The sequence below is a fragment of the Muscardinus avellanarius genome (genome assembly GCF_963383645.1).
Source record: "Muscardinus avellanarius genome assembly, chromosome: X".
NCBI lineage: Eukaryota > Metazoa > Chordata > Mammalia > Rodentia > Gliridae > Muscardinus > Muscardinus avellanarius.
In genome coordinates, this window is record NC_137792.1 from 9204810 (window position 1) to 9276898 (window position 72089).

At 39.2% G+C, this 72089-nt stretch overlaps 2 protein-coding genes across 3 annotated transcripts in view; one reads left to right on the top strand and one right to left on the bottom strand.

Annotated features, from left to right (window-relative positions):
* Positions 1-8643: 8643 nt before the first annotated feature.
* BMX (BMX non-receptor tyrosine kinase) lies at positions 8644-49702 on the top strand (the record flags this gene model as incomplete). Its single annotated transcript, XM_080719366.1, has 18 exons — positions 8644-8784; positions 9708-9812; positions 11745-11826; positions 16933-17052; positions 18813-18877; positions 23848-24023; positions 26914-26985; positions 28284-28334; positions 31003-31057; positions 32848-32927; positions 34403-34530; positions 37998-38072; positions 38856-39027; positions 42473-42689; positions 43779-43843; positions 45653-45771; positions 47380-47537; positions 49628-49702. Exons 1-18 carry the CDS (start codon positions 8647-8649, stop codon positions 49700-49702), a joined length of 1953 nt encoding a protein of 650 aa, XP_080575492.1. The 5' UTR covers positions 8644-8646.
* A 6813-nt stretch (positions 49703-56515) lies between these two features.
* Positions 56516-72089, bottom strand: part of ACE2 (angiotensin converting enzyme 2) — a gene marked incomplete at both ends in the record, with an annotated part of 54747 nt that continues 39173 nt past the window's right edge. The window contains 8 exons of one of the 2 annotated variants that reach the window (XM_080718276.1): positions 56516-56624; positions 58345-58539; positions 61250-61366; positions 62811-62911; positions 66080-66138; positions 68264-68436; positions 69059-69181; positions 69904-70002. In XM_080718276.1, the coding sequence (XP_080574402.1) occupies positions 56516-56624; positions 58345-58539; positions 61250-61366; positions 62811-62911; positions 66080-66138; positions 68264-68436; positions 69059-69181; positions 69904-70002 (976 nt within the window). The remainder of the gene's footprint in view (positions 56625-58344; positions 58540-61249; positions 61367-62810; positions 62912-66079; positions 66139-68263; positions 68437-69058; positions 69182-69903; positions 70003-72089) is intronic. The other variant, XM_080718277.1, reaches the window with a different exon arrangement.

The window sequence follows — 72089 nt, forward strand, 5'->3', positions numbered from 1 at the left end:
TTTTCAACATTGCTAGGGAGTCCTGAGGAAAAGGGACATATATTTCCAGATTCTGTATTGGAGCACTGGACATTGTACTGCCATTTCCTCTTGACTCCTCATAACCCTTCAAGGTGGTTTTTGTTTTTATTCCCTTTACAGATGGGAAAGCTAAGGTTTAGCAGGGTGAAGTAACATGCCAGTTGGCATAGAGACAGAGCAGGGATTTGAATGCACAGTAACCAACCCACATCACCTAAGCAGTATTACAAGTTAAACTAATTCAGTATATATATATAAAATCACTTTTTTATTTTCCCCTAAGGAAATTCTTCAGAAAGAGTGTCTCTGGCAGAAGGGAGGGAGTAGATGGAAAGAGGTTGCTGAAAAGAAGAACGGGCTTAGAGAAAGTCTAGAAAGTACTGAACATGAATCTCACACTCAAAGTAAATTTTAGCTTCAAAATTAGAATTTTGTTTCCTGTGTAAAAAAACCCATTCCATTTAAAATGTTGAGTTTTCATAAATTCATTTTGTATTAAGGTTTAGGTATCCAAGTTGGATGTGGTGGGGCTTGTCTGTAACCCCATTAGTTGGGAGGATGAGACAGGAGGATTTCAGGTTCAAGGCCAGTCTGGGCACTTGGCAAGACCTTCAGTAACTTAGAGACATCCTGTTTCAAAATTAACAACAACAACAACAACAACAACAACAAAATAGGCCAGGGTTTAGCTTGGAGGTAGAATGCCTGGTTCAATCTCCAGTACCCCCCCCCAAAAAAAAAGTATAGTGAACCAAAATACAGAGGTACTAAGTGGCAATGTTAGAGAGTTCCTGTCCATAGCATGCCAAGATCAGCTCCAGCTTTCTTTGTTGTGTATAGCATCACACGAAATAGGGATTTGTCAGATTCCATGAAGCTGGTCTTTGTCTTTGACCAGCATGGTAAGATTTTTTAAACCACCACACCTAATTCTGAGTTTTTTTTTCCCCTGTTGAAACTTGCTATTGTACTTCACACAGTTATTAGCAGGAAGATAAGGTGGCCTGGCCTTGAGCCAATATTTAAAGATGAAGGTGGTCCCAGGGTCCGCTGGTTTCCCCTTCAGGTTCTGTCCAGTCCCAAGTGGGAGCATCTTCTTCCTCCTTCCCATCTTCTCTCTTGACTGCCTTCGAAGCACATGTATTTACTACTAGCCATTAATGAAAAAAATTCCAGCTAATAACATGTAAAATAAGAGTATTACTGAACCAAGTAAAGGAGTTAGGAATTGCTGCTCTCATCTCTCAATTCTAACAGATAAAGCTTTAAAGGTGCCTGTCATGAGCCAGTCAGGGTATAGATTTTTGGGATGAGAGGATTATCCAATTGCCTTGTTTAACTGTATATATACATCTCCTCCTTCCTTTCCTGCCTCCAGCTCCTTTTCTGTACCACTTATAATTTACTTCAATTTTTAAAGTTATATGATTGTATTGATTTTCAAATTTTTGGATAGTTTTGCTGTTATTTGTGTGGGGGTGATGATGCGGATAGAACCCAGGGCCTTTCGTAAGCTAGGCAAATACTCTACCACTGAGCTGTACCCTCAACCCAGAGTTTTGCTATTTAACACTGCCTTGGGGGGTGGGGTCTTGTTGAAAGATGATTTACAGGTCACATATTTCTGATAGTTTCTTTGAAAGAAACTATTTACTTATTTACAGGTCACATATTTCTGATATTTCCATTGAAAGGATAGTTCCAGACCTGTCCTTCAAACAGATATGGAAAGACTGAAAATTTTTCCTGGTTTCACCAACAGTGTCTGTAGTAAGGAGGTTCTGTGTTTAGACAAACACACATCTCTGTTATTCTGTTTACTGCCATGAAGTGGACAGTGCATCCAGCAGGATGGCAGAATTTGGCTCCCTGGTCTATGTCTCTCATAGTTTCACTCTATTACAGTTTTGTCCCACTCACTTGGGCTGCTAAGACTCAATGTTGCATCTATAAACTAATACGCAGGGTTCCTTTTTTGTGGTACTGGAGTTGAACCTGGGGATAGTTTACCTCTGAGTAATACACCTGGGCCTTTTTAAAAATTTTTTTTTAATTCTTTTGAAAGAGTCTCACTGTTTCTGAGGATGGCTTCAAACTCAAGATCTTCCTATCGCAGCTTCCTAAATACTGGGATTACAGTTATGCACTACTATGCCTGGCTGATTTCTAGGGACCCTACTAGTTTTGACATGCTATGGCTAACTTAATGTGTTTATTAGAGCCTTTTCAGGTGCAGGAGGGTCACACAGTAGGTATGTCCTTCTCTAACACTGGTATCATTATGAGCGTATGGGGTGTGGAGTTAGATTGCCGGGATTCAAATCTAGCTTTGCCACAAATTAGTAGTATGGCCTGGGCAATTTATTTCTCTACTGAAGCTTCATCAGCTATAAGTAGGAAATGATATTATCACCTATTCCATAGCATGACTGTATCACAACCTGCCCCATGGTGTAGTATTGTCACAGACTATCTGATGAGACCAGTGTTAGAGAAAGACATGTCTACTTTGGGACCTTCCTAAACCAAAGAGGATGCTAACCTAAATATAAGAAAGCAGCCCTAGGATATCAAAGCTGGTAGGGGCCCTAGAAATCAGCCAGGGGTGATAGTGCATGCCTGTAATCTCAGTACTTGGAAGGCTGAGACAGGAGTATCACAGGGTTGAGGCCAACCAATAGGATATATGCATTAGGATGTATCTTATAGCATTTGTTTACAAATTACCTGAAAGAGGTCATGTATAAGGTTATTCCTCCTTAACTCTTAGCGAGAATTATTAGTAGTAAAATCATTTGCATTCTTCAAGGTCCAATTCCAGTATTCTTCCTTATATATTAGCTTCCTTGATTATTTAAAAAAAAAAACTCCCACGGGGCTTCTTATCTCATAGTGAATGAAACTCATTAGCATTTGAATTGCTTCTTCCTACCTTTTTCTCTTGGAATCACAATTTGGTGCCCACAGTGGGACAACTACTTTCCCATTAATGATTTTCATTTAAGTTTTGTACAATGAAATAACTGTAACCTATCTCATTTTACAGATCAGAAAATTTAATTACTATGATTCCATCTCACTCCAACCAGAGTGGCATGTATAAAGAAGTCAAATAACAACAAATGCTGGCGAGGATGTGGGGAAAGAGGAACTCTTTTACCCTGTTGGTGGGAGTGAAAACTAGTGCAGTCACTATAAAGATCAGTGTGGAGATTCCCTAGAAAACTGGGAATGGATCCACCATATGATCCAGCTATACCACTCCTGGGTATCTTTCCAAAGGGTTTCAAGTCAGAAAACTACAGTAACATATGCATACTCATGTTCATCGCAGCACAATTCACAATAGCCAAAATATGGAACCAACCTAGGTCTCCATCAACACATGAATAGATTGTAAAATTATGGGAAATACACACAATAGAATTCTACTCAGCAATAAACGAGAACAAAATTATGTCATTCATAAGAAGATGGAAAGACCTGGAGAACATTATGTTAAGTGAGATTAGCCAAGCACAGTAAGAGAAAGGACATACTTTTCCTCTAATATGCTCAAACTAGGGAGTATTACGGATACTGGAGGGACTCCAGATAATGGAGGGGAAACCATAGCAAAGCCAGAAAGGAAGGGTAGGGGAGGACGAAGGCTGAGGTTGATTAATGGAAAAGCTACATTGGAGTATGTGAATACATGTCAACATAACATTGTTAACCTGGACACTCAGTATTGGAAGGGAGGGAAAAGGGGAAGCTGGGTGGGGGAGGGCACCAAGTACTGTGTGAATATACGCCATTGTCAACACGATCCACATCATGATGTGAGACTATAGTGCGCCAGTAAAAAAAGGAAAAGGACTTTCTCACGATGATACAATTTCCTTCAAGGCTTCTGACTCTCATAGAGTCCACAGCAAACTTATGTATTAATTCGTTTTGAAACCTAACTCTCAAACTAGTTTGTTGTCATCCAGGGCTGCGGAAAGCTGATACTTACTTCTAGAACTAGTTGCTCAATGTCTGCAACATCACAGCTGAAGTTGAATGTGTCAAATAGAACTGCTAAACTGAACTTCTTACTCTCATGATACTGTTTCCTTATAAATGCTAAATAATCATAGTGATAAGTCATGTTAATTCAACATGCACCTTTTATGTATGTAATAGGCTACATGACAGTTGCTGGCTTCCTTACAGAAACTACAGTATTAATTTCTGCCAGCTTTTTTTTTTGCTTCCTTATGCATTAATTTCTCTCTAGTTTCATGTGCTTATGGAAATAGGCAGCTTGGGCTATTTGGTAAGCAAATCAACGTATCTATTTTATGTGATGGTAATATGAGAGTCCAGATAAATCCCACCCACTCCTCTATGGAAATAGGTTTCTGCTTAATGCTGACTACATTTAGGACCTCATCTTATTTTGAAAGATTCTATTTTACCTTCCCAACTGAATTTCCCTTAAATAAGAGTTGACAGTGCAGAGGTTGCTAGTTATTGGATAGGCCCCTGAATCAAGAGTAGTCCCTGAGCCTTGTTTATTTATTGACCTAATAAAAGGAAGGAGACATAATTTTGTTCTTCTTTATGGCTGAGTAGAATTCCAATGTGTGTATATAAGGAAGAAAGATATTATGTCATTTGCAGGAAAATGGATGGAACTAGAGAATATTATGACAAGTGAGATCAACCAATTTCAGAAAATCAAGGATCATATGTTTTCTGTGATATGTAGATACTAGAGAGAAAACAGAAAACATGTGGGAATTTGGATAAATGTGGAGAGATTTCAGTAGAATGGTGGAAAGGGATTAGGGGAGAATTGTGGAAATGAGAAAAGGAAGGCTTGAAGAAAGAAAAAGTTCAAATAATGTTGTGCCCATATATGAAGGTATCACTATCAACCTCACTAACATGTACAGTGGGGGAGAAGGAGGTAGCGGGGTGGTATACAGAGAGGAATACAGCACAAACTGTGCATGTATGCATGGATCACATTGAACCTCACTAGGATGTATAATGGCAATTCACTAATCAAAGTATAAAAATTAGAAGGAAATAAAGAACATAGACATCTAAAGGAAGGAGACATTGCATTTCTAAAAGTTAGTCACCATCAGTTATCATCTCCCCAAACAAAAGAGCTTATAGAAGTACCTTCAATCATGAATCTAGACCATTTTGGGGAGAAAGAAGTATAAGGAAGAAGGGGCAGAAACATAGAAAGATAAACATAGGCCCAAACCTGAGTTGGAGCCAGAGACCTTGTCGTGGAAGAAACTGATCTGAATATGACCAAGCAAGAGTCATCAAAACGGGGCACTTTGAGATTGTTAAAGCCTGGGAGTCCACTTTAGGGCATGAAGCTTTGAAGGACTGGCTCCCCTGGATAGAGCTTTAAAAGATATGTGGCTACAAGTGCTGCTATATGAGAACAACGGACTACAGACCCATGTGCACAATATCTAAACCCATCTTTTTGAAAATGAGCATATACACATATATTTGAAAAGAAGAGAATGTAGGGGCGCATTCATTTTATTCTTTTGCCTGCTTGTTCTTGGTTTTGTAAAATGAGCACAAAGCACATACAATTTTTTCTTTGCAATTTTTTTGTGGGTCTTGGGATGGAGCCCAGGGAGCATTTGACCTCCGAGCTACAGCCCCAGCCCTATTTTTTATACTTTATTTTGAAACCGGGTCTCACTGATTTGCAGAGGGTCTCACTAAGTAGCTGAGGCTGTCCATGAACCACGATCCTCTGGTGTCAGCCTCCTGAATGCTGGGATTACAAGGGTGCACCACCATGCCTGGCTTTTCTTTGCAATATTAAACTACCACTTTTCTTTTTTTTTGTGTGTGTGCTGTGCTGGGACTTGAATCCAGGGGCATTCTACTTCCGAGCTACACCCCAGCTCAATTTTTTATTCGTTTTTTTGAAACAAGGTCTCAGTGAGTTGCAAAGGGCCTCATGAAGTAGTAGTCGAGGCTGTACCTGAATAGCAGTCTCCTGTCTCAGCCTCCTGAAGGTTGGGATTACAAGCATGCACCACCATGCCTGGCTTCACTTCTTTTTAATATACTTTCTTTGCTACATTGTAATCGCAAAACTGGCCATTCAAACCAGGTCTACTTAATTAACATTAGGAATAATGTTTTCACTGTAGACATAAAAATTGGCAAGCAATTTCACAGTTTTCTCTTTCTGCCTTATTAGTAAATTTTTAAATGTAGAAACATAAAAAGCTGAGCTGGATGTGGTGGCATATGCCTGTAATCCTAGTACTTGGGAGGGTGACACAGAAGGATCACAGGTTTGCGGCCAGCCTCAACAGTTTAGTAAGGACCTCAGCAAATTAGTGAGAAATCATTTCCAAATAAAAATAAAACAAGGTTTGAAGGTGTAGTTCAGAAGTATAACACCCTTAGTACCAGAAAATAAATAATAAGAGGCAAATTGCCCTGCAACTATGTTTGACTCCCCCCAAAAGTCTATATGTTATAAAAATACATCTTTATGGTTTTCATAAATTTTCAAGCACATTCTCTTCTAGCTGTAGATTCTGGATATAGAAAATCAGCTTATCCAAGCAGGCATGGGGGTGCAGTTTCCAGTGGAGGGAGAAGTGAAAGGTAGATGCGGCATCCATTTCTTCAGGTCCTTCTGGCTCCAATACAGCCTGATCACTGCCTTGTCTTCCAGCCCTTAGCACAGTGCCCAGTGACCACGGTGAATAGTACCCATTGTGCTCAGGATAAATCCATTCCACTTTTCTAGTTTTGCAAAAGATTAATCCTTGTTTTTGAAAATCAGTAAGATAATCTCCAAACCAAAAAGTAATTGAAAAGCTAGTTATAGTTAATAAATATGATTTCCACTTCTTTTGTCACTAAGTCAAACAATGCTCTTGGGGAACATTTGAAGAATTAATAAAAAGCCTCCCATTTATTAATAACAAATAGATTTCCCATGGAGCTGTCTGGAGTGCAATTTTTAAATAAATTATATATGTAAATATAAAATACAAGCTAGTTTTATTAATTCCCACATCGAAAGTTGTATGGTCTAGGTCGGGAGGAAAGCTGGCTTGAACTGACAGTAGTTTATTCAGCACCGGGCTGTTTTTCTTAGTCTCCCTTTCTTTTCATGTTCCTCCTCTAGTGGGCTTATCATACGCCTGCGCCAGTAGGAGGAAGCGCTCTCTAGTGATTGGATGAATTTCCTGGGTGCCCGCCTCCACCCAGATAGAGCAAGGCCTGGGTGGGTGCTTCCTGATCAAAAGTGATAAATAGGATGCAAATAGGTTCTTCCTAATGCCTCATCCTGACAGCCAGAAGATGAGTGGTAGTGTCTCAGAACAGTGACTTTCGGCTTAGAGCTTGAAAGTCAAAGTTAAGGATCTACACATGCACTTCGGCTCCCGGGAGTTAAAGGTGAGTGAGTAAGGTTAATTATTTTCAGATCATCAAACAAAGGTCTTAACTATTGGGCACCTAGATGCAAATAATGATGTCGTTTCACAAGGCAAAGAAGAACATAAGAAAGCTGATCTCTGTGGCCTCCTGCCTACCATTGTTCTTGTTCATTACCAGACCTGATTGCAGACTGAGGATTACAGTAATAGTCTTAGCAGGGCCAGAACATTAATGCATTTATTTTTCAGGAATACCTTAAGTTTTACCATTTCCCACGCTTTTGGAATGAAAAGCAAGAGTGCTTTGACTTTGTAAATGTGCTGAGTTTTAGTTCTTTTGAATCTCTTTTGATAAAGTTTCTGTTTTGTTGCATTCTCATATATGTTTGCTTCCTTTTATTCTATCTTGGGCATTCACCATTTCAATTCTCTGAAATATTTAAAATTGTACCCTATTCTTTCTGTGGAAGATCTTTTTATGATCTGGGGTGGCAGATGTCATTTACAGTGATATCAGTGTCTCACAGTCAAACCACTGCTCATGTTAATGGAGGGAAGTTTCAGTTGATCAGTTACTTTGATACATGGTGAGCTGTCTGGAGTGTGATTTCTCTTAAAGTTTACTATATCCTATCCAATTCCACAAACACCAAAAGAATATTTAGAAGTCCAGAGCACTGTAATAAGATGGTCTAGAAGGTGGTATAAAGATGGCGAATTTATGGTCCAGAGTAGGAGATGCGTCATTCAATGCATAAAATGCTTTTTTAAAAAAAATCAACATATTGCCAGGTGTGGTGGCGCACGCTTGTAATCCCAGCACTCGGGAGGCTGAGACAGGAGGATTGTGGTTCGTGGACAGCTTCAGCTACTACTTCATGAGGCCCTTTGCAACTCAGTGAGACCTTGTTTCAAAATAAAGAATAAAAAGATCGAGCTGGGGGTGTAGCTCGGAGGTAGAATGCCCCTGGGTTCAATCCCCAGCACCACAAAAAATTAATATATATATTTCAGAGCCAAGACAGTAAAGAAAAACCTCTATGTATGTGTGTCATTTATTTTATAATCTGAAATCAGTCTAATTTGTTAAAATCAACATTTACTATATCCTCAAATGATAAATATGTGAGTAAAATATAGGAAGGCTAGAAGAGAACCTAGAAAGATGCTGCAGTCATTCTAATTGTTTTATTTTCTTCAGGATGATAATATGGATACAAAACCCATTCTAGAAGAACTTCTTCTCAAGAGGTCACAGCAAAAGAAGAAAATGTCACCAAGTAACTACAAAGAGCGGCTTTTTGTTTTGACCAAAACAAACCTTTCCTACTACGAATATGACAAAATGGTGAGGCTCTATTTATTCCATTGTTTTTATAGTGTTCATTATTTTCCCGGAGTCTCCACAAAATGCCTGATTATAATGAAAGAATCTCAGGGGTCTTCCCTTATACTGTAAAGATCAGCTTGCAAGTACTAACTAAACTACATTGTCTTCTCTTAACCAAAGTTTAATGAAATCAAAATAAAGGATCTTAAAGTATAAGCCATTGTCAGCACAATCTACATTATGATGTGAGACTATAATGCACCAATAAAAATTTGCTAACTTCATTAAAGCAGATTAAAATTGTAATACCGTGGTTAGCTACTGAAATTATTTTTGCTTCCTAGGGAACATTGGACAATGGCTAGGGAAATTTCTGATTTTTACAACTCTTTAGTGGGAGGGCAAGTGCTACTTGGCGTCCAGTGAGTAGAGACCAGGGACGGTATTTAATACCCTACAATGCATAGGACAGATCCCACAGCAAAATTAATATTCAGCCCCAAATATTAATAGTGCTTATGATCATAAATGCTGACTTAAAACAACACTGGAAAAAGACTGTGTACAGTTGGGAATTCTAACATAGAACTACTGAAATATTGTCATAAAATGGAAACGAAGTGAAAATGCTTTGTGAAATTAGATCTTGATATTTTTCAGTATATTAACCACATGGCAGGTCATTTGAAGCACATTTCATGATTCTCTAACAAGACTATTAACTACTGTTTGAACATTTGGTTTGGGAGAAGTATGTGTGTTTGTGTCCACACTGGAGAAATATATTTTGTTCTCATGGGATTTTGACAATCACGGAGTGATGAGAAGTGGCTCTCTACTGCTCACCCCATAATCTCCTTCCCAAGCATAACTTTAGCTTTATGCTTTGCCCTGTATACCATGAAGCATCATGTGAGACATATTTTGTGTTTTAATTGCAGAAAAGAGGCAGCAAAAAAGGATCGATCGAAATTAAGAAAATCAGATGTGTGGAGAAAGTCAACCTGGAGGAGCAGACACCCGTGGAGAGACAGTACCCATTTCAGGTAAAAACAGGAACAATATGACATTCAGTGGATACTTATTACTTTAATATTTTCTATTATGAACTCAGCACATTCAGGGAAAATAATGTTATTGGGAAACGGCCCATTAAGTCAACGATAAGGCTTGGAATATTTCTGAATGGGAATTGAGCACCCTGGTAAAGTCATGTCCACCAATCTGCCTCCCCTGGAGGGAACAGAGAAAAGAGGAGAGTAGAAGCGGTAATGGCCTCATCTAATTCCAGAACCTGAGAGGCTAAGACAGGAGGATTTCAGGTTCAAGGCCAGCCTCAGCAATTTAGTGAGATCTTATTTAAAATAAAATAAAATAAAATAAAAAGGCTCGAGGTGTTACTTCCTGGGTTCAATTCCTATTACAAAAGGGGAAGAGGCACTGACGGATGAGATGAAGCAGAGTCTGGAGAGGTGGGGAGGGCAGGCTCATGAAGGGCTTTACATATGATGCTAAGGTATTTCAACTTTACCTTGAAGTACGGCACACTATAGAAACTATTCCTTCAGTACCTTCTGGAAGTGGCTTGACAAAAATCATGCCCCTACTTTTACTGTATCATGAATACCCTTTTTTTTTTCCTTTTTAGAATTCTATTGGTACAATGTAATTATACATCATAGTGTGATCCAAAGTGATACATTTCATATATGCACATGACACATCTTGGATGAACACCTCTTTCTGATCCAAAGGGAGATGGGTTGTATTTCAGATGGTCAGACTACCCAATTCTAGTACTGGGGGGTCTGTGACCAGAAATTAAATACAAGAATCCAGCTGATCAATAATCCTTACTCCTCATTCGAAAAGTATTACTCACTTGGGAGAAATCAGGCAAGAGAATGCTCATGAAAGAGACTGCGGATTCACATCACAAAGACATACGTAGTCAGGGACACAGAGACTTTGGAACCCTACAGAGCTCCTAGCCTCTTCACTGATATTTGTATAGCCACAGAAACATATTCAGCTTTCTCAGAGTATGTTTTCTCATTTGTAAATAAATAAATAAATAGACATACTTTTATATTTCATATGATTAAAATATTTAAGTAGCTAAAAACAGCGTGTTTAATAAATGGCATATAGTACTTGACATTTATTAAGAGTAGCATACACTAGAGAGGGATATTGAGGAAATATTGTCATCTTCAAACATTTAAAGTGTCTCAAAGACCACAGAAAGACTTGTTCTTGGGATTCCTGGGTTACCATGTAATGCAACAGACTGAAGTAACAAGAAAACATATTTTTCTCATGTAACCATGAACTGTAAACATTATTAGAATATATGACAATTGAAGCCAGACATGGTGTGGTGTTCCACACTTGTAAAATCAAAAAAGATGGCAGAGCAAAGTAAAGGACTTTCCATCTCTGGACATATTTTTAAGGCTAGAGCAGCTAAAGATTTTCCCGTGGGGTGTAAAGGGAATTGTCTGGCAGGTAGGTGGATGGATCAGAACACTCATAAGACACGGGTAATGTGTGAATATTATAATTACAACAATTGAATATTATAATGATTTGAACATCATTCATTATTAATATTATTGGTTATGTATTATACAATAACATTTATTATATATTATCTTAGCAATTATTAATATTATTCCAATATAATATTCAAATATTATAATTCTCCATGGTCCAGGGCATCTCTACTGAGACCTCAGCATTCCCCCCTGTCAGATGCATCCTTACTATGATTTTCCAAAGTTTTGAAGTATTTAGGATAAAACACATTGAGGAGTAAAGGATACAAACAACTGTTGATTTTATCCTTCACTCCTCACTTCCAAATGTTATATGAGCAAACTCAAGGTTTCTTTTGGATAATAGAAAAAATTTGCAGGTGCAGCAGAGTGAACTACAAGGGAGTCCTATAAAGACCCGTTATGTTCTTTGCTTTCCAGATTGCCTATAAAGATGGACTTCTCTATGTCTATGCATCTAATGAAGAGAGCAGAAGTCAGTGGTTGAAAGCGTTACAAAAAGGTAATAAAATGATTGTAAAATATTAATAAATATTTCTGAGGCTTGGTGGAGGAAAGATAAAAGAGGACCCAATTCCAATAAATAACCTGCTGATTTTCCTAGGAAGCTCAGGGAATGTGCCTGACCCATCCTCATTTTGCAGCCTTATTGTTACAGACTAGAAGCCTGTGGATGTAATTCCCTGCTCAGCACAGAGATAGCTTTGGGGAAGCTAGAACGCCTGCTCTCCACCTGCTGCGCTTGCGTTTACCAGGGCAAAGTCTAGGTCTCCACAGGGCTGCTTCAAGTCCTGTAGCTACTGTATTTTCATTGTTTATAGAAAGTTATATCCAACACTTACTAAGCTCTTACCATGTGCCAGCTACTTTATCAGGTACTTACAAAACATGTTATTAGATTATCCTCTTAAGTCTATGGAAACCTGTAATATTCTCCCCTTACACATGAGTGAAGCTAAAGAGATCATAAGTCTCATAATAGGAATTGCAGAACTCAGTTACCCAAATCCAATGTTTTGGTACTATCAATGAGCCACAGCCCAGCTCTGCCGGGGTCCAGCCCTAGCAAGAGTCGAGGTTCGTGTGCTGGTGAGAAGAGAGTCGAGGTCGTGAGAGAGAAGACACTGACACACGAGACCAGATGGCAGCTTCTCGAACTTTATTCTGATGGAAGCTTCTCTCTTCTTTCTTACTTCTCTTTTTTACTTCTTTCAGGATTTGTTACAATCTTTATAGTCATGCAAACAGGAACTTCAAGGACAGAAAAAGTCTTTTACAGAGTTCAGGGCAGGGTGCCAGACATTTAAATAATCATAGAAAGTATGCTTTGTCTCATCATCACAAGGCCAGCTTGAACTTAATCTTATATACTGGCCCAAACTAAGGTCAGTTTGAACTTAATCATTGGCCCAAACTTTATCCTTGGGGAAAAAAAATCTTTGCTGACTGGGTCTCTCACAAGCCGCTGCCCATCAATTTTAGTTATAATGCTTATACATAAAATTCCAATTATACATATTCATCCAAATAATCCTAAAATAATTTTTGAAGAAGGGAATTCTAGGCATACTTCATGGGGGATCTATGCCCTTGCCGGTCCCCTGACCAAGCTTTCTCAAGGTCTGCATGAGATGCTGTAGCACAGCTCTGTTTCACTTTTTATTTTGAAACAGGGTCTCACTAAGTTGTTGAAGGCCTTGCTAAGTTGCTGAGGCTGATCATAAACCTGAGCTCCTCATGTCTCAGTCTTCCGAGTGCTAAGGATACAGGCATGTCCCATTATACCCAGATCCAACCCCAATTTTTAACCTGTACACTGCAACAATTAGGCTTTTTAAGACCCCCTTGCAACAACCTTTGGTAGAAGCAGGAGAATGGCGATTGGGTGCTGTAGTGTTTCTTTCCATGGTATTTTTATTTTAAAGATGGGTAGTGATGTTTAGCCAATATTTAACTCAAATGAATGGGTCTACTTTGGAATTTCAGATATCAAGTTCCTAGATAGGGGAACATTTAATTTTATTTACATTTTAGATCATGCCTCTTTCTCATTACATCTCAAATTACAAACACTCCACTTTGATGCTAATACAGCCTTTGTCACATGTAGGACTTAGTCTCCCTTTGCATGAGAAAGGCTTCAGGAATCTATTTTGTAGGATAGTCAAGTACACCCCAGGGGAAGCCCTGCCTGTCACCACCCCTCCATCCACCATCATCTCAGTGAAGGGAAAAGGGCATCTCTGTAGGAATGAGACAAACCTGCAGCCAGGTCCCACTTTGATGTGTTATCTAACAACTATTTAATATTTCTGGATCTCAGTTTCTTGACCTGTCAAATAGAGAGCATATTTCTTTTCTCCTATAGCTGTCATGAGCCACTAATGAATGACTCACAAATATATTAAAGTATCCTCCTCATGGAAAACAAGTATCACTGTGGTTGATTACAGTGGGGCTTCTAGGAGGAGCTCTAAGGCTTTGTTTTCTATTCAGTCACCTTTGGAGGGATTTCCTGGGGGTCAACTGCTATGTAGACACAGCCTGGAGGTGTGGCTCTTGTTCATGCCATAGGTCTCCATTAGTGCATCCCTCTGGGACTGTATATGTTGTACATGCTCGAGTGGTCCTTGGACTGCACACATCAGGACATACAGAATGTAAAATGAGAGCAGAGAGAGAGAAACAAAACACATCTCCTAGTCCCTCATAAAACAGCAGAGTCTCCAGCATTGGGGCTGTCATATACCTAGAGGATGACATATATCCATTAGTAATGCTTCAGGCTGCAGGTAAAAAAAAGACACCAAGCAGTTACTACAATAAAACCACTTTTGTTCTTCTTGCGTGGTTACAAGTGCAGAGGGAGAAATTCCAGGGATAAGGAAGCAGTTTAGTGAAGTCGGTAGAGACACAGGAGGGATCCTCAAGTTTTCTCCTTTGTTGCCCTTAGAGAACCCCACAGAGATTCTGAGTCTTTGCAGAAGGACCCCTGAAAACTTTTGTTCATGGCACATCATCCAGAACTTTGTCTCATAACCAGGAGGCTGAGAGGCAGGCAGTATCTGCTTTTTTCCAATCTCTTTACTGGAAGATAGGGAGAGAGAAACAGGGTGGGATTAACTGTAACATTGGTCTGCTAACCAGTAACAGGGAGACAAAGAAGTTTCCTCCCTCAAATCTTTTCCCTTATGAAGTTTCATTGTGACACAATGATCTTACCTATTTTTTATCTGTTTCTTGGCTTGAGAATTCTAAAGGGCCACAAAGGAAGGTACAGAGTTTCCAGATAGTAACACTTGAAAGTTTTGGACTGATTCCGTGGTGACTTAAGGTTCATCAGCTACCACAATTCTGAATTCAGTTACCCAGGTATTGATAAGTGTGTTCTTCCTTCTAAAAAACTAAAACCAAGAGGGATTTAGCAGAGAAGTGACATTTGTGCATCCAAATGTAGTGAAAAAATACCCAACTGCTCAATCTCAGATCTGCTAATTCATAGCCTTATGACTGTGGGCAAGTTCTACTACCTCAGTTTACCTAACTTGCTATGAGAAGCATTACAGAACTAACACTACTCCAGGGTTGTTGTTGTTGTTGTTGAATAAATTAAAATGGATGATATATGTGAAGGAAAATACATAAAATCATATATACATTAATATATGAGTTCCTCTTATTACTGTTAGGTGGTGGGAATATTGCAAAGTGAACTTTCGGAACTGGTTGGATAAAAAATTACTGAGAACATAAATCCACATAGTAGGAAATATTAGGAATCTTGACAGGTGAATACCAGGAGTTTAGACCAGGAAGGCAAGTAAGGTACCCAAAAAATGCCAATAATCATTTGGTATCAAGATCAGAAACTTGTGTTTTGTAATATTTATTGCTTTTGCTCTTTGTGATTTCTGTAATAATTTACCTTTAGTTCTCAGTGGTACAGATTTTTTTATGTTGGCATTTTCAGCTAAGCTGAAATGAATTAGATTAAAAGAATAAAATGACTAAAGCCCACTGTTTACTGAACACCTATTTTGGGACAAACATTTACACACATTATTATCTTATGTTTTCTCAGTGATCCAGTGAAATTTTTGTTATCTCCATACACATTGTTGAGTGGAGGTTCTAAAAAAGGAGTAGAACTCTGCTGAGATCTAAAGAAATCCTCAACTTGAACATAAAATAAAAAGGGAAAGAGTTGAAATCATACATAGAACCAGCCCTCTCCACCTAGAGATGCGTCTTGAACTAATTTCTCTTAAGACTTTGTAGATCTCTCAGTTGCATTTCAAGAGGCTCATTTGTTACAGATACACTATTACCCTCTAAGATTTGAATTTCATTTCCTCAATCGAACACTGCCCTACTTCTATGGTTCTTTTAAATATGTACCTAGTCCAGGAAAAGCAACCCCATTAACCATTCATTCCTTAGTATAAACATGTCAAAATCATAAAAGACAAAGGATAAGAAGCTGTTCTAGAGGCAATTAGTAACCTAAGTGTCACATGTGATTATGGATTGGATCAGAAAATGTAGGTAATTAGATAAAAACCAGTAACTGATCAGAAAAACATTAGTTATAATAAAGGATTATAAAGGACATTTTTAGAAAAATTTTGAACATGAAATGTGTATTAATTAGTAATATTGTATCAGCACTAGATTTCCTGAATTCATTGATTGCATTATGTCTATATACGAGAATGTCCTTATTAATAGAAGTTACATATTGAAGTGTTTGTGAATGACATTAGTCATACTGTCTACTATTCACTTTCAAATTAGTAAGCAAAATATAATAATGATAAAATATCAAAGACAATGATATGTATAGAGAGAAAGAAAAAAGCAAGACATTACAATTAACAATTAGTAAATCTAATGGGCATATGAATGTTTATTGTACCCTTCTTGCAACTTTTCTGCACATTTGAAATTTTTCAAAGTAAAAAATGGAGAACTGGGCACCGTTGCACTGTGGCACATGCGTGCAATCCCAGTATTTGGGAGACTGAGAAGGGAAGATCACAGGGTTGAGTCCAACATGGGCAACTTCGCAAGATCCTATTTCAAATTTAAAATAAAATAATAAAATGGGTTGGGTGTATAACTCTGAGGTAGAACACCCTGGGTTTAATCTCCAATACCAAAAAATAAATAAAATGAAGGAAATATGCGCTTTTCAAACTTATTTCCGTTTTGCTAAGATCTAGTTCTACCATCCAGCTTCCTTCTGCCAAAAGAGAACGCTGAGTACAGTCACCTATCCACTATACCTACGATGTATTTTTAAGTTCCTAACAGCAAGCTGATTGAAATATGTATTTTTACTAGTTTTCTTTTTAATTTAAGAATGATATTATATGATATTGTTATTACTATACACATAGACTTCTCTCTCTCTCTCTCTCTCTCTCTCTCTCTCTCTCTCTCTCTCTCTTCTTTTTGGCTTATTAACTTTGAGTGGAAGATTTATATTCTTCAGCAACCATTGACTTTTACCTTGGTATTGTTCTGTGATGATAGTGCTTGCTGACCATTTTTCTTGCCTTGGAGCAAAGCCTGCTCATGTTCGATTTTCTTCCGTCCTGCTCCTCAGAGATAAGAGGCAATCCCTACCTGCTCATCAAGTACCACAGTGGATTCTTCGTGGATGGGAAGTTCCTGTGCTGCCAGCAGAGTTGCAAAGCAGCTCCAGGATGTACCCTCTGGGAAGCATGTAATGTGTGATCCCTTGTGGGGCTGGATCCCTGGTGGGCGGGGCCCCATTTGGTCCAAACTTCCAGATGCCAGAACAGCTTCCCAGGAGACAAAATGTATCCAAGTAGTTGGCCTCATGAAAATCCAACCTTGGATTTTTTTTTTCATTTTTCAAATGAAATCAAATTCTAGGGTCAACTCAGTCATGCTCATTAAGAACAGTATTAGTGAGGAATAAGAACTGAAATCATTAATCAAGCAATGAGCTATTATTTCCTCCCATAATCCTTCCTAATTTAAGATAAACTCCAAGGAGATAGGACATGGTGAATATATTAGCATGAAAATAGATGGACTTTTCACTTAATAAGAATATCAGCTCTTTCTTTTTACTCATAAACAACAACGAAAAGGCCAACATTCTTTTCAAATATATAACTGAAGATAAAATTTAAGTAGTACTCTTAATCCCTATATATGCCAAAGTGATGATGGCCACATTTTAAAAGATATATTAAGCTGGGTGTGGTGGCACATACCTGTCACCCCAGTTCTTGGGAGGCTGAGACAGGAGGATTGCAGGTTTGAGGACAGCTTCAGCAACTTAGCATCCTCAGCAACCTAGCAAGACCCTGTTTCAAAATTAAAAACAGAAAGGTCTGGGGATATATTAACTCTATGTGGCTCTTCTCCTCGCTGTGTAAGTCCGAGAAGTAATGTCTGTTTATGGTATTAATCATTCCCTCGCAAGGAGCGCTGTGTTCAAGCCAGATTATAGCTCTGATCTTGTGAATTCCCTGAGAAAGAGCAGGAAAAAGGCCAGAGAGAGCACTACCATGGGAAGAATTTCCTAGGCTATGTCTTCATGGCCCTCTCCATGTATTCTAGGTGCTATAGATTCTCTGTCAGGCTCCAAGGACAACTCTAGAACATAGAGGTTTTATAACTCATGAGCAACTATGATACCATCTAGCTGCCCAATAATAATTTACTCTTTTGACTTTTGCTAAACTCCTGCACAGCCCTTGGACTCAGGGACTATAAAGGAAGCAGTTGGATAACTTTGTTCCTTTCTGTTTCCAAGATGCTCTGGTCCATCTTTTTTTTATTACAGGACACATGGCCTACCAGTAGCTGGACCACACACTATAGGTTGTTTGGGACATTCTCATTCCAGGCCTGGCTTCTGGCATAACCATTAAAATTATACCTTTTCACTGTCAAAAGTATTTCAGTTTAGGAAATAAATCATATAGTCATCCTACTGACGAAATATACAGTGACTTCATAAAGCTTGCTCATCTATTTCCATGTGAGAGTAGAAAGAGAAATCAGCAATTATCGTAAGAATATAAAAAAGCATACAACAGGTTTGTTGATGTATTCATCAGCCATTTACTGATCTTCGATCACAATTAAAGTATATTGTGCACACCGATCAAAAAGAAGTCAAACATAGATACTGACCTCTAGGGTCATATGTGCTACCAAATGAGATTAGAGATCTGTAGAAATGAGATATAAGCGAATAGTTATAGGAATCAGAGGAACTTGAATTTTCAATCCAGATTTACCAGGATATCAATAACTGATGGTGGGGAGTAGTGTTTGAGTTGGGCACTATACAGAAAAGCTACAGAATCACTAAATTCACTTAATCTGGAGTATTGCTCATATAATCTGGTTCATCCTTTGAATTCCTAACAGCAAGTGGGTGTTTTGTTTGTTCCTTTACTGTATTTAAAATTCCTGCTGATATTACTTGGTTTTCCTTTTCAGATGCTGATCTGCACGTGGCTACAAGTGAAGAGAAATACAGAGCTCCCATTTTCCCAGACCGACTGGTGAGTCAATAATTTTAAAATGTTTTTCGTAGTCAGGATATATGAAATAAACCCAGAGTTGCCAGAGTCAAGACTAGAAAATGTGGAGTTCATGTAAACTGTTCAATAAAGAGAAAAAATTATGAGCTATCACTCTTAGCTACAGGTAGCATCAGAATTGGAATCAAACACAAATATTGTAACATTTCATCTCATATTTTGTATTTACTGCTTGTGGTCTTTTTCTGATCAGTAAACTCATTTTTTGGTACTAGGTATTTCTAGCTCAGGAAACTCACCTGAAAGTAGAAGGAACTTTCTACCATTCATCAGGCCTACAGTATCTTAGGTACTTATTTTCAGCTACACACATTCACCTACACTTATTTCTTGCTAAGTAAATACCATATAATGTTTGTGAACCAATATGAAGGACAAAAATAATTCCTTACTGTAGTAGGTTAAATGGTCTCCCCCAAATTTCACATTCATTCAGAACCTCGGGATGTAACCTTATTTGAAAACAAGCTCTTTGCAGAAGCTCTTTGCACACTGTAATTAATTAAAGATCAAGGTAATAGCCAAATGTGGTGGTGCACACCTGTAATCCTAGTACTTGAGAGGCTGAAGCAGGAAGATGCCAGATTTGAAGCCAGTCTCAGCAATTTAGGGAGGTCCTGTTTCAAAATTAAAAGTGCTAGGATGTCTTGTTTGCTCCTCTATAGGATTTCGTTTTTCATCTAGAGTTCCTCCTATGACCCATTTTTCCTTAGCTTTCACATACTAGGGACAGCATCTGATTTCTTATTTTTTTGTGACTGACTAATCTCACAGCATAATGTCCTCCAGTTCCATCCATTTCCCTGAAAATGATGTAATTGAGTTTTTTTAATGGCTGAGTAAAATTCCATTGTGTACATATCCCACAGTTTTTGTAATCCATTCATCTGTTGATGGACATCTTGGCTGGTTCCATAGTTTGGCTATGGTGAATTGTGCAGCTATGAACATAGATACACATGCATTAGTTTGGTAGTTTGGTTTCCTATCTTTTGAGTAGATACCCAGAAGTGGTATTGCTGGATCAAATGGTAGATTTGTTCCCATGCTTCTGAGGATTCTCCATACTGTTTTCCAAAGTGGTTGCACTAATTTGCAATCCCATCAACTGAGGGGATGGGAGGGGGGAAGAAGAAAACTCTCTAAAACACACAATGTACTTAAACAAATCGAAGTCAACCACTAAGCCAAGCAAGGGAAGGAGGGATGGGGAGGGAATGGGGTGGGAATTGGGTAGGGGCTAAATCGGTGATGTGTATATGTATGTACACACAAGTTTTTTACCCCAATATGATGTATGAATATAATGCACCAATAAAAATGTTTTTAAAAAGTGCTAGGAGAGCCGGGCGTGGTGGCACACGCTTGTAATCCCCGCGCTTGGGAGGCAGAGACAGGAGGATCACGCAGGTTCGAAGCCAGCAGTGCGAACTGGCTTAGGAGACCCTGTTTCCAAATTAAAATGTAAAAATAGGTCTGGGAGTGTAGTCCGGAGGTAGAAGGGCTTCCAGGAACCCAGTACCACCAAAAAAAAAAGTGCTAGGAGAGGGTCACTCAGAGGTAAAATACCCCTGGGTTCAATCCACAGTACCACAAAGGAAGATCAAGTTGAGGTTATAGAGAAAGAGAGTGGGATGTAAATCCAAACTTGTGTCCCTGTAAGAGACACAGAGCATGTGAAGACCTAGCCAGATGTTGTAGTTATACTACCATAAACCAAAGAACATCAGGAATCACCAGAACCTGAAAAAGGCAAGAGGATATTTTCCCTTAGAGCCTTTAGAAGGACCATAGCCATGCTGAACTTTGGCTTCCAAAACTATGAATGACTAATTTGTTATTTTACCTCACCAAATATGTAGGAGTTTGTAATAGCAACCCTATGAAACAAGGTTTTTTTTGGAGGTTTTACTTTGCTATCAGCGACATTGCTGTTTGGGTGTGGATATTTGCTTTAGTACTGAAGCTTAAAAATCACAACCCGTAGGCTGGGGCTATAGCTCAGTGATGGGGCACTTAGCAGACCCCGTGTTGGGTCCCAAGCATCATAGAAATACATATATATGGCCCTAACAGCAATGTCTAGAAAACACAAATCTACAGAGACAGATGGTCAATTAGTGGGGCCAAAGTGGGAAAAGAGATTGGCTGAAAATGGGCACAAAAGATTTTATTGGGGTGCAGGAACAGGTTAAAATGGAATTGTGATGTTGGTTATACAACTTGATACATTTAGGAAAAGTCACCAATTCTACACTTAAGAAATGTGAATTCCTGAAGAAATTTTTGTTTAACAATCTATGAGTAGAGAAAATAAATTACGAGTGCAAAACCATTGCATCTCATCTCTGCCAGGGAATTCTGTGGGAAATGTGTTGAAAATGATCAGTCAGGCACATACATGGCTAAGTGTTCCTAAGCCTATTTTGATTAAATGCTGCCCAAATGAACCAGGGATCAGACAGGACATTGTGCAAAGCATGCTTTCCTTTGTTTTGTTCTTACTGGAGCATTCAATACAGGACACATTTTCTGAATAGTACAAATAAAAATCAGCTTGCTAGACATTCTATTTAGATTTCCACTTATGGAACTTTCCAATGCATTTATCTTTAGAGTGAACCCATCTCTCAGCTTGTGAATAATAGTAATCTGTGTACCGAAAATTTCCAAAATGGCAAAGCTTAACTCCAAATAAATGGTATCCCAGAGTAAAAATATAAATGTAGAACGCTTGCGCGCCTCTCTCTCTCTCTCTCTCTCTCTCTCTCTCTCTCTCTCTCTCTCTCTCTCTCTCTCTCACACACACACACACACACACACACCCCACACACACAATGCACTTTTTGTGTGTATGGTACTGGGACTTGAACCCAGGGGTGTTATACCATTGAGCTACACCCTGAGCCCTATTTTATTTTTTATTTTGTAACAGGGTCTCACTAAGCTGTTGAAGGTCATGCTAATTTGCTCAGGCTGGCCCTTAAACCTGTGAACCTCGTGCATCAGACTTCCAAGTACTGGGATTACAGGTGCGTGCCACCATGCCTTGCTTCAATTTTATTTTGAAACCGAGTCTCATTAAATTGCCAAGGCTGTGATCCTTTTCTCTTAGCCTTCCAAGTATTAGGATTACAGCTGTGTGCCACCACACCTGGCTACACAATGATTTTTTTTGCAGTACTGAGGATTGAACCCAGGGGCATTCTACCTACAGGCTATACCCCAAACCCTATTCTATTTTTTATTTTGAAACAGGGTTTCACTAAATTGCAGAGAGCCTCTCACCTAGTATCTGAGTCTGACTGTATACCTGTGATCCTCCTATCTCAGCCTCCCAAGTACTGGGATTACAAGTATACACCACCATACGTGGCTCACAATGGATTTTTTTTTGCAGTACTGGAAATTTAACCCAGTGGCATTCTACCTCCAAGCAACACCCCCAGCCCTATTTTTAGTCTTTATTTTGAAACAGGGTCTCACTGAGTTGCAGAGGGTCTCACTAAGTAGCTGAGGCTGTCCATGAGCCATGATCCTCCTCTCTTAGCCTCTTGAATGCTGGGATTATAACCATGAGCCACCATGCCCGGCTTTCACAATGATTGTGTGTGTGTGTGAGTGTGTGTGTGTGTGTGTTAGTGTGTGTTACTAGGGGTGGAACCCAGAGGCTTTCTACCTCCGGGCTATACTCCCAGACCTATTTTTATATTTTATTTGGAAACAGGGTCTTACTAAGTTGCTGAGAGCCTCACTAAGTAGCTGAGGCTGGCTTCAAACATGTGTGATCCTCCTGTTGCAGCCTCCCAAGCACGGGGATTACAAGTGTGCGCCACCACGACCAGCTTGACAATGAGATTTTTTTTGGCGGGTCTGGGATTAGAACCCAGGGGCATTCGACCTCCGAGCTACACCCCCTGCCCTATTTTTTTATTCTTTATTTTGAAACCAGGTCTCACTGAGTTGACGAGGGCCTCACTAATTAGCTGAGGCTGTCCGCGAACCGCGATCCTCCAGTCTCAGCCTCCCAAATATTGGGATTACAAGCATGCGCTACCACGCGCAGTATTGACAATGAGATTTTAATGAAGTATAAGAAGTACTTTTAAAAGTACTTTAAAAAGTACATGGTCAGACTGAGGAAAGACCATCACAGATCCCCAGGGCTATCCTCATGTTCCCTTTCAGTCATCTCGCCAAGAGTAATCGCCAGCCTGACCTATAGCATCTTAGATTTTGATCTTTGTATAAATAGAATCATAAAGTATATAGTCATTTACTGTTTCTTTTGTTCAATTTATGACATTCACAATTTTTTTAGTGTGTGGTTGTAGTTTACATTAATGTTTATAGAATTCCATTGTATGAGTAGACCCCTGTATTATGTCCTCACTGCTGCTCTTGCAAATCACTCCAAATTTAGTGGTTTGAAGGTGACACAGATTTATTCTCTTATAGAGTTCTGAAGGTCACATATCTAAAATGGGGCTGCACAGCTGTGTGCTCTCAGAGGTTTTAGAGGAAGATCTATTTTCTTGTTTTTACGAGCTTCTGATGGCTATTTATAGTGTTTGGTTCCTGGTTCCTTCCTCCATTTTCAGAGTAGGAAAGGTACCAGCTTCTTTGCTCTCTGACCTCTGCTTCTATCCTTACATCTCCCTAATACCTGACCATCTTGTCTTATTTATTTATTTATTTATTTATTTATTTAATTGTGGCACTGGGAACTAAACCCAGGGGAATTCTATCTCTGAGCTTCATCCATCCATCCTTTCTTCCTTTCTTTCTTTCTTCCTTTCAGTTTTTTATTCCCTTCCTCCATTCCTTCCTTCTCTTTTCCAAATGTAAGAGCTAATACACTTTGGTTGTTAGTTCCCAGTTCCTGAATCTGCACCTCACTACCATGTATCAAAATCTCTTGTCCCCCAAAGCTGAAGATTCCTCGAGCAGTTCCTGTTCTCAGAATGGATGCACCATCTTCAAGCATCTCTCTACCTCAACATGAGAGCAACTCAAAGAAAACCTATGGTTCCCAGCCAAATGTTAATATGCGGTATATTCCAAGGGAAGACTGCCCTGACTGGTGGCAAGTAAGGAAACTGAAAAGGTAAGCCTACCTCAGCTTGCCAGCTGCCTGCCCAGACTGTAGATTAGACCCCACCCTACTGCCTTGGACTTCAGCATCAAAGCTGATGATAAAGACCATAGCTGAGGTAGTGCTGCTCTGGCAGAAAAGGATCAGAACTTGAGCTATGAAACTGGAGAAGCACATGTCCCTTCTGGGGCTGAGCATTGTAGACTTGCCATTTAGATGTTCCCGATGACGTAAGTGGTATGGTAGTATCTAAATGGCCTGCACCCACTTCCCCCATATAACTGCACATTCCTGAATACATAACTTTGAATACATATCCACTCTCTTCCATCTTCTCACGCAGTTGTGGACGTCCCTACAGGGTATCCATGTCTGTCTTGCCCCATAGTGAATGCAGAGCATCCCTCTGACTCATCATGTATCTCTTTTGTTTTCTCCCTGCCCTCTTATTCCTTTTTTCTTTCCACCCTCATTGTTTTTTACCTAAAGCAAATGCCTCACTGTCCCGATGATACAGCCACAGGGTCAAATGGAACTTGAAAGAATGTAAGTGTACTCTTCCTGGATGTTTTCTTTAAATATTACAATCTGTGGCCCCTTTCATTCCAAAGTGGAGCTAAAATCCAAGTGTGTTCATCTCTCCCTAGTACCTGAGGGGAAATGTTACATATCTCTCCTTGTGGCCCAGCATTCTTTTAGAAGATGATCAATAAACCCAGATCCATGGAGAATGAATGTTGGTTAAAAGTGAATCTGATATTATTATAACTTTGTGCTGTCTCTTTCCTGACAAAAAGCCCAGTAATTCGTTGAGGAATGTGTGTAGTGAAAACAACTGACAAGTTTTTCAAAAAGTAGGAGGAACTGTTGATTCACATGGGGTTGTTGGAGAGCTAGCAATTCATGGGTGGCCAAATTATATCTTTCTTCAAAAGTTCATCAAGAATTTTTGCATGTTTTTTATTTTTAAGAATATTTTATTAAGTAACTATTTATCTTGATTAATGAGTTTTCAACATATCCTTAGTTTTCTTTCTTTTTATTTTAAGTACTGAAAATTGAACCCAGGTGCATTCTACCTCCAAGCTACACACTTGGCCTTTTTTAAACAATTGAAATAGTGTCTGATAAAATACGGAGGCTGGCCTTGAGGTCTTCTTTTCTCAGCCTCCCAAATTTATAGGCATGTACCACCACGGTTGGGCTGAGTTGCTTTTTAATCTTTATTTTTTCTGCGCAGTAAAATAATCCATAATCTCATTAAAGTATTCAAATATTGCAGAATATTGAATACACACATCTTTAAAATGCTTCCCATGGATGTGCTATATATTTATATATAATATTTTACATTATATAACTATATTATATGTATATTTACATATGTTTACAAAAGCAGACATTCATTGCAGTCTTTTTTTCTTTACACCCTGTTCTTTTTACTTAACACCTTTAGCATTTTTCTCATATGAACACGTTAGGAGATATCTCATTTATTTAATTTTGGAGTACTAGCGATTTTCTGTTTTCTTATTGTGTAGCAGAGTCTCACTAAGTTGCTAAGGGAAAGACCTGATTTTTACATTTTAATTGCTATAAAATGTATAAAGCATCAAATTTATAATCTTAGTCCTTTTAAAGTGTTAAGTACATTTTAAAGTGTTAAGTAGCCAGGCGTGGTGGCACACGCTTGTAATCCCCGCACTTGGGAGGCGGAGACAGGAGGATCGCGCAGGTTCGAAGCCAGCCACGCGCGCTGGCTTAGACCCTGTTTCCAAATAAAAATGTAAAAATAGGTCTGGGAGTGTAGCCAGAAGGTAGAAGGGCTTCCAGGAACCCCAGTACCACCAAAAATAAAAAATAAAAAAATAAAAAAATAAAGTGTTAAGTACATTCACATTGTTGTGCCTGATTATTTTTAATATCTATAAAATATTCCATTATGTGGGTAAACCTAAGTGGCTCACTACTGACGGCCATTCTTCCCAAACTTAAAAAGAAAAAAGATAAATAAATTGCTTAGCCTTTTTCTTTTTAAATATACTTTTATTGGCATACTATAACCATACATCGTATTGATGTTTAGTGTGATAGAAACACACAGATGCATAGCACTCGGTGCATTTAGCTTTCTTAAAGAAGAGTTTTTCTCATGAAAAGATAAGGGTGAAAGGTTATCCTGGTGGGCAAGGTTTTTTGGGAAAGTGGGAGGGAGGACATTCTTGGGTTTAAGGGCTTTCGCTAGGCATTCCTTGAGATGGAGCCAGAAAAGCATTTCCTTGCCAGAGAACTGTGGTTTTGCAAAAGAGCCTGGGCTAGGAAGGCAAACAGGAAATAGGTCCTGCATTCCAGATAAAACAGCTTTTAGCCTTTGGGAGGTAGGCACTTCCTCATGCTCTTAACAGCCAAAATGAAAAAGATAACATGATGGTGCCAAAAAACAAAAAATAGATGGGAATTCTGTTTATCCATCTGCATCCACATGGAGTTTAAAAGTTCGGTATTTCCAAGACTTTTCACTATAATCACAACGACAAAAAGGAAAAGATCATAGTTGAAAATATGCACGTGAAAGAATACTTGCACGTTTCTAAGAAAGTCAGAACAAACCCAGACAAGAGGATTTATTAATCCAGGTTTCTATTGGTGGTGGGAGTTATTATAAGCCATTATTAGCCATTCTCTTTAGTTGAGCAATATTAACTGCTGCTTTTTATGGAAGTCCACTAAACACCCAAAATGTGAACGTAACTCGCTAGCTTATCTTTCCAAATTAAGTCAAATGTATGAGTGTTCCTGTCAAATAAAGCTGAGACATGTCCAAACAAAGTTAGCTTTGTCATTTAACATTTAAAAGGAGACAAACATTTTAAATTTATGAAACATACCTTTTTATTTGCAGCGGTGAAGACGTTGCATGCAGTAACCAAATGGAAGGAAATATTGTGACTCACAGCACCTCAAAGATATCATGGTAAATCTAGCTTAGATATCACTTTATTTTTTATTTTTTATTTTTGTGTGGATCATATTGAAAATGGCATACATTCAGACAGTGCTTGGTACCTTCCCCCCTCCCCCGCTTCCCCCTTCCCCCTCCCAACAATGAGTGTCCAGATATCACTTTATAGTTAGGATTTGCTTCTGTTTGCAGGAAAGCTAGCAACATTCGCATTAATTTTTATGACTAGGCTTTGCATTTAATGTAAATATATACCCAAACTGTGTAGTTTATCTTTTTGAAGCCTCAGGTGGGTCTGAATTGACAGTTTGTGGCTTACATTTTGTTTTTTTTGCGGGTTTGGGGATGCAACCCAGAGGCCTTTGACCTCTGAGCTACAGTCCCTACCCTATTTTTTTATTCTTTATATTGAAACCTGGTCTCACTGAGTTGCAAAGGGCCTCACTAAGTAGCTAAGGCTATCTGCGAACCGCGATCCTCCGGTCTCAGCCTCCCGAATGCTGGGATTACAGGTGTGCCCCACCACGCCCGACTTGGCTTATGGTTTTTCTCCCACTGATTTCTCCTAGTCATCACTGCTGAAATCCTCTGGTGTTCGCATGAGCATTAATGTAGCTGGTTCAGGCATTGCTAGTAAGAGGGAAAGCAATCTGGAGTTGAATAATTCATCTCTAAGAAGAATTATTAATTTTTTTTGGTGGTACTGGGGTTTCTGGAAGCCCTTCTACCTCCGGGCTACATTCCCAGACCTATTTTTTTATATTTTTATTTGGAAACAGGGTCTCTTAAACCAGCGTGGCTAGCTTCGAACCTGCGTGATCCTCCTGTCTTTGCCTCCCAAGCGCGGGGATTACAAGCGTATGCCACCATGCCCGGCAGAATTATTAATTTTTGACATTGTACTGTAATCACTCCTGAAGGAATCTTCGTGTTTCCATAGGCCCACTCTTCTGACAAAATCACAGCGTGTTATATGCATGTATGGAAAATCACAGTGAAGCCCATTGATTTGTACAGTTAGTATGCACTAATACTTATACTTCTAAAAGAAGAGGGGAAGACACCTGAGTTCCTAGGGGCCTTTTGTTTTAAAGGGCCACTTGCTCTTTAAATTGGGCATAAACTCGACTTTTGAATGACTGTCTGCACTGCACGTTGCTGATACCTTCCCAAGTGCAATAATGGAAATGTAACTTAATTTTATTTATTTTCAAGAAAAGAATGATGGGATTGGATTTTGCACTACCAAGGCATTTGGATTGTTTCTTGGTGATTTTTCATACTCATGTGGTTTCTTGACTCTTCTTCAGGGAGTTTCCTGAATCAAGTTCATCTGAAGAAGAAAGTCTGGACTATTATGAGTGAGTGTTGAAAGAGTTTTGTGCTCCTTTAAGACTACACCTAGACATTTCTATTCCATTTCTCAAAAGCGTCAAAACAGATTGCTCAAACTGTCTTTGGAGGCTGTATTTACATGCATATACTAGTGTGAGGGTCTGGGCCATATAACTAAATGACAGGTGGCAGTGAGCTAAGTTATTACTAATGAAGATGTTTTCCCCAATATGGACTTTCTAAATGGGCTGAACTTTCTCTAGATTTTTCATATATCCAGTGTTCCCTTCATTTCTCATCTTTATAAATATAGTATATGATGTATCTGTTCATTATTTATCCCCTGGAGACATATCCTTGGGGTGAAGTTTAAAATATCTTAATATTGAGTCAGATTTAGGGAGGAAGTTATTTATGATATAGTCATTTTACAAGATAGTATAATGAGACCTTGAGTATGGCAGCATCTATGTTGAGATGTTCTTATTCCTAGGGTGACCTTATCACTTAGCACCTGAATTGAGATGCTGAAGAGAGAGAAAAATTTCACTGGACTTCTGGTATAAACTGGACTGTTGTGGGAAAATAAGAATGTGTGGTCATACTCATTATATCAAGTCAGATTGGCCTAAGTGGCCTGTAAGATCCTTCCCAAGATTTATGGTTCCATCATTCAACAAACCAGGACACATTATTATCCCCTAGACTTAAAAATTGGTGTTAAAGCAAGGTGAGAGTAATAGAGCATTGTTGCAGAATTCAGATACTTGATACCCAATGCTATAATATTTATTTGGACACTATTATTATGCATATTTTTAATTCTGCACAAGGTGTGTTATTGATTTATTGGTTACTTGTAAAATTAGGGCTTTTGCAAAGCATACATCAGTGTGTCCAGTCCTTCTCTTATCTCTCACCCAGCCTTGTCTTGGTGTACCCATCACATCAGGGAAGATGTGCTGGCACCCTCCATCCCTTTACAGCATGACCTATTCACCATATTGTAGCTCCCTTTTACCTCCACCCTCTGACCTAGTATCTACCCTCAACAAAGCAACTGATCAAATAATTTGTACCAAGACATAAAAGGCTGAGAAGTACCAGCACAATGTTATTTCCAAAGATAGTCACCTTTTAGTAAAAGACAAAGACTTCACCAGTTGAAGTGAAGATCCCATTGGGGTGGTTTAGTCCTTAACATTCAGATAAATTGGAAGTCTTTCTTTGATTTGGAAAGCCAATGCAGAACATTTGTCTTCTGGCCATAACATTATGAGCAATTCTAGTACATTCAATTTAACATGGAGGCTGAGATCTAGATGGAAAATCATGTGTTAGGACTAGGCATGGACTTCTGCTGCTCTGACATTGAAACACTTATTTTTTTAAAAAAATAAAATAGATTTTAACAAAATACAGATACATGAAAAATATATATTCACGTGAGAAGGGAAAAGGCTAGGCTATATACATAATCTTACCTTGCCTTTGTAGGCCTCTCTGTTCCTGATCATCTCTTCCTTCTATCTCCCGTAGGTATCTTAGATCACGTTCCCTAAATGGAATTTTGATTCACTATTATTTGTTTAAAATGGGAATTCATAGTTAAACTGTCAGTTAATATCTCAAATGTTAATAAACACTATCTGTATGTGTCAGGGTAGAAGAGAGTTTCAAACTTCTCAACATCAACCTTCTCCCTAACTTTACAAATGGGGACATCCGAGGTCAAAAGAGGTAAAGTGGCTTGCTCAAAGTCACATAACTGCATATCGAGAAGTTAGTTCTAGAACCCAGCCTTCCAAGATGGCTGATATAAAGCTCTTTCCTCGCTACTGAACTATCTCTCCACCAGCTGATATACCTTTCCTCAACTAATGCAGAGACTGTACAGAGAAGCACTTCCCATTCATTCCTACCACATTCTGAGATATGATTTTTCTCTGATATTTCTTCCCTTCTATCCACACTTTCCTTCTGTACTTTTTCCTCTGTCAGGTGTTCTGTTCTAGCCAGAAGGTCCTCTCAGTCTACAAATAGATTCCACCTCATACCCAGCTCATTTCCTTAATACATTTTAGCTAAAAGACCACTGCTCTTTGCTTGCTGAGTTTCACATACAAATATGAACACGATAATCTTAGCTACCTCTATACAAAGGGTGATATTAAATGTTATTTTCAAAGAAAAAGAATTATATCTGGTTCTCCTATGCCATCTTTTTCTCGGTTTAGTACCACTGTCCCTGACCTAATACTGTCTTAGATATGTATCTAGTGTTAACAAGAATTTGTTTTATTTCCAAGAAGCACTTACTTTGAAGTAAGGTGATATGAAGTGTGCTTATATTTGATGATTAAAAGGAATGATAGGGTTGAAAGATAAGAGCAGTTATACTTAGAAATCCTGACTTTTTCTTCGGAATGGTATTCATTGGTTCAATCTCTGGTACTCATTCAAAACGGTGACATGTGGAATGACTCACAGGTTCCCCTAAATGCCAGCCCACTTAAAGCTTCACATATTCAGACTTTGCCCAAGAATCAGAATTCAGTGATGGGGTCTCAAGAGTCTGTATTTTTTTTAAATACAGTCAAGTTTAGAAACCCCTAATGTAGGGCAATGCCTCATTTTATTGATTAAAAAGTTAAATGTCCAGTTATGCAAATATGGCATTTCTTCATCTTTCAGCTGGTTTGCAGGTGACATCTCCAGGTCTCAATCTGAGCAGTTACTGAGACAGAAGGTAAATAGTCTTTCTTTTTAAATAGCCTCTAAGAATCTCTCTCATTTTTTGTTCTAGTGCTGGGAATTGAACCCATGGCATATGCTAAGCCCACTATGAAGCTCCACCCCAAGTATGAGAATTTCTTTCTATTGGTGGGCCCAGAGGATAATGCAGTCCTCATAGAGACATTGCTAGTTCTGCAGTTGGCTCGTCAGAGTGTCGATTGCCCAGCTTTGGGGTTACCAAAAACCTTCGTGTCCAGTCACTTGTTTCCCTGCTCTATTGCTGTATGATAAACCACCCCCAAAATGCAGTGGCTGGAAACACACTTATGATTTCTCACAATTCTGTGAACCAACTGGGCCAGCTGCAGGTCTTTCCTAGGCTCACTCTTGGCGCCGCATTTGGCTGCTGGATTCCTGAGGCCTTTGGTTTAGCTGAGGCAGTCAATAGGGATGCCACACCCAGAGCACAGTGCAAGTATTTATCATATTTGCTAATGTCCTATTGGTCATAGCAAATCACATGATCCAGACCAAAGTCAATACAGGAGAAGACTGAACCAGGTCATGAATAAGAGAGATGATTTGTTTTGTTTTGTCTTATTTTTACACTACTAGGGATGGAACTCAGTGCCGTGCACATGCTGGCCAAGCACTGTATCACTGAGCTACACACTCGGCCCAAGAGAGATGATTTATTTAGAACTATCACTGCAGCCATTCATACCGCTCATTAGCACCTAACCTGGGGCACAGCAGATGTGATAAGGCATACATTTTTCTGATTTTATCACAAATGGGTATGATTCCAAAAGCAAATTCTTTGGATTCACAAAAATGATACTTTGATGTAGTTCAACGAATCTGGATCTGCTTAGAATTCCCACAAGCCATTGAGTAAGACAAGCTGAGTATAGATCTCTAACAAGCTATTCCACATCTTTGGTTTTCTAAAATCTTCCAAGGATATTATATGGTGATATGTGTTTCTAAATTTTAGTTATTAAATATGAAAACATCAGACTTACATAAGTGCAAAACAAATAAAACTATCAGAAATTGTTAAAAATTAACTGGAGGAGGCCGGGCGTGGTGGCGCACGCTTGTCATCCCCGCGCTTGGGAGGCAGAGACAGGAGGATCGCGCAGGTTCGAAGCCAGCCGCGCGCGCTGGCTTGGGAGACCCTGTTTCCAAATAAAAATGTAAAAATAGGTCTGGGAGTGTAGCCCGGAGGTAGAAGGGCTTCCAGGAACCCCAGTACCACCAAAAAAAATTAACTGGAGGAGAAGAGTTGAAACATATAGGGTAGATTTACAAAGATATTGAGTGAGCCAGGTGTGGTGGCACACACTTGTATCCCTAGTACTTAGGAAGCTGAGACAGGAGGATCACAGGTTTGAGGCCAGCCTCAGCAACTTAGCAGGACTTGCCACAATTTAGTAAGACTTTGTTGCAAAATAAAAAATAAAAATAGGGCTGAGAGATAATAGAAAGTTTCTTGGTTCCATCCCCAGTACCCCCCCACACACATACAAAGATATTGAGTAGACTGGAGATATAGCTCATTGGTAGAGCGGTCGCCTAGCATGTGCAAGGACCCAGGTTCCATTCTCAGCACTATAAGAAAAATAAAGATATTGAGCGAGAAAAAAGAGGAAAGCAAAACTGTGACCCATTCCTCTGTGCCAACTATTGGGTAAGTTGTGCCCTCAATGACATTTAAAGTAGATCTGGAAGATTTCTTGTCTTACTCTCTATGTGAAAAAATCATTTTTAAGAAAAATTAAAATGATCCTTCTTTTTCAGGGAAAAGAAGGAGCATTTATGGTTAGAAATTCCAGCCAAGTGGGAATGTTTACAGTATCCTTATTTAGTAAGGCTGTGAAGTAAGTATGGCATGGATTTATTTGTTTTATTTTTCTGTGTATGATCTTTCAGTATGCTGATCATTTAGTGACATTTTAAGACAAGATACTGTCTTGAAACTCTGAAATTTCATATCAAAATATTTCTCTTGAATGTGAACATTTGTAGTCACCCCTTCTCTGAGTGATCCCTTTCTTCCTATCCCCAGATAATTATAGAATAGCCAAAATACAACGTGCTTCAGCAAATATTTATTAAGAAGACTCATGGGTGACTCCCTTCAAATTATATCTAAGCATAGAAAGAGAGAAAAACAGCAATGCCAGCCCTATCCACCTCCTGAGCTGAGAAACCTACTCCAGTGCCCAGTTTTCAGTAAACCTTTCCAGTGGGGTTAGAAGTAGCTGAAGGCTGAGTCAATGTCACTGTGTTCTCTGCATAGCTTCCTTCAAGTATGCTGTCCTTTGCAGATAAAAAGTTCTGGTTTAAAGTTTAATTTCTAGATCCCAATTCCAGCTCTACCATCTCAGAGTGTTATGACATTAAGTTTTTTAACCTCCATGCCTCAAACTCTTTATTTGAAAGGAAGATATATTATGGATGAAGTGCTATGGATGCAGTGAATTAATTCATGAATTAGATCAGAGCAGTTCCTGGCACATAGTAGGCACTAATAAATAATAGCAGTTATGAGCACTGTTATTGCAGCTGCTGGAGGAAAAGTAGTTCTACCTCCTCCACTCCCTGTACCTCAATATAGGCATCTAAAGAAACCCCCAGAGTTATCTTATGCAACTCATTATTACCAACATCAGGATCCTCCTCTAGAGTTTTATAAGTCATTCCCCAAAAATCCCATTTGGATTTTAGCTCTTTCATTCCTTTAAATAACCCCCCAAAACAAATAGGAAAGCTATTTTTATTTGTACCATTTTACAAATGAGAGGACTGAGGTTCATAAACATTTTAAAAGTCCTGCCCACAAAACTAGTAAGTGACCCCATGAAGCCAGGCCACCAACAGCCACCTCCTGTTTCTTCATCTCCATCCCTGTGTCTACGCTGGAACTCGTAGTGGTTTGTAATGATAATCTGGTCAAATCTTGATAAGAAATTTTGATGAGACCACTTGAAAAGAAAGTATTTCTGTGTGTGTGACCCTTTTGTCATAGCTGTATTGAATGACTCTGTGCCTTGGTGTTTTCCTCCTTGTGTCCTATCTCACACCACATACATGTGCATTTATAATAATTAAGGGATGAAAAATGTATCTTATTTTGAGAATTTTTAACAGAAAATTCTACCTCCAATTTGGGATAATAGAGTGATCTCTTATTGCTCTTCATGGATACCTTCAGAAAAACACCAGATGTCAAGACCTTCTTAACTTCCTGCTCCAAAATTTGCAAATGCATCTAAAATAACTATTTAAGCACTTTTTAATCAAGCTTCAATTGTTTGGTTAAAATGTTCTAACATCCTTTTTTCTTCACTAGTGATAAAAAAGGAACTGTCAAACATTACCATGTGCATACGAATGCTGAAAATAAATTATACCTGGCAGAAAACTACTGTTTTGATTCCATTCCAAAGCTTATTCACTATCATCAACACAATTCAGCAGGTAACATATTTCAATTTTTCTTTTATGGATCCTCGCTGATAAATATCAATTTTCTTGGATACTATTGAACCTCCTAATATTCTTAATTATATAGGAAACCAAAAAAGTATGAAAACATGCTCTTAAGGTCTTTTCCTGCTATGATCTTTAACTTTTACTTCCTAGAATATAACATGATAAATTTTATAATGCCAGAATGAATGAAATTGAGTGACTTAAAAGGAGAAAATCTCTTTATAAGATATTTGTAGTTTTTTTCTTGCCTATAGAAACAAGTTTATTGTCAAATTCAAATATTATGGGAATATGTATTAATAGATGTATACCTTCCATGGATAAGATCGTGTCCGTGTCAATTATGGTAGATGTTCTTTATATATTGATATTAACATTCATTACTGATGAATAATAAAATGTATATGTATAGATATTACAGTTTCACAGAGATAAGATCATTCGCCACCTATTATTCAACTTGCTTTCTTTACACAATATGTCTTAGAAGTCTTTCCATGGGAATACATATAGTTTACTTTGTTCTGTTTAATAGCTGCATAGAATTCTACTGTAGTGTTGCTACATAATTTATTCATCTAACCCTCTATTGATTTCCAATTGGATCATGTCAATGCTTTCACATTACAATGGATGTTTCATTGCACAATCCTGCACATACACCTCTCTATGCCTAGTTGAGTGTCTCTATTGCCAGTTCCTAAAAGTGGAATTTCCAAGGCTAAGAATAAAATTTAGAAATTGGCAAATTCTTCTACTAACGATTTCTCTCATCTTCCCCAACATTGGATACTACTATTCTTTTAAATTTTTGCCTAGCCAGGCATGGTGGCACACACCTGTAATCCCAGTACTTAGGAGGCTAAGACAGGAGGATTGCGGATTTGAGTAGAGCCTCAGCAGCATAATGAGGCTCTCAGCAACCTAGAAATACCTTCTTTCAAACTAAACAACAATAAAAGGGCTGAGGTAATAAAAGAGCTTGGAGGTAGAATGCTCCTATGTTCAATCCCCAGGACCACAACTTTTTAAATTTTGTCTAATGTACTGACAGTCAATAGATAAAGAAGAAGAGAGATGGATGGATGGCTGGCTGGCTGGCTGGATGGATGGATTGATAAATATCTACTCTGCTTTCTAGAATAGTTCCACTTGTGTACCATTCTACTACTCCTGCATTTTACTTGGCTGCAGGCACATCGGTGGCTTTCTGGCTTTTGCTTTGGTTCTTGTATTTTTCCCTTATCCATATTTATTCAAGTGTTGTTTTGACCTGTAGCACCTCAGGAGTACCTTTTGAAGCTGGGCGTGGTGGTGCATGCTTGTAATCCCAGCATTTGGCAGGCTGAGATGAGAGGATCATGGTTTGAGGGCAGCCTCAGCTACTTAGTGAGGACCTCTGCAACACAGTGAGACCCTGTTTCAAAATAAAGAATAAACAATAGGGCTGGGGGTGTAGCTCAGAGGTAGAATGACTTTGGGTTTCATTTCTAGTACGCAAAAAAAAAAAAGAGTACCTTTTGGGAAAAGTATAAAAAGACCTCTCTAAGTGAATAGTTCAATCCTAGAAGATGCACAAGAAACTTCACAGGCTATTGAGAGAGGATAGTAAATTGTTTATTTGTAGTTGTTTTTAATCTTATTTGCTCAAGTTTTCCATTAGTTAGTGCATTCTTATACCATGTAGCATTATAGCAGTTGTTGTACATACACATATTTTGGAGGAGTGTGCTAATTTTTACATTTATTTATTTATGCTAATTAAAGATACAGAATCCAAAGGCTGGAGAATACACATCAAATGCCAAATGCCAACAAATACCTAGAAAAAAAACTGTAATCCCAGTACTTTGGAGGCTGAGACAGGAGGATCGCACGTTCAAGGACAACCACAGCAACATAGTGAGATTCTCAGCAATCTAGCAAGACGCTGTTTCAAAACATAAATGTTAGGGCCGGGCATGGTGACGCACACTTGTAACCCCAGTGTTTGGGAGGCTGAGGCAGGAGGATTGTGGTTCTTGGCCAACCTCAGCTACTTAGTAAGGTCCTTTGGCATTCAGTGAGACCGTGTTTCAAAATAAAGAATAAAAAATAGGGCCGGGGGTGTAGCTCAGAGGTAGAATGCCCCTGGGTTCCATCCCCAGCACCACAAAATAAGTAAATAAATAAATAAGTAAATAAACATTAAAAGGGCCAGGAATATAGCTTAGAGATAGAGCAACCCTCGGATTCAATTCCCAGTACTACAGGAAAGAAGAAGAAGAAGAAGAAGAAGAAGAAGAAGAAGAAGAAGAAGAAGAAGAAGAAGAAGAAGAAGAAGAAGAAGAGGAAGAAGAAGAAGAAGAAGAAGAAGAAGAAGAAGAAGAAGAAGAAGAAGAAGAAGAAGAGGAGTACATGTGTGATAGTTCCCATTACTTAGAAAATATCCTACATTTAAGCCGGGCGTGGTGGTGCACGCTTGTAATCCTAGTGCTTGGGAGGCTGAGACAGGAGGATCTCACAGGTTCTAAGCCTGCCTCAGCTACTTAGGCTCTCAGCAACTTAGTGAGACCCTGTTTCCAAATAAAATATAAAATAGGTCTGGGAGTATAGCCCGGAGGTAGAAAGCCTCTGGATTCCACCCCCAGTGCCACCAAAAAAAAAAAAAAAAAATCCTACATTTAAAGCAAAAATCATTTTTTTTTTGAGTGGGTTCTGTCAAGGCACAATAAAAATGATGATGAGTTTTAACTCAGCTTTTCTATCATGTGAGGAAAACTTAGTAATAGTTTAATTTACTGAAATTTAGTAATTTTAAAAATTCAGATGGTTTATCTTTTATTTTGTACCCTACTGTATTGCTTGAAAAATTTGCCAAATCTATGTGCTATTTTCATACATATTCAAGTATAAGATGTAAGGAGATAGCAAAATAAAAATGAGAAAAATTTCAAAGAAAAAGATTCTACCAAGCAACTAACTTCTATGAGATTGTGTGTGTGTGTGTGTGTGTGTGTGTGTGTGTGTGTGTGTGTTACCAGGAAGTGAACCCTGGGACATTTTACTTCTGAGCTACACCCTCAGCCCTATTTATTTTTTATTTTGAAAACAGGGTCTTGCTAAGTTGCTGAGGATGGCCTTGAACCTGTCATCCTCCTGAATTAACCTCTCAAGTACTAGCATAACAGGCGTGTGCCTCCAGGCCTGGTTGGGATTTTTTTTTTTATGATCACATAAAGCAGTTTACTCCTTTAACTTTTGCTTTGCATTGAACTGATTAGTCAGGTCAAGCCAACTAGAACAACTACCACGTGAAGATCATCCTGTGGATTGTCTTTCTGTATGGCAACATCCTGAACACTGCTCTTCCAACTGTTTTGGAACAAGAACAGCTGTGAGCCAATGCTACATGATGTCGTGCGATATGATGCAATGGTGTGATGACTGGATGCTGATTTGTTTTTTTGCAGGCATGATCACACGGCTCCGCCATCCTGTTTCCACCAAGGCCAACAAGGTCCCAGTTTCTGTGTCCCTGAGAAGTGGTAGGGACAAATCCTTGGGTTCTTAAATTCCATTTTCTACTGGATTGGGTTTAAACATACCTGGTTAATATACATCCAGGACTAAGGAAGTATTGAAAATATATACTCTACCAACAATGTCCTTGTCCTTCTTGGTACCTTTAAGACAATCTAGTAACTGAATAAAGGATGGAAGTTGGGAAGGAGGGCCCTATTCAGATTGTAGAAGGGAGGGTTTCATTCCTAATATATTTATTCATTTTCATAAAAATTATACCCACTCAACCTAAATCTATACTACCCCCAGAATTACCAAAATGATTACCAAATTAGTCCTCTTGTTAGATCTCATCATTTGCCTCCAGCACCCCAGTGCTTATCCTTGTTTTTCTTAGATTCTATTCCTGCTTAGTGGAGCCTGGTCTCAAGTTCATGTGATTAGAAGAACATCCACCTAGTTCACAGTTTAATTTGTTCTTAAGAAAACTAGTGATTTTTTTGCCAACCGAAGGGTATCAACTACATTTTGAGCCTGACATTCTCCAAGATGTTTCTGTTTGGCGATGTACTTCTTAGTACCTGCAGCTGCTTCTGGAACCATGTTTCTCTGGGTGGTGTTGTGTGGACAGGAGACCACATCACAAAGGGTTTTTTTTAAGTTACTAATTTAAACAAGAACATATTGCTATTCTTCATATTGTCAATGTAAAATTCTCATTAAAGAGGAAATCACTGGGGAGGCTGTTAGCTCCAAGGTAAGCCTTCTTACCCTCATCCTCAAGAGCGTCTTTCTTGCCTTATTAGGAATCTGGGAGCTGAAAAGAGAAGAGATTGAGCTGTTGAGGGAGCTGGGAAGTGGCCAGTTTGGAGTGGTCCAGCTGGGCAAGTGGAAGGGGCAGTATGATGTTGCTGTGAAGATGATCAAGGAGGGCTCCATGTCGGAAGATGAATTCTTTCAGGAGGCCCAGACTATGATGTAAGTCTCTCCTGAAGAGTAGTAGTTCTCAAGAGAGCATTATTAGCAAGGACTGTATAGACAGGGGTTTCCAGAGTCCTTGTACCCTAAAAGTGACTGAGAGAGGGATGTTCTGACTCTTAGCAGGAATGTCTCCTTGGCATTGTGGCCTCTTTGACCTGTAAGAAGGTACATGGTAGGATGAAGGACAAAGTGGAGTTGCTATCCATGACTAAGGTGGTATTGAAAACTAATGGTCTACCAACAATATCATTTTCCTTCTTGGTACCTTCAATACACTCTGGTAAAGCCAGGTGTGGTGACACATGTCTGGAATCCCAACACTTGGGAGGCGGAGACAAGAGAATTGATGGTTTGAAGCCAGCCTCAGAAACTTAGCCAGACCTTGATTCAAAATAAAAAAAAATGATTGGAGGTATAGCTCAGTTTTCAAACCCTAGTACCAAATAAATTATCTGGTAAAAATCCCTTTTTCATCCTCATTATTTTCTCACCTGATAAATGAACATTTCCTCCTTCATGGGGTTTGATTCCAAACACAGTTCTAAGATTTTAGGCAATACATATCCTATCTATTTCTGTCTCTGTCTCTCTCTCTCTGTCTCTGTCTCAGTCTGTCTGTCTGTCTGTCTGTCTGTCTCTCTCTCTTCTATATAATTAAGTTGCCCTCTTTTTGTTAATATCATGAATCAGACTTTTTGAATGTGATATTTGGGATTGAACCCAGGGGTGTTCTAACTCGGAACTACGCCCCAGCCCTATATTATTTTTCATTTTGAAATGGGTTCTCACTAAGTTACTGTGCACTGTTAACCTCCAACATGTAATCCTCCTATCTCAGCCTCCCAGTACTAGTATTATAGGTATGTGCTGCTGCTAGGCACGCCCAGCTAACATGGTGAATCAGACTTTGCAGGGCAACCAGTCCATCAGGTTTGCCTGGTACTTGTCTGTATTTAGTGTTGAAGTTCTGTATCCTTGGGAACTTCGCAGTCCAAGCAAACTATCATGGCTGATCACTTTTAAGGAACCAATTAGTATGGGATGGAAAGTAGTATCATAGTAGGGCTTAGGTCAAAGATAGTAGAAATCACAAATACTGGCTAAAAACACCTTTAAACTTTTTACTCAGACACCTGATAAATATTAGGTAATTCAATTCTGATAAGAAGCTTAGGAGGGATGTAACATTGTTTTCCTTGTCTCACAAGAAACTAAACTGCAGAAATGTTACATGACTTGTCCAATGTCAGGATGCTAGTAAAAGAGGCAGAATAGAGATAGGCAGACATTCCAGAGTCCATTTCCTTATCCATTCCTTTATGAAGATCAAAGGAGCCAGGAAAGTCAGCAAATCACTTTTACCATAATTTTACAGTTATTTAGAAGCAGATGCACATGTGCACATTTGTCCAGAGCTGGCTTCATGTTCATGCTACATATATAGCTGCAAGGACCCCTGGCACTTAGAAGTGCACTTGCTTTACTCCTCTACTTTTGCCACCAGTAACTACATAAGAATTTAAAACAGGAATCCATGCAGTTTTGTTTTCCACTGATATTTGCCAATTTCATAGCTGGTTCTATCCTTGACAATCTGACCATCATAAAACCAGAGTGGGGATCCTGGCTGTCCTCCTTATGTAGGGCAAAAAGCTAACAGAAAACTTTCTTAGACACATGGTATAACCCTTGTGTCTTGGTGTATTAGTAAAACATATTTTTGAGTTGAGCGTAGGGATGCATACCTGTAATCACAGCTACTTGGGAGGCTGAAGCTGAGGCAGGAGGATCTTAAGTTTAAGGCTAGTCTCAGTAATGTAGAGAGATCTTGTCTCAAAATAAAATTTTAAAAGGACTGGGATGAACTCAATGGTACAATGCTCCTGGGTTTAATCTCTAGTGTCACACACACAAGGACATTTTTGTCATTGCATTCTCATGGCTATCATAAAAAATAACTGACCACCACAAATTTATTTGTGGAAAGATTTATTTGCTCATAGCTCATTGAGATTTCAGGGTTCAGTCCATTTCAGGCCAGGTCTGCAGAGTTCAGGGCATGGCAACAGGAAAGAGAGAGAGAGAGATAGAGAGATAGAGAGATAGAGAGAGAGAGAGAGATCTCTTCTCACATTATAGAGGCCAGAAGCAAGAGTGCAAACAAGGTGATTCAAATAACCAGAGTCTCCAAGGTCATACCCCCAAGGACCCACCTTCTTCTATGTTACCACCAGTAAATCCATTAAAACCCTCATGACTTACTTGTATCAGTTCTGAACATTAATACATGAACTCATGAACTCTTCAGGGAACATTCTATAACCATAAAAGCTGGCCATCATAAATAATCATAGAAAGCTATTAACAAATAGCTAAGCATGTAGTGCATGCCTGTAATTCCAGTACTTAGGAGGCAAAGACAGGAAGGTCACAGGTTCAAGGGATGTATGGTAAATTAGCAAGATCCTGTCTTAAAATTTAAAAAAAATTAAAAGGGCTGGAGGTATAGATCAGAGATGGAACACCCTTGAGTTCAATCTCCAGTACAAAAACAATGTAATAAATAATGTAAAATTATATACTTTAAAACAGAAAAAAATCATGCCTAATCTCACTTCTCTAAAATGAAATTGTTGATACTCTTCATATTCTGATATACTAGTTTGGAATGATGCTACCCTGATTCTAGGTAGGAAAGATAAACATGGCATCCACAAATTGCTAAACTGATGCTGGGGCTGCTAGTGCCTAATATCAGGCAATATTTTGTCTCCTGTTATATTTTAAATATAAAACGTCTCCTGAAAGAGCTCATGTATTAATGTTCAGAGTTGGTGTAATAAGATTATAATCTCATAAGTGAATGAATTCATTGTAATTGATTTACTGGGTGGTAATCCAGGCAAGTGGGGTGTGGCTGGAGGAGGTCAGTCACTGGGGTATGGCATTAGGGACTGTGCTTGAGTCTTTGAATCCCCTTGCTTGCTCTCTTGTTTTAACCCCCATAATGTGAGAGCAGAACGAAGAGCCCTTGCATGTGCTTGGTGTTTTCTCTCTCTCTCTCTCTCTCTCTCTCTCTCTCTCTCTCTCTCTCTCTCTCTCTCTCTCTCTTCTCTCTCCATTCTGCTGTCATGCCCTGTGTTTCATCATTACTGAACCCAGCCTCACATGGACTGAACCCCTGGAATCTCCAGAACTGTGAGCAAATAAACTTCCCTCTAAGTTGTATGGTCAGATGTTTTGTGTCAAAATGCTGACTGAAACACCTCCAAAGGCTATTGTGTTCCCACCATAAGAATCTAAACTTTCTTTTCTCTCTGTTCAAGTAGAAAGGGACAAATCAAAGCAAACAAAAATGGAAAAATTGTATAGTGTTTCTTTTTTCAGGGCATCTAAAAAATGAAGTGTAAAGTACTGAACTTTACAAATCTGTTCTTTCCAGGAAACTCAACCATCCCAAGCTGGTTAAATTCTATGGGGTGTGTTCAAAGAAATACCCCATATACATAGTGACTGAATATATAACTAATGGTTGCTTGCTTAATTACCTGAAGAGCCATGGGAAAGGACTAGAACCTTCTCAGCTTTTAGAAATGTGCTACAATGTCTGTGAAGGCATGGCCTTCTTGGAGAGCCAGCAGTTCATACACCGGGACTTGGTAAGCCAAGCCATTGGAATCTCAGAGAAGGAAAACAATTATTTCACAGTGCCCCACTCCAGGGATGTGGCCATGGGGAGGGACAGTAAGGAGGGTGCCTTCTGTTTTAATTTGCTCACTTGGACTTGTGTAAGCACATACTTTATAATAAAAATACAATTTGAAGATAAAATATTTTCAAATTGAGCCAGGTATGTTGCCACATGCCTATAATCCCAGGACTTGGGAGGCCAAGATAGGGGGATCATAGGTTTGAGATCAGCCACTGAAACTTAGTGAGACTCTCAGGAACTTAGTGAGAGTGAGACCCTGTTTAAAAACACAAAATTAAAAAGGCTAGGGTGTAGCTTGGTATTAGAATGTCCCTGGGTTCAATCCCTAGAAAGAAAACAAAATATTTGAAATATGGATAGAAGAGTAAGAGTAAAATAAGCTGCCAAGGTCTATATAGCTTGCTGTATTGTGGTGTGAAGAAGAGAAGGAAGGGAAGACTTTGGCCAATGTAATATTTCCAAAACCATTAAACCCAAGCTGACCTTTACTCTATGAAGGGCTTGGTGCTAACAGTCATTTGATATGGTGTGTTGGGGGGAAGAAATGAAATCTGTACATGTCTTTGGATTGGGATTGTGTTTCCTGGGATTTATCTTTAGAGATGCTCTTGTGCTTAACAGCAAACATGCCATATACACTAGGCCAGATAATTTATTTAATCAATTGGAGGGGACAGCGTTTATGTCTCAAAGTGTCCATTAATGCACAGTATCTAGTGGTGGAAAGGGACCTCCTAGAAAGTTTTCTTCTCTTCTTCATAAGCTAAGATTGCATGTTTAAAGCATAATAGCTTTCATATTGCTTTACAAAGATGGGTGTTTGGGTGAGAACCTTTATGGGAGCACATTTTCATTTTGAAAAAAAATTGAAAATTGCAAGGGACATAAAGACAACTTTAGAGCATTTGGGCTTGTCATAAGCGAACTTAGACTTTGCTGAGAATTCTGCTCAAGAGGAGAAAGATGTCTGACTCTGATACAAAGAAATTCTTGGTCACTTTTATTACTTGGAATTTTTGTCCCCCCCCCCGAAAAGGCTGCTCGGAACTGCTTAGTGGACAGTGATCTCTCTGTAAAAGTCTCTGACTTTGGCATGACAAGGTAAGCCAATGATCATGATCATCCCAATTAGCTCTTGGTCCCTGATGTTTTAAATTATGGTACAGATCTCTAACACACTCCTCTGTGGTTTTTCTATCAATTATTTTCAAATTTTCAGTTTCCATAATTTTTATTTTTTATTCTCTCTAGGTGAGTTATTTTATTTTTGTAGTATTTTTGAGGGAAATTATGATGTCATTCCCCTAGTCCTTATATAAATAATATTTTCATATTGTAAGAAGCATAGCAGTGGCATGCAGTGTAAAAAGTACACTGTGCCCTAATTTCTTTCCCCCATATTTAGTACTAGGAGTAACTGCTGCTAATATGTTTGGTGGATGCTTTTTCAGACCTTATTTTTAAGTAATTCCTGTCATATACACAAATATGTACCCTTCTGTTTGTTTTTACCACATGGGATTACTATTAGAAATGCTTGCTTTTGCACATATTCATATACCATGAACAGCTTTTCATTTTGGCAAACATACAGCTATCTCATTTTTAATGGCTCCATACTGTTGTATGTATTTAATTACTCCTCAACATGGGGGCATGGATGTTGTTTCCATTTTGTCATTATACAAATAAGAGTTTAGTGAACATACTTGAACTTGTATTTTTATTATTTTGATATCTCCCAAGGTTATTTTTCATCATTGTTCATAACAGCAGAAGATTAGAAACAACTTACATATTTAAATAAATTATGTCAATTCATAAGAAATAATATTATTCAGTCATTAAATGTGATGCTACAGTAGAAAACATAACCACATGAGAAAATGCTCACAATCTGCTAAAGAAAAAAAGCAAAACTTGGTAAAAGAGAAGTGCAATATTGTTTGGATCACATGTATAGAATAAAAGATCAGAACTGACAAAAATGTGTTTTGAGGGATCGAAGTACAGGTTCTCTCTTAAAATCATCCCATTCCAGATGATTTTAAGTTTACATTTTGTGTTTTTCTATATTTACCAAACATTTTACATTCAGTTTTTCTCTTTTTGAAAGTTATATATTCGCCAGGCATGGTGGCACACACTTGTAATCCCCGCGCTTGAGGGGCAGAGACAGGAGGATCGCGCTGGTTCGGAGCCAGCCTTGCTGGCTTAAGAGACCCTGTTTAAAAAAAAAAAAAAAAATATATATATATATATATATATATATATATATATATATATATTAGGTCTTGGAGTATAGCCCGGACATAGAAGGGCTTCCAGGAACCCCAGTACCACCAAAATAAATAAATAAATAAATAAATAAACAAATAAATACATACATACATACATACATACATACATAAATACATAGGTATATATTCATCTCTCTGTCTGTCTGTCTGTCTCTGTCTCTCTCTCTCTCTCCCTACTTATTTGGGTCCTGAGGATGTAACTCAGGGGCATTCTATCTCTAAGCTAAACCCCCAGCTCTATTTTATATTTTTATTTTGAAGCAGAATCTCACTGAATTGCAGAGGGCCTTGCCAAGTTGCTGAGGCTGGCTACAAACTTGGGATCCTCCTGTCTCAGCCTCCCAAGTACAGGGATTACAAGCATGTGCCACCACACCTGGCTCTATATTTTCAAAGTGCTCACCCATCATAAGCAGCCTTTAGCTAAGCTAACACATTAAATAAAAAGCAAAAGTTCTGGAAAATCAAGGCATTCAGCTAAGACTTGGTTTGGTTCTATGTCCTTCACTAGCCAGCCTGTTCCACCAATGAAACAATGAGAGCTATCAGAGATTTTCCTTTATGAACCTCCAATGTATCTCAATGTCTGTGTTGATGCTTTCCCTTACAGGTATGTTCTTGACGACCAGTATGTCAGTTCTGTAGGAACGAAGTTTCCGGTTAAGTGGTCAGCCCCAGAGGTGTTCCACTACTTCAAATACAGCAGCAAGTCAGATGTATGGGCATATGGTAAGGAAGTGGCCACACAGGACCAGCCCTGTTTCATAAGGTGGCTTCCACAATAGGAAACCACAAGAGTAGCAACATCCATTTTTATAAAGGCCCTTGAACAATTGCAAAATTTACATATATATGTATATATACGTATATATACACATATGTACATATACATATATACATACACACACACACACATATATATATATATATATATACACACATATACACATATATATATATAGGATAAGCAAGAGATTGAAAAGGACAATTTACTTTCTAGGGCCAGGTGTTAGGACAGCTTACGGACATTACATAGGTTACATCCTGCTAGCATTTTCTCACAAAACTCAAAGTGAATAGGAGCTTTTCCACCACACCCAGCAATAATCTATTCTTAAACAGTTTTCCCCCAATAAGTATATTAAAAAATGAATCAGAGCCCCTGAAAGCAATTCCCAAAGAGGAGCCCCACATATTTTTTGAGCAGGGATATTAACTTTGAAATAAATGCATGGCCTTCCAAAAAGAAAGTTATGAGGAAGCAATACCCTTTTGGATAGTTGTTTTGTAATGTTTCTTTTTTTTTAATGGATCCACAACAACTTATAAGATTGCTCTATTATAAATATTTGATGTAAAATCTCTAGTCTTAAGGTCAAAGGAAGTTTTAAGTTAGTGTATCAGTTGTTTTAGAACAATGTTTTCTCCTGCATATTTCTGGTTTTGTAAGGTTTTATAAACAGAGAACCTGAGGCTGAGTGGGGACAATTTACCCAGTCTACAAATGACAGAACTTGGCTTAAAAAGCCACATATGGCTAACCTTAAATGCCAACCTCTTGACCATTACAACCAAAATTCAGTTCAGTTTCTTAACTTGTAATCTATGACACCCTGGATAAGCTTCCGGTGGTTGTGACCATCCTGAAATCGACAAGAAAACAAAACAAAACAAAATAAACAAAAAAAAGAGTGTGTTCGTTTTCCTAAAGTGAAGAGCCAGTGGCCTTTATCAGATTTCTAGAAGGGCACCTAACCCCTAAAAGATTATGAATCACTGCTGTATCTGAAGGGGGAAAATCACTTAATGATTTTATCGTTTAATTTCCTCTGAAAGGTAATTTGTGCAATGAAGCTGTCACGCACAACTGCCAAAGCAAAGAGAGAGAGAGACAGACAGACAGACAGAGGAAGAGGGAGAAGAGAGAGAGGATAGAGGAGAAAGAAGAGAGGAGAGAAGAGAAAGGGAGAGGAGAGAGAGAGAGAGCAATTTCAGTGGATTACGCTTAAGGGTTGGGCAGGGCTCATTAAGCAGATGGTCATCCCTATAAATGAGGGGGTCTCTAGCCGTATGGCCTGCATTAGCCCAAGAGCCTTTGGTTTTCCTCAAGCACAGGCATTCAGGTCTTGGGGGGGCATGGGGAAGAGACCGTGGGCCCCAAAAGTGAGGATGCAGACCCACCCTCCATTCCCTTGCCCTTTTCACTAGAATTCACTTCCCAGAGATCCCTTGCCTTGAACCCCATCCTTCCAGACTCAGGGCATGAAGCTCATTCCACAAGCCCTGCACCTTCTGATGTTGCCTTTCTTTCTCTTCCGTCCCCTCGGTGTGGTGCAGGAGTCCTGATGTGGGAGGTGTTCAGCCTGGGGAAGCAGCCCTATGACTTGTATGACAACTCCCAGGTGGTGATGAAGGTGTCCCAGGGCCACAGGCTCTACCGGCCACAACTGGCATCGGACACCATCTACCAGATCATGTTCAGCTGCTGGCATGAGGCAAGTACATACCCTGAGTGAGCTGGAAGGGGTCCCAAGGGCATCCTGGGTGGATGCTACATTACCACTGGGACAGTGCTTTTTGAAAAACATTTTTATTGGTGCATTTTAAATTGGACATCACAGTGAGGTTCAAATCATATGGTCATATATCTTTTGACTCTCTATGTTGTAATTATACATCCCAGGGATGTTCAAAGTGATACAAAGTGATTCGTGCACACAGCACTTGGTGTATTTCCCTCTATACCTCACCCTATCCCCCCTATTCTCTGTACACGTCCATGCGATTGTTTGTGATGACGTTATTTATGGACATAACATGATTTGAACTGTTTTCTTCATCAATCTTTTATTTCCCCTCCCCACTCCCTCCCCCTGTCTTCTTCCACTCTTTTACTGGTATCTCTCCTCAGTTATCTAAAGTCCCTTTTGTTTCTTAAAAATACCATAATGATATCTCCATATCTATGTTTATAAGAACAAAGCTTTTTTGAGGGAAAGCACCTACCTGCTTCAGAAGAGGTGGAAATGGCCTTAGGCTCCTGCCCCCAAATGTTTGTAAGTTAAACAATCAACACAGCTGCAGACAATTTACTGAATGACTTACGTCTAGCACTATGCTAAGAACTTCATAAATATTAACTAATTTATTCATAAGGAACCGCTCTGAGGTAGGCTGTTATCATCACTAAAACCAACAGAAGAAGAAATAGAGGTCCACAGAGATGTAGCTTGCTCAAGGCCACACAGCCAGTAAAGGACAGGTGGGCTAGTGCCAGGGTCCCTGGTCTGAAGGACACTATGGAGTCTCTCCTGAAGTGGAAAATGTATAACAGAGAACATTTACATGTATAAAGGATGCCACTTCATCATCTTACACCCTGCCCTCAAAACACCGAATAAAAGTATTGCAAGCAGACAAAAGATTTTATGGGCAAAGTGTGGAGTTAAAGTTTCTGGGGAGCCATTTGCAAAACATCTGCTATGGTCAGAGAACTAATAGGCTAATAGGCGATGCTAAGGAAGTGTGAGGCTCCACCTCTGTCCCCCACTGAACCCAGAGTCCTAACACACACACACACACACACACACACACACACACACACACACACACACCGACCTGAAACACTGAGCAGTTTATAATTATGCATCCAAATTAGAGAGAAGTACAAGAATTGCTCAGAGGAGACAAAGAACAGCCCCCCAAATGCACTGGTATCTGAGAGGAATCAGAAAATTTCTTCCCAATTCCCTTGGTATGAGTGGAGATCTTGTCAAAAGATGAGCAGGTGACAACGTAAGAACCGCGGTGGCACTATTCTAGAACAAAGGAGGAGCCAGGTGTGTTGATGCATGCCTGTGATCCCAGTACTTGGGAGGACAAGATAAAAGGATCACAAGTTTGAGGCCAGCCTCAGCAATTTGGCAAGGCCCTCAGCCACTTGGTGAGACTCTGTTTCAAAATTAATAAAATCTAAGATGTAGCTGAGAGGTAGAATGTCCCTGGGTTCAATCCTCAATATTCCTCCCCCCACAAAAAAAATAGAATAAAAATGCTTTTTTTAATAGGTTCAAGTCTACCTTTGTATTTTTCAGCAGGATTTCAATGTTTTCCTCTGGGAGGGCATTTTTAAAGTGCTTTATTTTGGAGTTGTTGCTACTAGAAATGGAGTTATCTCTTCCATAATGTCTTCCAATTAGTCACTGTAGGTGCATGTGGAGGATATTGATCTTGTATGTTAATTTCATATCCTGCTCTCTTGGTAAATTTCTTTATTGTTTGAGTTAGTTCTATAATCAATCCTCTTGGGTTTTCCAAGTATTCAATTATATCCTACACAAATAAAAACAATTTCCTGTTTCCTTTCCCAATTCTTGGGCCTCTAATTGTTTTTCATTCAACATGATTTGTAAGAGCGCTGGATAGAGTAGCCATCTTTGTCTTGTCCCTGATCTTAGAAGAAATGTCTATACCTTCCCCATTTCAAAATTTTTCAACCTTAGGATGGAAGTAGACATGTTTTATATATTCTCTTTAATTGTAACTTGCATTGAATCTAAAAAAATGGGGGTTTTCTTTTATTTAGCTCCCCGAAAAGCGTCCCACGTTTCAGCAACTCTTATCGTCCATCGAACCACTTCGGGAAAAAGACAAACCTTGAAGAAAAAACTTAGGAGTGATTATAAGAATTAATATCAATGTCGGTCAACGTTTTCATTCTTTATAAGGAAAGTAGCAAGGCACAATGTAATTCAGCTAGTTCTTAATAGTGTTGTGTGTGCTGTGTTTCTGTTATAGTATCTCGAAATGAACAAGGTAGGAAATAAAAATTTCCTTGAAATTTAGGTCAGACTAGTAATTCAGGTTATGCTGCTCTTAATATAACATGGTCCAACCTATAGCAGAAGAATATTTTCAGATTGCAACAGAGAGATGGTGTGTAGGATGTGTAAAGGTAGAACAGAATTGAAAAACTGTTGGACATTCGTTCTTTTCTTTCTATTGTCATTATCATAATAATTAAATATATACTAAGTACGTAAATGTGGACAGATGTCTTCATATTTTAATGGTCTCAAATTTTATCATTCATGCTAATCAAATGGAGAGTTTATTAAAACAGAGTCATAAGAACAACCCCAGAGATCCTGAAAGAGATAGTCAGAGTGAAGTCTGTAATTTGTATTCCTTTTTTTTCATTTCTCTTTTCTTTCTCTTTGGTAGTGGGTTTAAACCCAGGGCTATTCTATCTCCAAGATACACCCCTAGCCCTATTTTACTTTTTGTTTGGAAACAAGGTCTCGCTAAGTTGTAGAGAGCCTCGCTAAGTTGCTGAGGCTGGCTATGAACCTGTGATCTTTGGTCGTTCTTATCTCTGAAGCTTGGAAGTTAATTAGTATTTGTTGCCCCTCAGGAAATTACGTTTTTTCTACCGAGGCCTCTTCCCTACCTGCCTATTTCCTTTTTACTTCCTCACAAGTACTAGGATAACAGGTGTGTGCCACCACAGTACACTTCTCTTTTCTCTTTTTCATGAGTGCATTGTGATTATATATTTTTATTTATTTACATACATACATATTTGCAGACATATGTACATATGTAATTTAGTCAATTTCCTTCCCCAGTACCTCCACTTCCCCTTCTTGTCTTTTTACAAACTCCCAGACGTTGCCAATGCACGCATTTCAAACTACCCTAGGGCACCTTGTTATGTGTTGGGGCATTATTCCATGGTCCATAATCCAATCCAAATGGCATAGCTTTCATCTTATACCCAGATTCAAATAAGGACTGTTTATGTATGTATGCAAATATGAAACTAAGTTATATAATATTATTTAATATTATATTAACTATATTTCATATAGGGAAAATTTTAAAAGATGCTAAAGTACAATTTGATGCCTTTTCCCTTAACCTCAGACTTAACCATTATCATAACTTGATGAGATCATTATCTGTTTTTTTCTAAAATTAAAGATATTGTTGCTTTCTAACAATTTTTAGTCCTTGACTTTGGGACTCTGGCCCATTTAAAAGCTGAAATTTCTATTTTGACCTTGTATCTTAACAAAAAGATACAGAGGTACTATTTTAACTTCTCATGGCTATTATAAAAGGTATGTCAGCTTTCAAATGTCACGAGAAATGTCCTCCTTCATAGCTTGTGGCTGAGCCCCTGAGTATTTATCTCTTTAGAAATACTTTAGAAATGTGTCATTGTCTTTTCCATAATAACAAGAAGGGAGATAGGTTATATGGATAACACTGTTGCAATGAAAAGACACCCCCCCAATGAAGCCCTACTTCTTTATTTTCAGATATAAGTTAATAATCTCCCTTAAATACATTCCTACCTTTTCGCATCCCGCTAATTCTCACTCACCAGCTAGCTGAAACATTCCTGCTTGCTTAATTTTTATTCACATTTACTTAATGATTTCTTTATTTCAGCAGAGGATTGACACTTTATAATAGTGTTCTGTTTTTTAACAGAGGCACATAAATATCAATGTAAAATGAAAAGTAACTTTTGAAATAATCACTCTGAGCCAAGTGTGGTAGTGTACACCTGTCATCCCACGATTTGGGAGGCCGACACAGGGAGAGCACAGGCTTGAGGCCAGCCTCGGAAATTTAGCAAGCCCCTCAAGCAACTTAGTGAGACACTGTTTCAAAATAAAAAGAAATTTTAAAAGGGAGGAGGATGTAGCTCAGAGGTGGAATGCCCCTGGGTTACATCCCCGGTACCTAAATAATAATAGTAATCATTATGACATGTATACATTAATTAATTGTAAATAAAAATAATAAATGATTAATAAATAATAAATATTAATTAATTTAGTATTAACTCTGTGTCAGTTTCTTTCTTACTCAAGGGAAAAGCAGAAACAAGTGATACAACTCTTCCTTCTCTGTGAGCCCATAGTGAGTGGGGGGCACCAGCCTTTCATGCTCTCTCTTGGATTTTGTCCAGCAAGAACTTGTACCCACAGACTGTCAACCTTTCTGGTCTCCCTCTTGAAGGTCATTTTCAAGTAATCTGCTTTATGATAGAAGTAATACATGCTTGTTGTAAAATTTCAAAGAATACAGAATTGTTTATTACTATGAAAAGAGGCCAAAGCCCTGCTTAGAAGCCTGGCTTCCAGAATTAAGTCAAGCAAGAATTTAAAGTACCACTAGATAAAAGCAGTCTAGTGATTCCAGGAGGAGACAAGAGAAAGAAACATATATCATGATTTATAAAATATTCTAATACTGTTCTTTGTGGTGCTAGGCAGCATTCATTGTTATAATATTACACAACAGTCTGCCTATATTCTCTGGGGAGTGAAGAAAAAGGCAGGCTGGAATAAGAAACTTTCCCGAAGGGTGAGCTGAGGAGCAACTGCAGATAAAAACAATAGGTGAAATCCAGAAGGCTTGCTGAGCTATTTTTTGATCTACCAAAAGTCAAACTCAAAGTCAAAAGAGTCTAGCCAAATTCATATCACATCTACTTAGTTAAGAGAAAAATTACAACATAGTAGATTGAGAAAAATTGAGAAAGTTGAGTTTCTCAATTTTTTTTCTTTTTTTTAAATTTTTATTGGTGCATTATTTTCATACATCATATTGGGGTAAAAAACTTGTGTGTACATCATTTACACATCACTGATTTAACCCCTACCCAATTCCCACCCCATTCCCTCCCTGTCCCTCCTTCCCTTGCTTGGCTTAGTGGTTGACTTCGATATGTTTAAGTGCATTGTGTGTTTTAGAGATTTTTCCTCTTTCCCCTCCTTTCTCCTCCTTTAGGTTGCCTTGTTTGCTCCTCTATAGGATTTCCTCTTTCAAGAGTTCCTCCTATGACCCATTTCTCCCTAACTCTCACATACTAGGGAAAGCATCTGTTTTCTTATTTTTTGTGACTGACTAATCTCACTTAGCATAATGTCCTCCAGTTCCATCCATTTCCCTGAAAATAATGTAATTGAGTTTTTTTTTTTAATGGCTGAGTAAAATTCCGGGAAGATGGCGACGGAGTTTCTCAATTTTGATTCTGACTTGGGAGTAGGTGTATAAGGAGGAGACATTGGACCGAAGGCATCATCTTTACCTACATGGGTAAGGTATGGTTTTTAAACAAAGGAAAATAACTCATTGAGCGACACCAGGAAAGAAGAGGGTTAACATCTACTTTTTCTGCCTTGATTACTTCTCCTGTCAACCACATCCCATAAGAAATAAATTCCCAGGAAGACAACATTTAGTGAATGGCTTCAGATTCCATAACGTAATGCTGCTCTTGGATCTCTGGGCTCCACAATGCTCTTTTACATAAACATGGCTTCCTTAGAGTCCAGAGGTCAGGAAAGGTTGTCCATAAAAGGCTTTATAGGCTGTACCATCTGTATGTCAGCTCCTCAGCTCTGCTTTGTACCCCCCAAAGCAGCCCTAGACAATATGAAAATGAATGGATATGCCGGGCATGGTGGCGCATGGTGGTGCATGCATGCCTGGAATCCCAGTGCTTGGATGGATGAGACAGGAGGATCAAAGGTTCAAGACCTGCCTCAGTGACTTAGTGAGACTCTCAGCAACCTAGTGAGGTCTGTTTCAAAACAAAAAAGTAAAAAGGGCTGGAGGTGAAGCTCAGAGGTGCAATGCCCAGAGTTCAATCGCAAGTAACCCCCTCACTGCGTACACACACACACACACACACACTATGAATAAGTATAACTAGATTCCAATAAAACATTATTTGTGAGCCGGGCGTGTTGGCACATGGTTGTAATCCAAGCATTTGTGAGGCTGAGACAGGAGGATCATGGTTCGTGGCCAGCCTCAGCTACTTAGTGAGGCCCTCCGCAACTTAGTGAGACCCTGTTTTAAAATAAAGAATAAAAAATAGGGCAGGGGGTGTAGCTCAGAGGTTGAATTCCCTGAGTTCCATCCCCACACTCATAAAATAAAAGCATTATTTGTGGACGTTGAAGTTTGAATTTCACTCATATTTGCATGTTGATGAAATATATTCTCTACTCTTTTGCTAATCATTTAAAAATACAAAATCACTGTTCACTCAGGCCATAGAAAAGCAGGTGATGAGCAAGATTTGACCTGAGGCTCACAGTTTGCCAATTTTCATCCAATGCCCAGGTCAGGACCCACTTTGTAGAATCTCCATCCTTTCAAAGGGTATTGTTCCACAGAAGAAAGACCACAATCTTCATTTGGTGGGCAGAGTGAGGACTGTGCTGGTGAAAACTCCAAAATTAAGTTAGAGAAATGAGCAGACTTCTCCAAGTTCTGTGTCACAACTCGACATTGGGTCATGTGTCCTGGTACCTTTTCTATGGCTGGAGAGGCTCTTTGTGAAGGTGTTTTGAAGGTGATGAAATTGGTTACTTTAGGGTTACTTTCATACTGTGTTGAACCAAGACAGGGATGGGGGACATCATAAAGTGAACTTGGCAATTAATTACCAGGGATGCTCAGGTAACAACTAAATTGGCAGAAGAGTTTCATGGTGTACTGGAGAAGATAGGACATAGGCAAGACGGAAGAAGAGTGCCAATGATAGGGGTGTGTTAATAAGGAGATGTTGTAAGCTGGGCATGATTGTGCACACTGGTAATCCCAGCATTTGGGAGGCTGAGACAAGAGGAGATATTGTATGTTTCCACGATGGTGAGGCAGATAAGAAAGCTTGACTGGAGGGGCCTGGATATCACACAAAGACAAAGAATTCTATTTTTTCTACCTGAATATCAGATAATGAAAAGATCTTGAAGAGCTTTAAATGACCCAGCCTGATTTAGTTTTGTTGAGGCTATTTTATAAGAGATTTTGAAAGTCATTCACTCCTGACTTGACTAATGAATCCACCAATACTGTTATTACATCAATTTTCCAAAGTTCCAAGTTACTCTAACATTATGCTAGTCACTATATAGTATGACTTAATGGCTAGACTTGATATGTTAATCTATTTAATCTAGTTTTATTCAACCTTCGGGGATGTAGTAGGTGCTGCATTCAGAACTTGTCTAGGTACTCTGAGAAAACAAAGGCAGCATGATGTCTAGTTCAATCTAAACACACTGTGTGTGTGTGTGTGTGTGTGTGTGTGTGTGTGTGTGTGTGTGTGTGTTTGGTGGGGGCGGTGCTTAGTATTGAATCCAGGGGCATTCTACCTCTAAACCATACCCCAGCCCTATTTTATTTTTTTTTTATTTTGAAACAAGGTCTTGCTAAGTTCCTGAGGGACCTAGGTAAATTGTACTTGGGAATTCAAGGGTCCCAGACAGTAAGATGACAATTTGGTCCATGAAATTGAAAAGCAGACAGAATAAGCTGGGCGTGGTGGTGCACGCTTGTAATCTCAGCGCTTGGGAGGCTGAGACAGGAGGATTGCACGGGTTCGAAGCCAGCCTCAGCTACTTAGTGAGGCTCTCAGTAACTTAGTGAGACCCTGTTTCCAAATAAAATAGAAAATAGGTCTGGGAGTATAGCCCAGAGGTAGAAAGCCTCTGGGTTCCTCCCCCAGTACCACCAAAAAAAAAAAAAAAGAAAAGAAAAAAGAAAAAAAAAAGCAGACAGAATAGACAGAAGCCCTATTACATAATTACACGTAAGACCACAGAAATGTATAAGTCTAATAAGTATTTATTGAATATCTGCTTTGTGCTCAGCATGACTCAGATACTATGGGCAAATACAAAAGTTACAAGAAATTAGGTATTCATTTCAGAGGGTGAATGTTCGGTTGGAATTTCCACTCACTACACAGAGAATAATGAAAGTAAATTTCTATCAGGCATGCTTTTGGGGATCATGGAGGCCCTTGTGCTAGTTCTGTGTTGTCAACGAATTACTGATAAAGTAGGTTGGGAATGAAAAGGAAATGTCTTCTACCTGTTCCCTGGGTTCTCTTTCTTCTTAAACCTGCCACCTTGAAGAAGGCATGGTCCGTTTCAAACATCACTGTGGAGAAATTGCTATAGTACTTGAATTAAAGTTGATATAAAGAAAGCATGGCATCTTTCATCCTTGGATTAAAATGAACAGTTTATCATTTGCAATCCCTGTAGCCCAATTCACAAGCACAGATCCATACAAGGCCCAATAGTCTCCCCCATGATATATTCATTTTTCCCAACTCCAGTTATTCAACTGACATTTCTATTCCCATTATCCTTGAATAGTCTGTGAAGCCAAAGGCATAATTTTCTATTTTACTCTATTATACGCCTCCCTATTAGGAAACAGAATAGAAGTCAAGTCCTGAGACGGAGATAAACACTGAAAGCAATGTCAATAAAGATGCCCATCCTCAGTCATATTCTCTTTGGCAATTTTTTTCTAAATAGAGCCACAGTTTTGATATTTAATGACACTTCTATAATCTCATACTTTCTATACTATGCAATTAATATGCACATACAATAAAATCACCCAAGGAGGAAAGAGACAGATTTTTTTAAAATGAAGTCTGAACATCATCACTGTTTTGGAATCCTGGATTATTTTCTCCCTTCCCAATGTCCACAGAACTGTAAGGATTTTCTTCTGTTTTTGTTTCATTTTTCCTGTTAAATGAAACAAGTCATCTTAATATACTGATGTTAGACAAACTTTTCATTGACCAGACTGATGAAGATCAAAAAGTTTGATGGTACCATGCATTAAGAATGCTGAATTGGGGACAACAGGAGCTTTCCAAAATCGGTGATACAAGTACACATTGATTCAACTTCTATTTAAGGAAATTTGGCAATATTTATCAAAATTAGAAGGTATATTGGCTTTTGCCCAGCTTTTTCACTTAGGATTTAACTTCCAGCTATAATTGGCACACACAGGAAAGTGCCTGCATTAAGTCACTGCATCTTTTTTTTATAGACACAAGCATTGGAAACAACATACAAGTCTATCAATAGAGAACTGATGAACAAAATTATGATTTATGCATAAAATGTGAAACCATATTGCCAGAAAAAATGAAAGCTCTTTGTATGACTACTATGGAAACATCTCTAAAACATACTAAGTGGGAAATAAAAATATGGAGAACATTGTACATAGATTGCATATGTTAAAAGGGCATATAGCTATGTATTGCCAAGAAACGGATAATTTTCCTTAGCTTTATCAAGGAATCATAGGGAAAAAGGATGACAGAAAGACTCTTTTGTATCCTTCTTTATATTTAAAAATTTTTAACTATATGCAATGTATTCAATGTCCCCCTCTCATTTAAATAAACCTATCTTTGAGAACTAAAAATCTTTATAGTGAGAATATTTGAGCAAAATAGACAAAATAATTGTAGTGATTCAGACAAGAATATTTTTGAACAACCCGAAATATGCATAGTTTTGTGTAGGTACTATAAATATCATTAATCAATTGTATAAGCCCTTTAAATCAAAGTTGTTTATCAGTGTCAGGGGGTAAAATCAAGTGGCAAGGCAAGACTAGAAATTTGATCCCTAATGATTTAAATTCTCAGTGAACTTTAATCTACAATTCAAGAGAAAACTAAAGGGTACTTGGCCACAAACCAAGATGATACAGAGTTTGAGCTACCCAGGGAGGAATGAAGGTGATTAAGGGGTGAAACTTGGAGGTAGAATGCCTCTGCATTCAATCCCCAGTATATAAAAAAAGGGAATTAATTGGAAGAAAATTTTAGAGCTTGCCCTTGAAAGACTTTATAGTTAAGCCCATCACCAATTCAGTCTCTGGGGTTGCTTCTAGGCTAAGAAGAACTCCACAGTTGAGGATGATCCCCTGAGCCCACGAACCCAGCTAATTATGCAGTATCTCTTGGCAGCAGGAAAATGATGCTGTGGTTGGGATGGAGCATGCTCATAAACTCCAAGCTAGATATCTACTGTATGGGCTTACGAGCAAGATGAAGTGCTGGTGCCGGGCATGGTGGCGCATGCTTTTACTCTCAGCATTTGGGAGGCAGAGACGGGAGGATCGCGGTTTGTGGACAGCCTCAGCTACTTAGCGAGGCCCTTCGCAACACAGTAAGACCCTGTTTCAAAAATAAAAGGACTAAAAATAGGGCTTGGGATGTAACTCGGAGGTAAAATGTCCCTGGCTTCCATCCCCAGTACCAGGGGAATAAAAACATGAAGTGCCGGTGCTGGTGGCATCTGACAATTCTCTAGGGGACGCACAAATATATAGGGGCAAAACTGTCCTACTAACTTGCCTGCCACTGACTGTAAATTTTCCAATTACTGTTTCTTAGATCCTTCTGTTTTAAGATAGGTAAGTCTAGAAAAGGATACTTACTTCTTTCGATTTCTGATCCCAGTGTACATCAGGATGACAAAGCCAATCACTACCAGTCCCATTACAACTCCAAAAGCAATCAGCCATACGGTGACAGGCTGCTGGGAAGGAGGACCAAGTGTTGGGAGAATCCCCAGAAACTCCAGGCTGTTGTCATCTAGGCGGAAAATATCATTGATACGGCCCCGGGACATCCTGTTCACAAAAGCAAAACAATAAAGAATAAACTAAAATTGTGTGTATTTATTCCTTATGTCATTGTTCCCCAAAGGATTCGGTAAGACTCGTCCTAAGAATGTACACGCAAAATAACAATGAAATCCAAGTAGATACTCAGGTCCTATGGGAGTTTAGACTATTTGACAATGATGCACCTTTCATGCCTTGCAACGTAAATCAGGTTTATCAACAGCTTCATTGAAAAATGGAGCTGCAAATGTGGAAATGCGCAAATAGTTGGTATTGGTCATTTGTGACAACTGTGGATTTTTTTTCTTTTTTCTTTTGTTTGTTTCTGTTACTGGAGATCGAATCATCGCCATTCCACCTCTCAGCTACAAACCCCACCATTTTATTTTAATTTTATAATTAATTAATTTTTATGGCACTGGGGGATTGGAACCAGGGGAAATTCCACCTCCAAGCTACACCCCAGCCCTACCTATTTTATTTTTTATATTGAAACAGGGTCTCACTAAGTTGCTGAGAGCCTCGCTAAGTTGCGAAGGCTGGTCTCAAACCTGTGATCCTCCTGCCTCATCTCCCAAATACTGGGGTTACGTGTGTGCACCACCATGCCATAACCACTGTGATTTAAAGGCAAAGTTGCAGTATTTGGCAAGGATTTCCATTTGTCAGAATATATCCGCAATGACTTTACAACAAATCATGGAAAAGGATAATTGGATATTTCGTTTCTACAAATGAATCATATCCCATACCCGAGTCTCTCTAGTGGAATTTTCCAAATAAAAGGTGTTGGCATTGGAAGAAACTTTGGAAAGCAACACAGGACAGGGGCCTTTGCCGGTTTTTCTAGTGCTAGAATGGGAAATGGCTAAATTTTCTGGAGGAAAAAAGATGGAGATCATTTAAAACAAAAAATAGTCGAATGGACAACATTCTGGATCAAAGACTAAAGTATCTGTCATTGAATTCTCCTATTCCTGGGTAGAGTTGAGGCAAGGAAGTCCATCGGAGAGGGGAAGAAGTCAAAGCAGAGGTAACCATGTAACCCCCAGCAACATCAGGGGTTTGTATCTCCAGTCATTATGGAAACAGAAAGTTTGAGGTCCCCTGTAGATTACAGCTGAGTATCCAGGAAGGCTAGGCTCTTTCATGAAAATCTCAGCCAGCGCTTCTACTGTTTTCTGAAGATCCAAGTCTTCTGGAGGCAGTGAGTGAATTTCTTGGTATGGTCGGGTCATGCACCGTAACCCAGCCAGATCTTCTAGGCACATCCTGCCCAACGAGTCTTATGTCTGCATTCAAAGTCCAGCAGAAAACCAGGGATGGTGGCGTATGCCTATAATGCCAGCACCTGGGAGGCTGAGACAGGAGGATCCCAGGTTCAAGAACAGCCTCAACAATTTAGCAAGACCCTCAGCAACTTAGGGAGACTCTATTTCAAAATAAAAAGGCCTGGAAGGTGTAGCTTGGAGGTAGAATGCCCCTAGGTTTCAAATAAGAAAGAAAGAAGAGAGAGGAAGAGGGGGAGGGGGGGGAAAGAGAGAGAGGGGAGAGAGAGAGAGAGAGAGAGAGAGAGAGAGAGAGAGAGAGAGAGAGAGAGAGAGAGAGAGAGAGGATTTCCTGATGCAGCTCAAGGGGGCCACCTAGTGAGCTGCCCAGTAGCAGTGGGTATATTAATAAGCCTTTTAACAAATGCCGAGAGGAGGTACCTTACAAGTTCTATCCATTCTCTGTTTCTGCTCTCTTGTTGGAAAGAGCTGAGGCAAACTAGACAAAGTATTTCTTCAGAACCTTCACTGCCCATAGCACGGCCCTCTCTTAGCATGGAGGACAGCCAGTGTCTGAGGAAGCCTACACTCGCCTACCTTGTTTCATGCTTTGGGCAGTTAAATGACTCTCCCACCAATGCCCCTACAGCAACAGATGGCAATCCCTGTCCCTGTCCCTGTCCCTGTCCCTACTGCACTGTATTTTCCATGCATGCTAGTAGACTTCCTTCAGCCAGCACCTACTTCCCTTTGCCTGAGAGCATTGTCAGACCATAAGAGCTGCCCTGCCTGCAGGCCAGAATGGCTGGGGAATTCATGTCACCTGGAAGCAGTTCCCAGCCAATGACTGACAAGAGGTGATGAATAGATGGTCCAGCTCCCTCAACTCTGATGGGACAATTCAGATGCACAGCTTCACATCTCCCAGAGTTGCCACCAGGACTGAGCTCGAGCTGCCAACAGTGGTAAGGTACCCGATAGTCCATCATCTATTGTCTCTCCTCCCTTCTGTTTCCTGTCCATATTTTCCTATTGCTCCCTGTTGGGACTGCCTTCCAAATAAACTACTTATAGTTCAATCGTTGTCTAAGGGCTTCCATCTGGAGGCAACCAAATAAGATAATTATTTTGCTATTGGATTATTTTTTCAACATTCCAATCATTTTATTACAATTTTCACACATATTATTTGTACAAAACAATGCGCTTCCTTGTGGCCTTTTCGTACATGCATATAACATACTTTGATGGTATCAACTCTCCCTCTTACCCTTTCGGCTATTGGACTCTTTTGGAATAAAAACCCAAGTTTGGAGAATGTGGTAAAACATGGAAATGGCTCAGAAAAATGCCTGGCACACAGAAATGGCACACAAAACATTCGCTATTATTTTTGCATTTGTGAGTCCCTTCGCCCTCATATGATTTGTTGAAAAGTTAAAGGTTACCTGATAGCCGCTTCCACTTCACTTCTAGGAATGATGTCAGACACATTGTTAGGTGCAGTGACGAAGAAGTTGAAGGAGATCCTTGGTTTCAAATCACTCACTATTACGTCCTCTGCCCTGTGGAGAAACCAATAGATAAATCTTTTCTTGTGGCATAGAGGACACAGTAAAAAGAACGAAGACTTCCCCCGGGGAAAGTGCAAACAATGGGGGAATGTAATTGTGTAGAAAACCTCGATACTGTCCAAAGCACACAAAATCAGCTATGCAAACATTGTAATGGCAAGTTCAGGCACTGTTTCTTCTGCTGCCATATAAAACCCATAGTTGTTGATTTTTTTCAGTGATGGAAACATTTTCAAGGGAAAGAACTAAGAGAAACAGCAAAGAATCATCAGTAATCCTACATGGAGAGGAATAACATGGGAAGCAGAGATGGCTCAGTACCACAGACAAAGGTGGTGTGTTTACCGTAACCCAGCCTCACCAGGCCAAAAAAGAAAAAAAAATGCAATGCATCCATGGCTAAAGATCATGCGCTCTCATAGCTGCCAGACTCATTCTAGTAATAAAAACACTAAGGTACATAATGGAACTATACCCTTTGAATGACCACTCGTCTCTCTCAAAATAAAACGACAGTGTCTGAGTCGGCAACTAGAGACTGCCCTCAGATGAACCGCTCCCTCCCAGTTTGCTGCTGTCTCTGCGGCCTAGTCTGTCTGCCCAAATATTACCAAGGTCTTTTCTAACCATTTTGGGTAAAACTGAACTCCACCACACACACGCATGCACGCACACACGCATGCATGCACACACACACTCTCCAGACTCTTTTCTCTTTTGTCCCTGACATTTATCATATATTTCTATATATATGGTAAGAATATATATATATATTTCATATATATAGTAGAATATACATATGAAATATATATTCATATATATTGGTATTTCTTTCTTTTTTTGGTGGTACTGGGGTTCCTGGAAGGCCTTCTACCTCCGGGCTACACTCCCAGACCTATTTTTTTTAACTTTTTTTTATGTGGAAACAGGATCTCTTAAGCCAGCGAGGCTGGCTCCGAACCAGCGCAATCCTCCTCCTGTCTCTGCCTCCCAAGCGCGGGGATTACAAGCGTGCACCACCACGTCCGGCTATATTGGTATTTCTTACCATATAATTTTACTATATATTTCATATGTATAGTAGAATTACAACACACACACACACACATACATACACACAACAGAATATTTGTTCGATGAAAGCAGAATTTTTTTTCTTTCTGCTTTAAAGGAGGATTGGGAGCATTGGGGGAAGAGAGAGACCTGTTTAATCAGAACAATGTTCTTGCCATCTGCAAGTCAAATACACCACAATTTTCCCTAAATGGAATGACCCAAATTCCGAGACGCCTAAGAAGTTTAAAAATTATTAAGTTTTTCTTCATTTCACTGGAAGAAATTTAAGCCAGCTATCTCCTTTGACTCAAGAGTAAAAGAATTGCTGGCTGGAGAACCCGAGAAGCTGAGAACCCGAGAAGCTGGTACATACACTCACCTAAAGGGAATCGTCTGGTTTTTGACTTTTGAAAAATACTCTCTCATGGCATATGCGATAGATGACTGGAACAGATACATTTCGTTGTCATTCCATTCGTACTGCAATTCAGAAGAAAGGCACTGCTCAGTAGCGATCAGAGAACATGTGTATTTCTTTATTCTATGTTTTTTGATATTGGGGGTTGAACCTAAAGTTGTTCTACTTACAAGTGACACTCACAGCCCTGTGAGCCTCCCATTTCAGCCTCCCAAGTACTGGATCACAGGCATAAGTCACTGTGCCTGCCTTACAGGACATATATAAAATTTGACACTCCTCGAGTTGTTAATGTTTCAAAGTGTCTTGCTATTTCGCAAGTCAATGGCCTCCAGGGTAAGCATGCAGCAGCAGCAGCAGCAGCAGCACAGGAGGGGCTGGTTAAAGAACTGACTGCTGGGCCCCACCCACCGAGGTTCTGATTCAGAAAGTCTGGAGTAACACAATTTGCCTCTCGAATCAGCTCCCTGGTGACCATGCTTTAGAAACCTTTGGGCTCACCGGTCCTTCCATTTAATTTGATCTAAACTGAAATACGCATCCTTTTTACAGGTTTAAAGTTGGGAGTCAACCCAAAGTTGTGGGTTGGCTTAAAATGTCTGTACTTAGGAGACAAATAAACACAGATTTTCCTATTTTTATATTAAATTCTCAGCTATGCATAAGTATAAAAGAAAACAAGGAAACCTGAGATTCAAAGAAAAAGCAAATATGTTGTAGACAGCAAGGCAATCTATTTGTTCTTTTTTTCTAGTTCAGAAAAAATGGCTTGCAAACAACAACTTATAAACTTTTTTTGTGGTACTGGGGCTGGAACCCAGGGGCACTCTACCTCCAAGCTACATCCCCAGCCGTATTTTTTATTCATTATTTTGAAACAGGGTCTCACTGAGTTGCAAAGGGTCTCACTAAGTAGCTGAGGCTGGCCGCGAACTACAATCTCAGCCTCCCAAATGTTGGGATTTTAAGTGTGCGCCACTAGGCTCTGTTAGACTTTTTCTTTTTTTTTTAAATGGGGGGAGCATTCACTCTTTCCTCCAGTAGGTGGCAGCAGAGATAAATAAATGGCACAAGATTTGTTTACTCCTTTACCTTCCAGACAAAATATATACAATATATTGTATGCAATATACATGTATATATATATATATATATATATATATATATATATATATATATACATATACATATATATGCGTGTATGTGTATAATTTTGCAAAAAGTATGTTATATTCACCTCATCTAGGTTTCACCCAGGTATGGGGAGGAAGGAGTTTCTTTAATAGTAATAATACTATTACTGATATTATTACTAATAGCATCCTGGTTACTACTTTCATATTTAAAGTATTTTTAAAGGATGAGTGCTAACAATGATCTCTTAGGTCCAGTTGACAATTGCCATACAATAGTTTGAAGTAGGCAGATGTTCTGAACCCGCTGGATACACGCACCAACTTCACAGTTCTGGTATCATCAAAGCAGACCGCTGCTTAGTGAACTGGCCTTAGAACCCTTGGAAACACCATGAAACCCTCTGAACACCATTTATCACTCCTTTGCTGCCTCAATAAGAACATGAGCACAAATTTCAAGACAAAAATACAAATGCAATTGAAAAGGATCCTGATCTGTCAGGAGGATTAAAATTTATTAGGCAAAAATAAGCTAATGAAAATATGACAAAGATAAAACATCACATAGACACTCAATGATCGTTAAGACATAGAAACATGGACTCAGTTTGGAAAGCAATGAACTATTGTCGTTATGACTTTTTAAATTTTTCATTTTTTTCTCCTTGTGCTACTTATAATCTTTCTTTCTTTCTTTCTTTCTTTCTTTCTTTCTTTCTTTCTTTCTTTTCTTTCTTTTCTTTCTTTCTCTCATTTTTGGTTCCAGATGCATTCTACCTCCAGCTACATCCCCAGCCCTAGTTTTTGTTTTTATTTTGAACAGGATCTTGCTAAATTGCCGAGGGCCTCGCTAAGTTGCTAAGGCTGGCCTTGAGCCTGTGATCCTCCAGTTTCAGCCTCCCAAGTACTGAGATTACAGGTGTGCATCACCCCATCTGGCTTGTGTTACTTTTATTTTGATGTCTTACTTTTCTATAGAAAGTATACAAAAAGTATTTTTGAGACTTAGACAATATTGAGCTTCTTTTCTTTGGATCAATACAATGAGATGACAATTTTCAGCAGCCCCTTGGATTGTTTTATTGACTGTCCCAGGTTGACTTCTAAACCTGCAAAGTATTCAGCTTGCCAGTCCTTACCCAGGCCTTTGATCCCCATCTTCCCCAGACTCTCTGTCCTCTCCTCTTTCCCAATCACAGCTATTACTGTACTTCCTCGTACAGAACCACTTAAGGCCAGTGTTCAGCAGAGGCAATCGCTGATTAAGCTAATTCACATAAAGGCATAAGTAATAAGATTTTCTGTAAAATATTTGGTCACCCCAAAATACATCGTGAAGCCAGTGGTTTTCCAACATGACTGTCCTTAGAATCGCCTAGGGAACTTTTAAAACTCTTAATGATCAATTCTTGTTGCCATACCCCAAAGCAATTAAATCGGAGTCTCTAGGAGTGGAGCTCATGTATTAATGTTTTGAAAACATTACAGCTGACTCCAATGTGCAAGTGATTTGGGAAGCAGTGTTCAGAATCAGAGCTTCCCGTTTTTACTGTGGATACAAATTACCTGGGAGAGCTGCTAAGATGCAGATTCTGATTAAGCAGGTCCTGGGCTGGGCCTGAGAATCTGCATTTTTTAATAAGCGTCCAGATTTTAATGCTGTCGGCCCACAAGCCACGCTCTGAATAAAGCCAGGGCATAGATGGTTGACTAAAACAAAACAAACAGAAACCCCTACACACACTGCTTCAAAAATAGACAAGCTCTCAAAATCTAACCATGTCCTCTTCCTTGAATACAGGTAACAACTGATCAGTTAATTGGAAGGATGGGTATTTGCTGTTTAAGGATCTTCAAATTCACCTTCGTAACAACTTCAAGATCATAAGTAATAAGTAGGTATTGCCTACCCAATACGGAATGGGTCTATGAAAAATTTAAAAGCTGAAGGCCAGAACCTGAGACTTAAAGCTTTGAAGAGAACCATGTGGCCTTGCTTCTTTCAGATCACACTGGAAGGGGCTTATTTATTGCATCTTATTGAAGGGACGAGAGCGTGCCAAAAATAATAAATGCGCTGTCCAGAATACTCACTGCTTCATCTCCAAGAGCTGATTTTAGGCTTATCCTCACTTTGATACTTTGGTCAGAATCTAATTAAAGAGAAATCGCAGATGACTGGTTATGGATGACAGACTGATCACACATGTTTCTTCTCTTCCCCTCCCAAGAGCCCATCGATGTGATAGTGAAGGGATTTTTTAAAGGTCTAACCACACTTTTATTTTTTTATTTTTATTTTTGGTGGTCCTGGGATTCCTGGAAACCCTTCTATCTCCAGGCTACACTCCCAGACACCTGTTTTTTATATTTTTATTTGGAAACAGGGTCTCTTAAGCCAGTGTGGCTGGCTTCGAACCTGCGCGATCCTCCTGTCTTCGCCTCCGAAGAACGGGGTTACAAGCCTGCGCCACCACGCCCAGCGAAATGATGGAAGAAGGAGAAATGATGGAAGAAGGAGAACTATTTCTCAGAGGACAGGAAGCTATGACCTGATGTATATATAGAGGAAGTGCAGACGCCCCTCCCCCCCCAAAAAAAGCCAGATAATCCATCCTAGAGAAGCTTGGGATCCAGATACAGTGTAGGTGGAAAGAATATACTGAGCTGAAAACAAGGCGAATGGCCAAAGTCAGCGTGTGGCCAAAGCCACTTGGGGGAACAGTTGATCCTTCTACCCCAAGGGTCCTTGATCAGCCAATCAGCCTGTGCTCTAGCCAAACAAGAGGTAACCCAACAAAGAAAGCCTGGGATCCGGGAAACAGTGGACCCAACACAGGAGCGCAGCAGAGGGATGACTCATTAAGAAAGGTGGTCCAGACTGAGAAGGGAGGATGGCCGACTCTGAGAGAGGAGTCTCTAGGGGAAATTTAACTGATGATAAAAGGAATAAATATTTTGGGATAACTGGGAAAAAAACAAATGTAATGTAAATAGAAAATTACATTTCTATTTGGTACGCAAAAAATTTTGAGTCAAATGGAATATCTGAGACATATAAGTCACAGGAGAAAAGATATGGTTTAAATAATGCTAATTTATGTAGACAACATAACATGTGTGGGGAGGAAGGTGGGGGGAGAGGGCAGGACTCGAAGGAAGTGCTCCAGGAGTGGCCTGCATCTGTTTCTGTCACTCCATACCCCGATATCATGTATAATTACAATGCACAACATTTTAAAACAGCAAAGGATCCACAATAGCCTATTACTTGGGCTCTGCAGGCACGGTGATATGAATCCTGACGACTGATTTACTAAAACTCACGGTGAAGCCTTACTGAGAAAATGAAAGAGCACGTGGGAGTGAAAAGTCTAAGACTGACCTAACAGATAGCAAAATAAATAATTTATAAATAGGAGAGTGATCACCAGCAAGAATAATAGCATTAAAAATGTGATACGTAAGCCGGGCGTGGTGGCGTATGCCTGTAATCCCGCGCTTGGGAGGCGGAGACAGGAGGATCTTGCAGGTTTGAAGCCAGCCGCGCGCGCTGGCTTAGGAGACCCTGTTTCCAAATAAAAATGCAAAAATAGGTCTGGGAGTGTAGCCCGGAGGTAGAAGGGCTTCCAGGAACCCCAGTACCACCAAAAAAAAAAAAAATGTGATACGTATTTCTCTCTCTCTCTCTCTCTCTCTCTCTCTATATATATATATATATATATATATATATATGTATGTGTGTGTGTATAAATAGGTATGAAATTATATATATGTGAATTAATACTCTTAATTACTTCTCTTTGAAGAGCAAGACTCAAGAAGTTTGGTAGATTGCAGACTGTTATAGTGTGTGTGTGTGTGTTACTGGAAATTGAACTAGGTTTATGTTACCTCTGACCTACACTCCCAGTCTGATTATATATATATATATATATATATATATATATATATATATATATATATAAAACAGTGTGTCGCTGAATTGCTGAAGGCATTGCTAAATTGCTGAGACTGTCCTCAAAACCTGTGATCCTCCTATCTCAGCCTCCCGCCTACTAGGATTACAGGCATTCCCCACCAAGCCTGGCTAGACACTTTCATTTTAGACACAAAACTAGTAAACCACTTGAGAAAGTGTCAAGCAGAGTCAGAAGTAGGTTCTACATAGAGGAGATACACTCAAGCTGGCTCACAGCCCCCATAAGGCTAGGGCCAGTGGAGACCCGGGGAAGCAGCCAGGAAGCAATGCCAAGCATATCTACTCAGTATACTCACATGGACTCCAATCGGTATCCCAGCCCACAAAAGAATTCCTGTTCTGCTCTTTCAGCCAGTTAAGCAAGGGATCAAAGTATTCGAGCAGTGGTCGTACATCCATATTCTTTGTTCCTACCACATTTTCCAATGCTAAGGTCCAGGGCTCTGATCTTCCCAGACTCAGCATATTGCTACATGAAAAAAGAGGGGGTTCAGGGCCTTTTAAGGGATGTCATGCATACATGAATTTACACCTATAATCTATAGTTTCTTTTCTTTGACTTGGATACATTGGCTCCTGCAGATTAGAAAATAAGGCATTATTGATGGATGGATTCATCTCTCAATCTCGCTTTCCTTCCAATTACCACAAAAAGAGGTCTGTATTATGACATGAAGGCAGGGGGTGACCAAAGCCAATTCATGGTATAGGTTCCTGCCTGACCATAAATTAAATGTTTGCTTTGTGGAGAAGAAAAAATTTGGGGGGGGGGAGGTAGTACTGGGGATTGAACCCAGGGACATTCTACCTCTGAGTTACACCCCCAGCCTTGTTCATTTTGAACCAGGGTCTCAATAAGTTGCTGAGGCCCTTACTAAATTGTTGAGGCTGGCCTCAAACCTGTAATCCTCCTGTCCCAGCCTCTCTGGTACTAGGATTACAGGTGTGTGGCACCAGGCCCAGCTGTGGATAAGGAAATTTTTGAGGCTCATTTTCTCTTTTTGGATGAAGAAATCTAATTCAAAACCAGGCATGGGAATGAGAAATTTTGTATATCAGGAAAGGTTAAAACATTTTGAGGCATTTCTTACAGCAACTTCTGCCCAGCTTCAAGGGAATTTGAGATGTCACATTTGTACAGGGGGCCTTCATCATTAGCTGCTTGACAAAGGGCTTCTTGAAACTGGAATTGATAAATGGTCCTTGTGTAATATCTATACAAGAGACAAAAAACAACAACAACCAAAACAAAGAACAGTTTCATGTTTAGTTACTGTGGTAGTGTTATAGATTGGGGCATATATTTCAATTTTGGAGTTCAAGTAACCAAAGAAATACCAATAAAACCTCTTTCTTCAGAAAGACTCAATTATGAATTCTACTCTACAGATTTATTATCATTTAGTATTTTCTGTACTAGCTGATAAACAAGGCAGTCATTATTTTCTCAGTTGTTAGGTCGCGTTTATATTGTTTTGCAAATTTAAAGTCCTTTAATATAAATGATGCCGACGAGTCCTCATGGCACATAAGTAATATTATTTTCACCCTATGAATAGAGAAACTGAGGCCCAGATAATTCAAGGTCTGGGATTAATAGGTGACGAAAAAATATTTTTCAGGCTTCAAGTTAAAAATTCTCTTTCAGTACATGGTGAACTCTGCCAATAGCAAGCAGACAAACAAAAACACCTTTTGTTTCTCCCAGTGGTATTACTGATTTCTTAACATTGGAAAGAAAGCTCCCATAAGCTTTATTTAACTTAATAAACCATGTTGGATTAAATTGAATTGAAGTTGATATTCAGTATTGAGCTTGCGGTGAGGGTGGACATAAAATTATTATAATGATCACCTCCTTTAAGCCCTATTAATTTGTCATTAGCACAGCTTCCCACAAACCTTACAAGCTAAACAGAAGCAAGCTGTCATTTACCGGATGAATGAGTAGTCATTAGAAACATGGAACAGAGACACAGGGTCACAGTATGTTTCGTCATGAGGCAAAGGTTCCACCACCCCAACTATCTCTCGCCTTTGGGAAGAAAAAAAAAAAGAAGAAGAAAAAGGAATTAGGTGTAGGTCAACCATCATGAAAATGTAGAATTGGGCACAATCAATGCAGTTTCATCAGATAATAGGTTTATAGTGGAATTGGTTATCAGACAAAATAATAACAGTGTAAAAAGGAGAAAGGAAAGAACCTTTTGTGGTTACCTCTTCTTGATTTAATTCAACCAAAATGTACCATTGGAAAAGTAGTATCTTTGAAACACTAATATAATACAGTTTATAAAGTGTGTTGCATGACCCAAGACATACATTGAAAGCCCTAGTAAAACTTCTCAGACCCCACACTTTCTGTGCTTCTGGCAGCTATAATTTTGTCATATTGAAATCTTATTAAACCGGATGTGATGGTGCACGCTTGTCATCCCAGTACTTGAGAGGCTGAGACAGAAGGATCGCAGGTTTGCAACTAGCTTCAGCTACTTAGTGAAGCCCTCTGCAACTTAGTGAGACCCTGTTTAAAAATAAAGAATAAAAAATAAGGCTGGGGTACTATGCCTAGAGGTAGTATGCTCCTGGGTCCAATCCTCAGTAAGGCAAAGAAGAAGAAGAAGAAGAAGAAGAAGGAGGAGGAGGAGGAGGAGGAGGAGGAGGAGGAGAAGGAGGAGGAGGAGGAGGAGGAGGAGGAGGAGGAGGAGGAGGAGGAGGAGGAGGAAATCTTACTTGTTTGTCAAGACCAGCTCAAATGTCCTCTCCTCTTTAAAGATTTCCCCCATATCACCCACTCCACGTTCCAGCACACTTAACCCCTTAACCTCCTTTAGCCTTCTTTAGCCATATCTCCTTTGCCATTTCTCTCTCCATGGTGTGGGTATTCACATATGACTTCTTTCCCTGGAGACCTGAGGCCATGTCTTAGTTATCTTTATAGTTTCAGTGCCAGACATGGAAAAACTTAATTTCTCCTTGTTGATTGACTAAAGGAACAATTGATACATTACTTGAAAGCTCTGATTTCATGCACCTTTTTTAAAAAATAAGGGAGATAAAATAGTTTAGCTAAAAATAGATAAACCATATTTGAGGCATTGTTTAAAATGAATACATTTAGCTGAGAATGGTGGTGTAGACCTGCAAACCCAGCTGAGAGGATGAGACAGAAGAATTGCAGGCTCCTGGGAATGGTGGTGTAGACCTGCAAACCCAGCTGGGAATGATAGTGTAGAACTGCAACCCAGCTTAGAAGGCTGAGACAGGAGCATTGCAGGTTCCAGGACAACCTCAGCAACTTAGCAAAACCCTTAGTGAGACTTTGGTTCAAAATTAAAAATAAATAGGGTTGGGGGTATAGCTCAGGTGCAGAATGTCCCTGGGTTCCATTCCCAGTAGAGAAAAAAAGGAATACAATTATGCTTATGGGATCATTGTAGGCAGCTTCGGAACACCCAAACTCTAGAAATGCAGTTATTACAGATGTTGTCTCTTTCTTCCAAGTAAGATTTATATTAATACAAAAATCTTGAAGGGAGAATGGTTTTAATTTAAACTCAAGGATGAGAGAATGAATGCTATATGTGAGAGCTTCACCTTGGAAAGAAACAAATAGGAAAAACAAAGAAAAAATAATTGACATGCTCTGACTAACAGACGATGGAGACACCACCCCTATCTTTCTCTACTTGTTTCATCCAAACATTATTCCATGCCAGACACAGTGCAGGTTGCTTGGGATTCAGTGATTAGTAACACTGCGTTTCACCTATTGAAATGGATCACTGGCCAGGCATGGTGGCAAAGGCCTGTAATCCTGGTACTTCAGAGGCGGAGACAGGAGGACCACAAGTATTAGGCCAGCCTCGGCAACTTCAAGACACTCTCGGCACCTTAACGGCAAGACCTTGTTTCCAAATAAAAATAAAAATGTAGGTCGGGGGTGTGTCTTGGAGGTAGAATAATCCTGGGTTCAGTCCCAAGTACAGAGAGAGAGAGAGAGAGAGAGAGAGAGAGAGAGAGAGAGAGAGAGGGGTATGTGAAGGGAGGGAAGGAAGAAAGGAAGGAAGGGAGGAAGGAAGGAAGGAATAGTAAAGAAAGAAAGAGAAATGAATCACTGGC